This window comes from Drosophila sechellia, unplaced genomic scaffold, assembly GCF_004382195.2.
Source record: "Drosophila sechellia strain sech25 unplaced genomic scaffold, ASM438219v1 2R_2, whole genome shotgun sequence".
Classification (NCBI taxonomy): Eukaryota; Metazoa; Arthropoda; class Insecta; order Diptera; family Drosophilidae; genus Drosophila; species Drosophila sechellia.
In genome coordinates this window covers 69,187-141,275 of record NW_022611043.1, presented here as the reverse complement: position 1 = coordinate 141,275, position 72,089 = coordinate 69,187, and the positions used below count along the sequence as shown (strand labels likewise).

Below are 72,089 nucleotides of genomic sequence, written 5' to 3'. Positions count from 1 at the left end.
ATGACCAAGGTCCGAAATTTGCGGGGGAAGTATTCAAAAAGTTTTGTTGCCAATACAATATTCAATTTCATGTCACCTCGTTTCAACAAAGAAGTACTATCAGAAACTATGATAACATATAACGCTATACACTCTAGTACCAAGTTGACACCCTATGAACTTTTCCATGGTAAAACCCACACCTTTAATAACTCTGTGAAATTTAATGGAGAGCATGATTATTTAAATCAGTTAAATATATTTCGAGAAAAGTTATACCCAAAAGTAAAACGTAAGTAAAAAGAGGCAGTATACAAAACTATTAAATTAAATGAGAATAGAACGGATGAAATAGAAATAGAGGAAGGAGACAGGATCTTTAGAAAAGAAAACAGAAGAAATAAGATTACACCTCCTTTTTTTTTTTCGCACGGGTCCCACGGCCACACCTCCCGGCCAACCGACCGAGGTGCGCTGCCGTGTATCGTACGGCTCGATTCGCGAGAAGATATAGACGCTATATAAAAAAGAGAACAGGAACGAGGAAATGAATATAATGTAAAATAACTATGTTAAATAATAGTGTTAGTAGGATCTAATTATGTAATAGAAAAGATAAAATCGATTGCTTTAATAGCGGCAGAGAGTCAAGATTACAGATAATAGGATAAAGTCTATTATAGTCAGAACATAAAACTCTGTAAGGGTCATGCAACTCATAATTAGATCTAGAATGATTTAAGATAAGGGGTATATAGTTTTTAATGAATCTACTTGGAACCGAGAAGTTAAGCCGACTAATCAAGTCGGGACTCTCAACATCCCCACGAATAAGCTTACTGTTCCAAGCATAGTTCTACGGTTAGCTAGGGACGGTAAATTAATTAAAAGTAGTCTACTGGAATACGGTTTGCATCCCAATTTAGGCGCCGCAAGGCAAAAAGTAAGAAGTTTTTTTGGACCGATTCAATGCGGTCCGAGTGGACTGCGTATTGTGGACTCCAAACAGGTGATCCGTACTCGAGAATCGGACGGACTAACGAAATAAATAGGGTTTTAGTCAAGTAAGGGTCATCAAATTCCTTGGACCACCTTTTTATAAAACCAAGAAATCCCCTGGCCTTATTGACAATAGACGAAATATGGTCAGAAAATTTTAGTTTTGGGTCCAGAAGAACACCAAGATCATCAACTCGTGTTATTCTGTCCAGAGAGCACCCACTTAGAGTGTAAGTCGTGCGTATTGGGTTGGCACGACAAAAGGTCATAACTTTACACTTGGAGCCATTTAAGTCTAATATGTTATCACGGCACCATATTTGAAATCGGTCTAGATCGGATTGTAAGTCCAAATGGCACGAAGTGTCCTTGTACTGGAGGCATAATTTAACATCGTCTGCGTACATAAGTACACGCGAATGTTTTATTATTAAGGGAAGGTCGTTAATGAATAAGGTAAAAAAAAGATGGCTCCTATGTGGGACACCGGATGTGACTCGGAGAATAGAAGATAAAGAATTTTTAAAAAGGAATTGTTGTGTCCTGCCATTCAGATAGCTTGAAATCCAATTTAAAAGATCAACAGGGAAACCTATAAGATCAAGTTTTCTTAATAAAAGGTAATGATTAACAGAATCAAATGCTTTACTAAAATCAGTGTAGATGACATCAGTTTGAAGATTATTTTTGAAACCCTGTATTACGAAAGAAGTTAGCTCCAAGAGCTTAGAGGTTGTAGATCTGCGTTTCATAAAACCGTGTTGACACGGTGATATGATTGATCTACAAAGGTGCTGCAAATGAGGAGTGATAACATTTTCGAAAAGTTTTGAGATAGCCGACAATTTAGAGATTCCAGTTTGCTACCTTTTTTGTGAAGAGGAATCACAAAGGACTCCTTCCATATATGAGGGAATTGTGGAGATTCCAGAGATAAGGTTAACAGTTTCAGTAGAGGCTTGCACAAGGCTTCCGCACAGAATCTGAGCACACAGCCGGGGATTCCATCGGGAATCGAATAGACCGGTTTAACACGCTGAAGATCTTTAAGCAGCGAGCTTTCGTTTATAGTGGGGCAGAATATTAGATTCGACTTAGATACGTGGCGAATAGAGGGGCTATTGCCTGATACGATGTAACCGTAGTGTTTTCAAAAAATAGCGAGGAGGGGTAAGAACTTGTTTTTCGCTTAGTGCTAACGAAATTATAAAACTGTTTCGGATCCTGTGCAAACTGGAACTTACAACGGTTTAAATAATTTCTGTAGCACTGAGCATTAAGCACGGTAAAGTTTAACCGAGCGCTTAAATATTTACAAAGGATGGACTGAGAACCGGTATTTTTAAATATCATATAGAGTCTGGACTTTACATTTCTTAGGTGTGTCAACTCTTTATTAAACGAAGGAGGTTTAGAGATTGACTGATAGTACATCGGAACACAAGAGTTAAAAAATGATTTAATTGCGGTATAAAACATATTAATCGCATTCGCCATTATGTTGCAGGAGTAAAGATCGGACCAATTAAGGCCAGCTATAAAATTGTTTAGCCTCCGAAAATTTGCCTTGCGAAAACAGGGAATTCGCTTTGTTGACTTCTCTGAATTTACTTTTAATACCGTACCTATATGGATCTTCAGGTTAAGTAAAAGGTACTACCCTGGACAGAAACACACTTTCATTACTTGTTACAAAACATAGATCCAAAAGTCGACCAAGAGAATTTGGAATATAATTAACTTGCTTCTTGATCCAGTAACGCATTTGTTAAGTTTCTTTCTTTTTCTTTTAATACTTTTAATACAGGTACTCTCCGAGTACTACTTCCAAAAGATGACAAAATTAGCGAGATAGCCGATATTTTACAAACTTGCTCCACAGACGAAATGTCTGTCACATCCGAGAAAACAGGAGCACAGCGAGATACCAGTCCCAACCTATGTAGGGGAAATATTGCACATCGAGATTTTCTCGACGGATAAAAAATACTTCCTTACCTGCATAGACAATTTTTCGAAATTCGTTATGGAACAGCCGATTCCGTCTAGGACCATAGAGGGTCTCAAACCAGCCCTGCTTGCGGTTTACTCGGAACTTTTTATATTTTTCATTACTTGTAGCCACTTGGCATAAGTTTTATTACCTTTGATTATTCATAGCCACTTGGCAAATTTTTATTACATTTCTTAGTATAATTGCTTTTACATCCTTTATTTACTATAATTAGCGGTAGGCAACTCCTTTCCGAATACGTATTAAACAAAACACACAAATAACAGGTTGTTACCAACGCTTCTGCTCTGTCTCCTAGCCGCAACATCCGCACATGTCACTGATATCGTAATATATCGTTACAGAATTATTATCATGGAATTGCAGAATGGCCATAATAGTCGCAGAAATTTACATAGTTAGTCCAAGTATTTTGGACCATGCAGATCTGGTGAGTGCTTGGGATATTTTGTCCGTTGCGTCTGTAAAAGTTTTACAATCCCCTAACTTGTTGCACCTTGTTATAAAATTCCCCAGGGTTAAAATAGCCTGCAACAAGATCGCTGTTATTTGGTGTTGGAGCTAGAGGATAAAGTGGTGGAGTGTAATGGAGAAGTCCGCACCGTCAAGAACTGTCACCAGGGGCCACGTTCTGTCTGTTATTTTCGGTGAGCTCGTGCGAACAAAAGCTCCACGCTGGAGTCGTGGCACATTGCGATACGCAGCAGAGCTACTTACACCCAATCACCTATGTCGACGAAGAAATTATAGTTATTAACGATAGACCAGCGTTCGTCCGTGTGGATAATGGAACGAACATGTGGTTCAGTAACTCGTCAAACTAAGACTGAAGTACTGTACAGAATGATATTATATATTTGTCGGAGAAGGGAATGGCGCCCTATCGATGGTCAACTGTTCACGAGACTTATCGATAGGACGAGTTGTAATCGATTGTGAGATTTCAATAACATTGAGATCGAGTGTGGCCCTGATAGTGTGTGGCCGTGCGTGTCTATCGAGAAGAGAACGAGGAAAAGCACACACACGCAGCGGCAAGAATTAATAAGAGGAAAACTACAGGGACACGCTTCACAATTTGGATTAAATCTACGCTCCGTCATCAGAAGTGGGATTGTGCCGTCGTCTGCACACCATGGAGGACCAACTGCGCATCTTGATGGAGCACCAAAACCAAAGTTTCTTGGAATTGGCAAAAACACTGCAAGCGTCTGTGCGAGAACCGGCACAAAATGGCGTCGTCACATTGCCAAAGTTTAACGCCGACATTCCAGGCGCCGACGCTACTCAATGGTGCTTTACGGTTGATATTATTGTGGCTGAAAAACCTCTGGAAGGCAGTGCATTAATATTGGCCTTAACAAAATCGCTGGAAGGAAGTGCGTCCCAATGGCTGTCAGAAGTGTGCTATGCTGGTGTGACATGGTTGGAATTTAAGCAGTTATTCCAACAACGCTATGCAAATGCAGAGACGCCAGCCGCCATGTTTTTACAGTTACTGAACAGTCGCCCAGGCAACAGTGAATGCCTTGCCATATATGCTAGTCGCATGGTGACGTCACTCGTTTGCAAATGGAAGGGCTTGGATACCGAGAGGATTGCTGTGTCTGTGGTTTTGGGACATTTGGCCAACTTTGATCGCCGATTACAAAGAATTGCCTACACTGCCGAGATCAAGAATAGACGCGACCTATAGGCTGAGTTGCAGGTCTTCGCTTTTGACAGGCGCACACATCATTCTGGAAATGAGGAATCTGGAGGAAAGCGAGCTAAGTTCGCGCTCTTGAAGTGCCATCTTTGTGGTAAAATGGGACACAAGATGATTGACTGCCGAAACAGGAAGCAGAGCGCTGGCATGTCGAGACAGGATCACCGAGGAAGCCAATCATTTCAGCAGCATTCTAAAGGCAGTATAACTTGCTATCGCTGCCAGGAGCAAGGTCATATAGCTTCACAATGCCCCAAAAATATGGCAAGTGGTGGAGCTGGATTTCGGAACGAGAAGAGAGCTGAGCTGTGCGTGGTGGATGAACCAAAGACAAGTATGCTGCTACGAGGTGAGAACTTTCCAATTATCTTTGACTCTGGAGCAGAGTGCTCTTTCATTAAAGAGAGTTTTGCTAAAAACATAAGCGGTAAAATAATAAATAACGTAGTAAGCCTGAAAGGTATTGGAAATGCAAATGTTTGCAGTACAATTCAAATCGATAACAATATTCTCATTAATGGAAACAGTTTAAATGTAATATTTCATGTAGTACCAGATGAAAAAATAATAATAATAATATCAAATAATATCGTACTAGGACTAGAAGTATTAGCTCAGGGGTATGCTGCTGTAGTGTCTTGTAAAGGAGTAGAAATAATTAAGAATGAAACAAAAACTGTTAATTCGTGCTCTAAGTTCATAGAAAACTCATTCGAAATAATAGAAAACAATGTATGCGGTGAAAACAAATGAAATAACAACATTGTTGAAATCCTACTCAGATTCTTTTATACAGGGAACGCCTCAGACTCGCGTAAATTCGGGAGAAATGAAAATTCGATTGATTGATGAGATAAAAACGGTACAGAGAAGACCATATAGATTGAGCCCCAGTGAGAGAGATGTGGTTCGAAACAAAGTTCAAGAATTATTAGATTGCAAAGTTATCAGACCGAGTAGCTCCCCTTTTGCGAGCCCTGTTCTATTGGTGAAGAAGACACGCAACGCCAGGTTGCGTGGTGCAAAGTTCTTTACCTGCTTGGACACGGCAAGTGGCTATTATCAGGTTCCTATGCATCCGAACTCTGTCGAGTACACGGCATTTGTCACCCCTGACGGCCAATATGAGTTCCTGTCGATGCCATTTGGACTTAAGAATGCGCCATCAGTCTTTCAAAGAGCAGTTATAAAGGCATTAAGCGAGGTCGCTTATTCGTATGTCATTGTGTATATGGACGACATAATGATTGTAGCTCCAACCAAGGAAACGGCACTCGAAAGGTTTAAGATTGTTTTGGATATTTTATCAAAGGCAGGATTTTCATTCAATGTTGAAAAATGCTTCTTTCTGAGGACTTCTGTCCAATATTTAAGATTCGAAGTACGAGCAGGTGAGATTAGTCCAAATACTCGCAAAGTAGAATCTTTGAATGCCTTGCCACCTCCTAGGTCAGTGACAACATTGAGACAGTTCATTGGGTTAGCATCGTACTTTCGTCAGTTTGTTCCAGGATTTTCACAGTTAATGAAGCCTTTATATTTTCTCACCTCAGAGAAAAATAAATTTGAGTGGAATATAGAACATGAGGAAATTCGTAGAAAAATTATTCACATTCTTACTAATAAACCAGTTTTGATTATCTTTGACCCGCAATATCCAATAGAGTTACACACCGATGCGAGTGCAATCGGATATGGTGCTATACTCTTGCACAGAATTGAAAATAAACCGTATGTAGTGGAATACTACAGTAAGACAACAAGTGTATGCGAATCTAAATATACTTCGTATGAGTTGGAAACTCTTGCGGTGGTAAATGCAGTCAAGCATTTCCGGCACTACTTACATGGCAGAAAGTTTGTAATATTCACTGATTGTAATTCTTTAAAATCATCACGAAATAAGATTGAGTTGTTGCCTAGAGTCTATCGCTGGTGGGCTTATTTACAGACATTCGATTTTGACATACAGTATAGAGAAGGCAAGCGTATGGCTCATGCTGATTTCTTTTCCAGAAATCCAGTTCCTCCGGAAAATTCCCCTGAATATGCGAAAGTTGTTGAAAAGCGAATCGACTTAACTGAAGTATCTGAGGCAACAGAAAGATCAAGATATCGTAGAAATCGTTGCCAAGCTGAACAATGATGAATGTCCATTCGATTTGGCTAAGACATATGATTTGAGAGCTGGAGTTTTGTATAGAATCATACAAAGAAATGGCAAGACCCTATGTTTGCCAGTGGTGCCTTGTGGATTTAGATGGTCAGTTATTAACCAAGTACATGTATCCATAATGCATCTGGGCTGGGAGAAAACACTTGACAAGGTTTACGATTACTATTGGTTTGAGGGCATGGCCAAATGCGTTCGAAGATTTGTTGAAAATTGTATAACCTGCCGAGTGTCCAAATCATCTTCTAAAAATTACAAATGGAATTACATCCTATTCCCAAAGTAAACATTCCGTGGCATACTGTTCACATAGACATATCAGGCAAGCTTAGTGGTAAAAGCGATCGTAAAGAATATGTTATTGTACAGATAGATACATTTACCAAGTATGTTTATCTCTACCACACGTTCACATTAAGTGCAGAAAGCTGTGTAATGGCGCTAAAATCAGCAATTTCGTTGTTCGGAGTCCCTATTCGTATTGTGGCTGATCAGGGAAGAAGTTTTACAGGTGCTAAGTTCGTTGAATTTTGCTCTTCACAAAAGATAAAATTACATTTGATAGCAAAAGGAGCAAGCCGAGGTAATGGCCAGGTTGAGAGAGTTATGAGTACCTTGAAAAATTTATTAACAGCTGTTGAAATGAGTTCTCGATCGTGGCAAGAGGCATTGGGTGACGCGCAATTAGCTATTAATTGTACTGCTAATAAGATAACAAAAGCGAGTCCATTAGAATTATTAATGGGAAAGGTTGCTCGACCTTTAGGCCTTGTTCCCATTCATGAACCAGAAACTGAAATAGATCTGACTAAGATAAGAACCCAAGCTTTAGAGAATATAGAAAGATCAGGAAAGTATGAGAAGGAAAGATTTGATAAAGGCAGAGTTAAGATAGTAAAATTCAGTGTTGGAGATTTTGTGTTGCTAAATAATAGTGAGAGAAACCAGACTAAGTTATAGAGGACCATTTGAGATTATTGAGGTATTGGATAATGACAGATATACTTTAAAGAGTTTGAAAAGTAATAGGCGGTATAAGTATGCGCATGAGAGATTCAGAAGATTGCCAGATGGGCAGGTGCCAAGCGAGCTGGAGATCGATGTTAGCCCGCCAGGTGAAACTGTTGAAAGAGACAGTAGTGATGTTGATGAAAGAGATGATATGTAAACTGTTGAAAGAGACAGTAAGAGAAGTTGTTGAAAGAAATGGTATGGAAATTGTTGAAAGAGACAGTAAGTGAAGTTGTTGAAAGATATGAAATGGAAACTGTTGAAAGAGACAGTTGGCGGAAGGTGTATGGAAGTACACAGTTTATCGATGGCTACGTGGCGGTACCTGACCCTGAGTGGTAAAATGATAATGTTGTTAGAAAATGAGAAAAGAAAATGAGAGAAGAAAATAAGAGACGAAAATGAGAAAAGAAAATGAGAGAAGAAAATAAGAGACGAAAATGAGAAAAGAAAATGAGAAAATAGAATAAGTAAAAACGAGATGAAAGAAGGAAAATTAATAAAATTTTGATTTGTAAAGAAATTGCTTAAATGAACGAAATAGTCAAGAAATTGAAGAATTCTAAGAAATGAATAATGAATGTTAAAGATTAAGTTAAAAAAATTCAAAGTTGTTAATGAATAAGATTGTCACATTAAGAGTACAACTGAAGGTTGAAGGTTGATTTATTGCAGAGGGTAGCTCATACACGAGGGCGTGTAATTTATCAGAATGGCCGTGTCGGAGAAGGGAATGATATTTTGAAATAGGCGCCCTATCGATGGTCAAATGTTCACGAGACTTATCGATAGGACGAGTTGTAATCGATTGTGAGATTTCAATAACATTGAGATCGAGTGTGGCCCTGATAGTGTGTGCCCGTGCGTGTCTATCGAGAAGAGAACGAGGAAAAGCACACACACGCAGCGGCAAGAATCAATAAGAGGTAAACTACAGGGACACGCTTCACAATTTGGATTAAATCTACGCTCCGTCATCAGAAGTGGGATTGTGCCTTCGTCTGCACACCATGGAGGACCAACTGCGCATCTTGATGGAGCACCAAAACCAAAGTTTCTTGGAATTGGCAAAAACACTGCAAGCGTCTGTGCGAGAACCGGCACAAAATGGCGTCGTCACATTGCCAAAGTTTAACGCCGACATTCCAGGCGCCGACGCTACTCAATGGTATTATTGTGGCTGAAAAACCTCTGGAAGGCAGTTCATTAATATTGGCCTTAACAAAATCGCTGGAAGGAAGTGCGTCCCAATGGCTGTCAGAAGTGTGCTATGCTGGTGTGACATGGTTGGAATTTAAGCAGTTATTCCAACAACGCTATGCAAATGCAGAGACGCCAGCCGCCATGTTTTTACAGTTACTGAACAGTCGCCCAGGCAACAGTGAATGCCTTGCCATATATGCTAGTCGCATGGTGACGTCACTCGTTTGCAAATGGAAGGGATACCGAGAGGATTGCTGTGTCTGTGGTTTTGGGACATTTGGCCAACTTTGATCGCCGATTACAAAGAATTGCCTACACTGCCGAGATCAAGAATAGACGCGACCTACAGGCTGAGTTGCAGGTCTTCGCTTTTGACAGGCGCACACATCATTCTGGAAATGAGGAATCTGGAGGAAAGCGAGCTAAGTTCGCGCTCTTGAAGTGCCATCTTTGTGGTAAAATGGGACACAAGATGATTGACTGCCGAAACAGGAAGCAGAGCGCTGGCATGTCGAGACAGGATCACCGAGGAAGCCAATCATTTCAGCAGCATTCTAAAGGCAGTATAACTTGCTATCGCTGCCAGGAGCAAGGTCATATAGCTTCACAATGCCCCAAAAATATGGCAAGTGGTGGAGCTGGATTTCGGAACGAGAAGAGAGCTGAGCTGTGCGTGGTGGATGAACCAAAGACAAGTATGCTGCTACGAGGTGAGAACTTTTCAATTATCTTTGACTCTGGAGCAGAGTGCTCTTTCATTAAAGAGAGTTTTGCTAAAAACATAAGCGGTAAAATAATAAATAACGTAGTAAGCCTAAAAGGTATTGGAAATGCAAATGTTTGCAGTACAATTCAAATCGATAACAATATTCTCATTAATGGAAACAGTTTAAATGTAATATTTCATGTAGTACCAGATGATTGTATGTCAAATAATATCGTACTAGGACTAGAAGTATTAGCTCAGGGGTATGCTGCTGTAGTGTCTTGTAAAGGAGTAGAAATAATTAAGAATGAAACAAAAACTGTTAATTCGTGCTCTAAGTTCATAGAAAACTCATTCGAAATAATAGAAAACAATGTATGCGGTGAAAACAAATGAAATAACAACATTGTTGAAATCCTACTCAGATTCTTTTATACAGGGAACGCCTCAGACTCGCGTAAATTCGGGAGAAATGAAAATTCGATTGATTGATGAGATAAAAACGGTACAGAGAAGACCATATAGATTGAGCCCCAGTGAGAGAGATGTGGTTCGAAACAAAGTTCAAGAATTATTAGATTGCAAAGTTATCAGACCGAGTAGCTCCCCTTTTGCGAGCCCTGTTCTATTGGTGAAGAAGAAGAATGGATCAGCTAGGCTTTGTGTGGATTATAGAGAATTGAATTCGAATACAGTAGCTGACAAGTTTCCGTTGCCTTTAATATCTGATCAGATAGCCAGGTTGCGTGGTGCAAAGTTCTTTACCTGCTTGGACACGGCAAGTGGCTATTATCCGGTTCCTATGCATCCGAACTCTGTCGAGTACACGGCATTTGTCACCCCTGACGGCCAATATGAGTTCCTGTCGATGCCATTTGGACTTAAGAATGCGCCATCAGTCTTTCAAAGAGCAGTTATAAAGGCATTAAGCGAGGTCGCTTATTCGTATGTCATTGTGTATATGGACGACATAATGATTGTAGCTCCAACCAAGGAAACGGCACTCGAAAGGTTTAAGATTGTTTTGGATATTTTATCAAAGGCAGGATTTTCATTCAATGTTGAAAAATGCTTCTTTCTGAGGACTTCTGTCCAATATTTAAGATTCGAAGTACGAGCAGGTGAGATTAGTCCAAATACTCGCAAAGTAGAATCTTTGAATGCCTTGCCACCTCCTAGGTCAGACAACATTGAGACAGTTCATTGGGTTAGCATCGTACTTTCGTCAGTTTGTTCCAGGATTTTCACAGTTAATGAAGCCTTTATATTTTCTCACCTCAGAGAAAAATAAATTTGAGTGGAATATAGAACATGAGGAAATTCGTAGAAAAATTATTCACATTCTTACTAATAAACCAGTTTTGATTATCTTTGACCCGCAATATCCAATAGAGTTACACACCGATGCGAGTGCAATCGGATATGGTGCTATACTCTTGCACAGAATTGAAAATAAACCGTATGTAGTGGAATACTACAGTAAGACAACAAGTGTATGCGAATCTAAATATACTTCGTATGAGTTGGAAACTCTTGCGGTGGTAAATGCAGTCAAGCATTTCCGGCACTACTTACATGGCAGAAAGTTTGTAATATTCACTGATTGTAATTCTTTAAAATCATCACGAAATAAGATTGAGTTGTTGCCTAGAGTCTATCGCTGGTGGGCTTATTTACAGACATTCGATTTTGACATACAGTATTGAGAAGGCAAGCGTATGGCTCATGCTGATTTCTTTTCCAGAAATCCAGTTCCTCCGGAAAATTCCCCTGAATATGCGAAAGTTGTTGAAAAGCGAATCGACTTAACTGAAGTATCTGAGGCAACAGAAAGATCAAGATATCGTAGAAATCGTTGCCAAGCTGAACAATGATGAATGTCCATTCGATTTGGCTAAGACATATGATTTGAGAGCTGGAGTTTTGTATAGAATCATACAAAGAAATGGCAAGACCCTATGTTTGCCAGTGGTGCCTTGTGGATTTAGATGGTCAGTTATTAACCAAGTACATGTATCCATAATGCATCTGGGCTGGGAGAAAACACTTGACAAGGTTTACGATTACTATTGGTTTGAGGGCATGGCCAAATACGTTCGAAGATTTGTTGAAAATTGTATAACCTGCCGAGTGTCCAAATCATCTTCTAAAAATTACAAATGGAATTACATCCTATTCCCAAAGTAAACATTCCGTGGCATACTGTTCACATAGACATATCAGGCAAGCTTAGTGGTAAAAGCGATCGTAAAGAATATGTTATTGTACAGATAGATACATTTACCAAGTATGTTTATCTCTACCACACGTTCACATTAAGTGCAGAAAGCTGTGTAATGGCGCTAAAATCAGCAATTTCGTTGTTTGGAGTCCCTATTCGTATTGTGGCTGATCAGGGAAGAAGTTTTACAGGTGCTAAGTTCGTTGAATTTTGCTCTTCACAAAAGATAAAATTACATTTGATAGCAACAGGAGCAAGCCGAGGTAATGGCCAGGTTGAGAGAGTTATGAGTACCTTGAAAAATTTATTAACAGCTGTTGAAATGAGTTCTCGATCGTGGCAAGAGGCATTGGGTGACGCGCAATTAGCTATTAATTGTACTGCTAATAAGATAACAAAAGCGAGTCCATTAGAATTATTAATGGGAAAGGTTGCTCGACCTTTAGGCCTTGTTCCCATTTATGAACCAGAAACTGAAATGGATCTGACTAAGATAAGAACCCAAGCTTTAGAGAATATAGAAAGATCAGGAAAGTATGAGAAGGAAAGATTTGATAAAGGCAGAGTTAAGATAGTAAAATTCAGTGTTGGAGATTTTGTGTTGCTAAATAATAGTGAGAGAAACCAGACTAAGTTAGAAGCTAAATATAGAGGACCATTTGAGATTATTGAGGTATTGGATAATGACAGATATACTTTAAAGAGTTTGAAAAGTAATAGGCGGTATAAGTATGCGCATGAGAGATTAAGAAGATTGCCAGATGGGCAGGTGCCAAGCGAGCTGGAGATCGATGTTAGCCCGCCAGGTGAAACTGTTGAAAGAGACAGTAGTGATGTTGATGAAAGAGATGATATGTAAACTGTTGAAAGAGACAGTAAGAGAAGTTGTTGAAAGAAATGGTATGGAAATTGTTAAAAGAGACAGTAAGTGAAGTTGTTGAAAGATATGAAATGGAAACTGTTGAAAGAGACAGTTGGCGGAAGGTGTATGGAAGTACACAGTTTATCGATGGCTACGTGGCGGTACCTGACCCTGAGTGGTAAAATGATAATGTTGTTAGAAAATGAGAAAAGAAAATGAGAGAAGAAAATAAGAGACGAAAATGAGAAAAGAAAATGAGAGAAGAAAATAAGAGACGAAAATGAGAAAAGAAAATGAGAAAATAGAATAAGTAAAAACGAGATGAAAGAAGGAAAATTAATAAAATTTTGATTTGAAAAGAAATTGCTTAAATGAACGAAATAGTCAAGAAATTGAAGAATTCTAAGAAATTAATAATGAATGTTAAAGATTAAGTTAAAAAAATTCAAAGTTGTTAATGAATAAGATTGTCACATTAAGAGTACAACTGAAGGTTGAAGGTTGATTTATTGCAGAGGGTAGCTCATACACGAGGGCGTGTAATTTATCAGAATGGCCGTGTCGGAGAAGGGAATGATATTTTGAAATAGGCGCCCTATCGATGGTCAAATGTTCACGAGACTTATCGATAGGACGAGTTGTAATCGATTGTGAGATTTCAATAACATTGAGATCGAGTGTGGCCCTGATAGTGTGTGGCCGTGCGTGTCTATCGAGAAGAGAACGAGGAAAAGCACACACACGCAGCGGCAAGAATTAATAAGAGGAAAACTACAGGGACACGCTTCACAATTTGGATTAAATCTACGCTCCGTCATCAGAAGTGGGATTGTGCCGTCGTCTGCACACCATGGAGGACCAACTGCGCATCTTGATGGAGCACCAAAACCAAAGTTTCTTGGAATTGGCAAAAACACTGCAAGCGTCTGTGCGAGAACCGGCACAAAATGGCGTCGTCACATTGCCAAAGTTTAACGCCGACATTCCAGGCGCCGACGCTACTCAATGGTGCTTTACGGTTGATATTATTGTGGCTGAAAAACCTCTGGAAGGCAGTGCATTAATATTGGCCTTAACAAAATCGCTGGAAGGAAGTGCGTCCCAATGGCTGTCAGAAGTGTGCTATGCTGGTGTGACATGGTTGGAATTTAAGCAGTTATTCCAACAACGCTATGCAAATGCAGAGACGCCAGCCGCCATGTTTTTACAGTTACTGAACAGTCGCCCAGGCAACAGTGAATGCCTTGCCATATATGCTAGTCGCATGGTGACGTCACTCGTTTGCAAATGGAAGGGCTTGGATACCGAGAGGATTGCTGTGTCTGTGGTTTTGGGACATTTGGCCAACTTTGATCGCCGATTACAAAGAATTGCCTACACTGCCGAGATCAAGAATAGACGCGACCTACAGGCTGAGTTGCAGGTCTTCGCTTTTGACAGGCGCACACATCATTCTGGAAATGAGGAATCTGGAGGAAAGCGAGCTAAGTTCGCGCTCTTGAAGTGCCATCTTTGTGGTAAAATGGGACACAAGATGATTGACTGCCGAAACAGGAAGCAGAGCGCTGGCATGTCGAGACAGGATCACCGAGGAAGCCAATCATTTCAGCAGCATTCTAAAGGCAGTATAACTTGCTATCGCTGCCAGGAGCAAGGTCATATAGCTTCACAATGCCCCAAAAATATGGCAAGTGGTGGAGCTGGATTTCGGAACGAGAAGAGAGCTGAGCTGTGCGTGGTGGATGAACCAAAGACAAGTATGCTGCTACGAGGTGAGAACTTTTCAATTATCTTTGACTCTGGAGCAGAGTGCTCTTTCATTAAAGAGAGTTTTGCTAAAAACATAAGCGGTAAAATAATAAATAACGTAGTAAGCCTAAAAGGTATTGGAAATGCAAATGTTTGCAGTACAATTCAAATCGATAACAATATTCTCATTAATGGAAACAGTTTAAATGTAATATTTCATGTAGTACCAGATGAAAAAATAATAATAATAATATCAAATAATATCGTACTAGGACTAGAAGTATTAGCTCAGGGGTATGCTGCTGTAGTGTCTTGTAAAGGAGTAGAAATAATTAAGAATGAAACAAAAGCTGTTAATTCGTGCTCTAAGTTCATAGTGTAAAGAAAAGGTGCACCAAGTTAAAACACGTGTTTGCCTTGTTCTTAAGTGCAGCCGTCAGGCCACCTTTTTATTTCTTCACTTTTCTTCTTATATCTTAGAGTAGGCAGAAATGGTTCAGCCAGCTCAAGAGTAGAGTAGGCAGAAATGGTTCTGCCAGCTCAAGGTCTACAGAGTGTCTGATCTTACAGTGTTCAATATATTTGGACTTAGGCTAATTAGCGTAGCTGCGCTGCCGGGTACGCCAGCGGCGGAGCTTATCTGAGCTTATATCTGAGCTTATCGGGAGAGCGAGATATGTATGTACGTATGTAATATGTATTTGGTCGGCGTGTGAATGCTGACCATGCACTTATACTTTTTGCCTTCGAGTGGGCAATGCTCTTATACTAATATTGCATAGGCACATACTACATCTCCCTCCTTTTGAAAAATAACGTAACCTAGTGAAGTTATTTTGATTATTAAATGCAAATTATTTTATTTTTATTTTTATTTTGTTTGTGTTTTTGTTTGAACAACAATAGTTGATTTTGTAATGCAAAGATAAAAATATACGTAGTGTACGGAAAATTTGTATAAATGATTAAGGAAAATATAAGTTTAAATTCAATCATGAATGAAATTTCTTTAATCTATCTTTATGAACTATTTGTTTTTTGTTTTTATTAGTAAGTAGCGTAATATTGTTATTATCTCCTATGCTTTCTATCTTATAGGGCCCCGTATATTTAAAGTCTAATTTATGACCTACCTCATTTCTTAGTAAAACTTTATCTCCTACTTCTAATTCTATGTCTATTACTTTTAAGTCATAATTTTCTTTATTTTTTTCTTTGTGTGCTTCAAGAAGTTTTCTTGCTCGAGCATATGCTACCTCTAACCTATATTTACTCTCCTTAGCGTAATCATCTATGTTATATATTGGTTCTATGCTATGTAGTTTATTAAAATGTTTTGGTAAATTACTTGTTCTACCGAAAACTAATTCATATGGACAATAATTATGTACCATAGATGGGGTCGTGTTGAAGCAATATACGAAATATTGAAGCCATACGTCCCAATCGGTTTTGTCCGTCGATATGTAGGATCGTATATACTCGTTTAAAGTTCTATGACTTCTTTCTAATACTCCAACTGTCTGGTGGTGATGAGCTGTTGATGTTACATTTTTTATTTTCAAATATTTACACAGGTCAGTAATTATTGAATTCTTGTACTCTGTTCCCATGTCCGTTATGAACGTCTTCATTGGACCGTACTTTAGAATAAAAGATTCAAATATAGCTTTTGCGACTGTTTTTGCGCTTTTATTTGCTATTGGTATGGCAACTAAGTACTTGGTTAAATCACATATGAGAGTGACTGCGTACTCGTTACCATTTTCTGACTTGGGTAGTGGACCAATTGTGTCCACAACAACTCTATCGAAAGCATGTTCTGGTGTTTCAGTTATAGTCATTGGAGTCTTCGTGTGCTTTGTTGTTTTTGCTTTTTGGCATTTTTGACATTTTCTTACGTACTCTTTTATGTTTTTACTCATATTTTTCCAGTAATAATGTCTTTTGACCTTGGCCAAGGTTTTTGTAATGCCTGTATGCCCTCCTTGTATTGGATCGTCATGTAATGTAGACAATATAGCTTCTTTTTCTTTTTCATTATTTATTTGGGTCACCGGGATAAGTAGCGCTACTTTTAAATTCTTTAATATTTTATTGCCCATATTTTTAAATTTATCTATTGAAACGTGTTCAAAGATTTTCTTCCACGGTGCCATTTTGATTTGGCTGATATCATATATACCGGCTTGCAATTCAAGCCTTTGGAGAAATTATAAAGATCACCAACATCATATCTTGCAATGATTTTCTTTCCATGTTTAAATAAACATATCGAGTCATTCAATTGCAATGTCACTACTTTTCGTACCTCGTCATTTGCTATGACTTCGTATACGTTGGGCTCTGAAGCTATTTCTTTGGTTTGCTTTTGCAAATCCAATTGTTCTTTTCCTGCGCAGGATTTTTGTCTACTTTGATATCTTGTAGTGACTTTTAATATATTTCCAGTTATATCTTTTAGCTCTTTGATGGTTATTCTTGATAACGCATCTGCTACATGATTGTCCTTGCCCTTTAGATACTCTACTGTAAAATTATATTCCTCTAGTTCAAGCCTTATTCTAGTTAATTTAGAGCTGGGGTTCACCATCGAGAATAAATATGTCAATGGTCTATGGTCTGTTTTCACAGTGAAATGTTTTCCGTAAATGTATGGTCTGAAATGTACTATTGCCCAATGAATTGCTGCTAACTCTTGTTCTGTTGTACTCTTATTGCTTTCACCTTTCGTAAAAGCTCTGGATGCATAAGCAACTGGGAGTTGGTGGCCATTATGGTTTTGAGTTAAAACTGCGCCACACGCTTGCTTGCTTGCATCTGTTGTTATGCAAAATTCTTTGCTGATTTTGCCGCAAGTGGTCTAGCTCTGCTTGTAGCTTTAGAGCTGTCGACCAAACCGGTGGCGTTTGCTGACCGTATATTAGCCACTTTAAGTGGGCTATACGTTTATTCAGCTTAGTTTTCAAACCGCCACGGTGTTTTCCCATACTCAATAGAACTCTACTCACTCAGATTCTTCCTTAGTTTTGGGAATTCCATTTAATTATTCCTTGTGTGTGTCTTCTTCCAGTCCAGTATTCCAGCTTGGTCAATTCTTCCTTAGTTTTTAGGCTAGTTTTGGTTCCATTTAATTATTCCTTGTGTGTCTTGACACTAACTTGGGTCAATTCGTCCAGCGTTGGACGACTGTCACGGCCGCCATGTAAAGAAAAGGTGCACCAAGTTAAAACACGTGTTTGCCTTGTTCTTAAGTGCAGCCGTCAGGCCACCTTTTTATTTCTTCACTTTTCTTCTTATATCTTAGAGTAGGCAGAAATGGTTCAGCCAGCTCAAGAGTAGAGTAGGCAGAAATGGTTCTGCCAGCTCAAGGTCTACAGAGTGTCTGATCTTACAGTGTTCAATATATTTGGACTTAGGCTAATTAGCGTAGCTGCGCTGCCGGGTACGCCAGCGGCGGAGCTTATCTGAGCTTATATCTGAGCTTATCGGGAGAGCGAGATATGTATGTACGTATGTAATATGTATTTGGTCGGCGTGTGAATGCTGACCATGCACTTATACTTTTTGCCTTCGAGTGGGCAATGCTCTTATACTAATATTGCATAGGCACATACTACAATAGAAAACTCATTCGAAATAATAGAAAACAATGTATGCGGTGAAAACAAAAATGAAATAACAACATTGTTGAAATCCTACTCAGATTCTTTTATACAGGGAACGCCTCAGACTCGCGTAAATTCGGGAGAAATGAAAATTCGATTGATTGATGAGATAAAAACGGTACAGAGAAGACCATATAGATTGAGCCCCAGTGAGAGAGATGTGGTTCGAAACAAAGTTCAAGAATTATTAGATTGCAAAGTTATCAGACCGAGTAGCTCCCCTTTTGCGAGCCCTGTTCTATTGGTGAAGAAGAAGAATGGATCAGCTAGGCTTTGTGTGGATTATAGAGAATTGAATTCGAATACAGTAGCTGACAAGTTTCCGTTGCCTTTAATATCTGATCAGATAGCCAGGTTGCGTGGTGCAAAGTTCTTTACCTGCTTGGACACGGCAAGTGGCTATTATCCGGTTCCTATGCATCCGAACTCTGTCGAGTACACGGCATTTGTCACCCCTGACGGCCAATATGAGTTCCTGTCGATGCCATTTGGACTTAAGAATGCGCCATCAGTCTTTCAAAGAGCAGTTATAAAGGCATTAAGCGAGGTCGCTTATTCGTATGTCATTGTGTATATGGACGACATAATGATTGTAGCTCCAACCAAGGAAACGGCACTCGAAAGGTTTAAGATTGTTTTGGATATTTTATCAAAGGCAGGATTTTCATTCAATGTTGAAAAATGCTTCTTTCTGAGGACTTCTGTCCAATATTTAAGATTCGAAGTACGAGCAGGTGAGATTAGTCCAAATACTCGCAAAGTAGAATCTTTGAATGCCTTGCCACCTCCTAGGTCAGTGACAACATTGAGACAGTTCATTGGGTTAGCATCGTACTTTCGTCAGTTTGTTCCAGGATTTTCACAGTTAATGAAGCCTTTATATTTTCTCACCTCAGAGAAAAATAAATTTGAGTGGAATATAGAACATGAGGAAATTCGTAGAAAAATTATTCACATTCTTACTAATAAACCAGTTTTGATTATCTTTGACCCGCAATATCCAATAGAGTTACACACCGATGCGAGTGCAATCGGATATGGTGCTATACTCTTGCACAGAATTGAAAATAAACCGTATGTAGTGGAATACTACAGTAAGACAACAAGTGTATGCGAATCTAAATATACTTCGTATGAGTTGGAAACTCTTGCGGTGGTAAATGCAGTCAAGCATTTCCGGCACTACTTACATGGCAGAAAGTTTGTAATATTCACTGATTGTAATTCTTTAAAATCATCACGAAATAAGATTGAGTTGTTGCCTAGAGTCTATCGCTGGTGGGCTTATTTACAGACATTCGATTTTGACATACAGTATAGAGAAGGCAAGCGTATGGCTCATGCTGATTTCTTTTCCAGAAATCCAGTTCCTCCGGAAAATTCCCCTGAATATGCGAAAGTTGTTGAAAAGCGAATCGACTTAACTGAAGTATCTGAGGCAACAGAAAGATCAAGATATCGTAGAAATCGTTGCCAAGCTGAACAATGATGAATGTCCATTCGATTTGGCTAAGACATATGATTTGAGAGCTGGAGTTTTGTATAGAATCATACAAAGAAATGGCAAGACCCTATGTTTGCCAGTGGTGCCTTGTGGATTTAGATGGTCAGTTATTAACCAAGTACATGTATCCATAATGCATCTGGGCTGGGAGAAAACACTTGACAAGGTTTACGATTACTATTGGTTTGAGGGCATGGCCAAATACGTTCGAAGATTTGTTGAAAATTGTATAACCTGCCGAGTGTCCAAATCATCTTCTAAAAATTACAAATGGAATTACATCCTATTCCCAAAGTAAACATTCCGTGGCATACTGTTCACATAGACATATCAGGCAAGCTTAGTGGTAAAAGCGATCGTAAAGAATATGTTATTGTACAGATAGATACATTTACCAAGTATGTTTATCTCTACCACACGTTCACATTAAGTGCAGAAAGCTGTGTAATGGCGTTAAAATCAGCAATTTCGTTGTTCGGAGTCCCTATTCGTATTGTGGCTGATCAGGGAAGAAGTTTTACAGGTGCTAAGTTCGTTGAATTTTGCTCTTCACAAAAGATAAAATTACATTTGATAGCAAAAGGAGCAAGCCGAGGTAATGGCCAGGTTGAGAGAGTTATGAGTACCTTGAAAAATTTATTAACAGCTGTTGAAATGAGTTCTCGATCGTGGCAAGAGGCATTGGGTGACGCGCAATTAGCTATTAATTGTACTGCTAATAAGATAACAAAAGCGAGTCCATTAGAATTATTAATGGGAAAGGTTGCTCGACCTTTAGGCCTTGTTCCCATTCATGAACCAGAAACTGAAATAGATCTGACTAAGATAAGAACCCAAGCTTTAGAGAATATAGAAAGATCAGGAAAGTATGAGAAGGAAAGATTTGATAAAGACAGAGTTAAGATAGTAAAATTCAGTGTTGGAGATTTTGTGTTGCTAAATAATAGTGAGAGAAACCAGACTAAGTTATAGAGGACCATTTGAGATTATTGAAGTATTGGATAATGACAGATATACTTTAAAGAGTTTGAAAAGTAATAGGCGGTATAAGTATGCGCATGAGAGATTAAGAAGATTGCCAGATGGGCAGGTGCCAAGCGAGCTGGAGATCGATGTTAGCCCGCCAGGTGAAACTGTTGAAAGAGACAGTAGTGATGTTGATGAAAGAGATGATATGTAAACTGTTGAAAGAGACAGTAAGAGAAGTTGTTGAAAGAAATGGTATGGAAATTGTTGAAAGAGACAGTAAGTGAAGTTGTTGAAAGATATGAAATGGAAACTGTTGAAAGAGACAGTTGGCGGAAGGTGTATGGAAGTACACAGTTTATCGATGGCTACGTGGCGGTACCTGACCCTGAGTGGTAAAATGATAATGTTGTTAGAAAATGAGAAAAGAAAATGAGAGAAGAAAATAAGAGACGAAAATGAGAAAAGAAAATGAGAGAAGAAAATAAGAGACGAAAATGAGAAAAGAAAATGAGAAAATAGAATAAGTAAAAACGAGATGAAAGAAGGAAAATTAATAAAATTTTGATTTGAAAAGAAATTGCTTAAATGAACGAAATAGTCAAGAAATTGAAGAATTCTAAGAAATTAATAATGAATGTTAAAGATTAAGTTAAAAAAATTCAAAGTTGTTAATGAATAAGATTGTCACATTAAGAGTACAACTGAAGGTTGAAGGTTGATTTATTGCAGAGGGTAGCTCATACACGAGGGCGTGTAATTTATCAGAATGGCCGTGTCGGAGAAGGGAATGATATTTTGAAATAGGCGCCCTATCGATGGTCAAATGTTCACGAGACTTATCGATAGGACGAGTTGTAATCGATTGTGAGATTTCAATAACATTGAGATCGAGTGTGGCCCTGATAGTGTGTGCCCGTGCGTGTCTATCGAGAAGAGAACGAGGAAAAGCACACACACACAGCGGCAAGAATCAATAAGAGGAAAACTACAGGGACACGCTTCACACTTTGGATTAAATCTACGCTCCGTCATCAGAAGTGGGATTGTGCCTTCGTCTGCACACCATGGAGGACCAACTGCGCATCTTGATGGAGCACCAAAACCAAAGTTTCTTGGAATTGGCAAAAACACTGCAAGCGTCTGTGCGAGAACCGGCACAAAATGGCGTCGTCACATTGCCAAAGTTTAACGCCGACATTCCAGGCGCCGACGCTACTCAATGGTGCTTTATGGTTGATATTATTGTGGCTGAAAAACCTCTGGAAGGCAGTGCATTAATATTGGCCTTAACAAAATCGCTGGAAGGAAGTGCGTCCCAATGGCTGTCAGAAGTGTGCTATGCTGGTGTGACATGGTTGGAATTTAAGCAGTTATTCCAACAACGCTATGCAAATGCAGAGACGTCAGCCGCCATGTTTTTACAGTTACTGAACAGTCGCCCAGGCAACAGTGAATGCCTTGCCATATATGCTAGTCGCATGGTGACGTCACTCGTTTGCAAATGGAAGGGCTTGGATACCGAGAGGATTGCTGTGTCTGTGGTTTTGGGACATTTGGCCAACTTTGATCGCCGATTACAAAGAATTGCCTACACTGCCGAGATCAAGAATAGACGCGACCTACAGGCTGAGTTGCAGGTCTTCGCTTTTGACAGGCGCACACATCATTCTGGAAATGAGGAATCTGGAGGAAAGCGAGCTAAGTTCGCGCTCTTGAAGTGCCATCTTTGTGGTAAAATGGGACACAAGATGATTGACTGCCGAAACAGGAAGCAGAGCGCTGGCATGTCGAGACAGGATCACCGAGGAAGCCAATCATTTCAGCAGCATTCTAAAGGCAGTATAACTTGCTATCGCTGCCAGGAGCAAGGTCATATAGCTTCACAATGCCCCAAAAATATGGCAAGTGGTGGAGCTGGATTTCGGAACGAGAAGAGAGCTGAGCTGTGCGTGGTGGATGAACCAAAGACAAGTATGCTGCTACGAGGTGAGAACTTTCCAATTATCTTTGACTCTGGAGCAGAGTGCTCTTTCATTAAAGAGAGTTTTGCTAAAAACATAAGCGGTAAAATAATAAATAACGTAGTAAGCCTGAAAGGTATTGGAAATGCAAATGTTTGCAGTACAATTCAAATCGATAACAATATTCTCATTAATGGAAACAGTTTAAATGTAATATTTCATGTAGTATCAGATGATTGTATGTCAAATAATATCGTACTAGGACTAGAAGTATTAGCTCAGGGGTATGCTGCTGTAGTGTCTTGTAAAGGAGTAGAAATAATTAAGAATGAAACAAAAACTGTTAATTCGTGCTCTAAGTTCATAGAAAACTCATTCGAAATAATAGAAAACAATGTATGCGGTGAAAACAAAAATGAAATAACAACATTGTTGAAATCCTACTCAGATTCTTTTATACAGGGAACGCCTCAGACTCGCGTAAATTCGGGAGAAATGAAAATTCGATTGATTGATGAGATAAAAACGGTACAGAGAAGACCATATAGATTTAGCCCCAGTGAGAGAGATGTGGTTCGAAACAAAGTTCAAGAATTATTAGATTGCAAAGTTATCAGACCGAGTAGAATCTTTGAATGCCTTGCCACCTCCTAGGTCAGTGACAACATTGAGACAGTTCATTGGGTTAGCATCGTACTTTCGTCAGTTTGTTCCAGGATTTTCACAGTTAATGAAGCCTTTATATTTTCTCACCTCAGAGAAAAATAAATTTGAGTGGAATATAGAACATGAGGAAATTCGTAGAAAAATTATTCACATTCTTACTAATAAACCAGTTTTGATTATCTTTGACCCGCAATATCCAATAGAGTTACACACCGATGCGAGTGCAATCGGATATGGTGCTATACTCTTGCACAGAATTGAAAATAAACCGTATGTAGTGGAATACTACAGTAAGACAACAAGTGTATGCGAATCTAAATATACTTCGTATGAGTTGGAAACTCTTGCGGTGGTAAATGCAGTCAAGCATTTCCGGCACTACTTACATGGCAGAAAGTTTGTAATATTCACTGATTGTAATTCTTTAAAATCATCACGAAATAAGATTGAGTTGTTGCCTAGAGTCTATCGCTGGTGGGCTTATTTACAGACATTCGATTTTGACATACAGTATAGAGAAGGCAAGCGTATGGCTCATGCTGATTTCTTTTCCAGAAATCCACTTCCTCCGGAAAATTCCCCTGAATATGCGAAAGTTGTTGAAAAGCGAATCGACTTAACGGAAGTATCTGAGGCAACAGAAAGATCAAGATATCGTAGAAATCGTTGCCAAGCTGAACAATGATGAATGTCCATTCGATTTGGCTAAGACATATGATTTGAGAGCTGGAGTTTTGTATAGAATCATACAAAGAAATGGCAAGACCCTATGTTTGCCAGTGGTGCCTTGTGGATTTAGATGGTCAGTTATTAACCAAGTACATGTATCCATAATGCATCTGGGCTGGGAGAAAACACTTGACAAGGTTTACGATTACTATTGGTTTGAGGGCATGGCCAAATACGTTCGAAGATTTGTTGAAAATTGTATAACCTGCCGAGTGTCCAAATCATCTTCTAAAAATTACAAATGGAATTACATCCTATTCCCAAAGTAAACATTCCGTGGCATACTGTTCACATAGACATATCAGGCAAGCTTAGTGGTAAAAGCGATCGTAAAGAATATGTTATTGTACAGATAGATACATTTACCAAGTATGTTTATCTCTACCGCACGTTCACATTAAGTGCAGAAAGCTGTGTAATGGCGCTAAAATCAGCAATTTCGTTGTTCGGAGTCCCTATTCATATTGTGGCTGATCAGGGAAGAAGTTTTACAGGTGCTAAGTTCGTTGAATTTTGCTCTTCACAAAAGATAAAATTACATTTGATAGCAACAGGAGCAAGCCGAGGTAATGGCCAGGTTGAGAGAGTTATGAGTACCTTGAAAAATTTATTAACAGCTGTTGAAATGAGTTCTCGATCGTGGCAAGAGGCATTGGGTGACGCGCAATTAGCTATTAATTGTACTGCTAATAAGATAACAAAAGCGAGTCCATTAGAATTATTAATGGGAAAGGTTGCTCGACCTTTAGGCCTTGTTCCCATTCATGAACCAGAAACTGAAATAGATCTGACTAAGATAAGAACCCAAGCTTTAGAGAATATAGAAAGATCAGGAAAGTATGAGAAGGAAAGATTTGATAAAGGCAGAGTTAAGATAGTAAAATTCAGTGTTGGAGATTTTGTGTTGCTAAATAATAGTGAGAGAAACCAGACTAAGTTAGAAGCTAAATATAGAGGACCATTTGAGATTATTGAGGTATTGGATAATGACAGATATACTTTAAAGAGTTTGAAAAGTAATAGGCGGTATAAGTATGCGCATGAGAGATTAAGAAGATTGCCAGATGGGCAGGTGCCAAGCGAGCTGGAGATCGATGTTAGCCCGCCAGGTGAAACTGTTGAAAGAGACAGTAGTGGTGTTGATGAAAGAGATGATATGTAAACTGTTGAAAGAGACAGTAAGAGAAGTTGTTGAAAGAAATGGTATGGAAACTGTTGAAAGAGACAGTAAGTGAAGTTGTTGAAAGATATGAAATGGAAACTGTTGAAAGAGACAGTTGGCGGAAGGTGTATGGAAGTACACAGTTTATCGATGGCTACGTGGCGGTACCTGACCCTAAGTGGTAAAATGATAAGGTTGTTAGAAAATGAGAAAAGAAAATGAGAGAAGAAAATAAGAGACGAAAATGAGAAAAGAAAATGAGAGAAGAAAATAAGAGACGAAAATGAGAAAATAGAATAAGTAAAAACGAGATGAAAGAAGGAAAATTAATAAAATTTTGATTTGAAAAGAAATTGCTTTAATGAAGGAAATAGTCAAGAAATTGAAGAATTCTAAGAAATGAATAATGAATGTTAAAGATTAAGTTAAAAAAATTCAAAGTTGTTAATGAATAAGATTGTCACATTAAGAGTACAACTGAAGGTTGAAGGTTGATTTATTGCAGAGGGTAGCTCATATACGAGGGCGTGTAATTTATCAGAATGGCCGTGTCGGAGAAGGGAATGATATTTTGAAATAGGCGCCCTATCGATGGTCAACTGTTCACGAGACTTATCGATAGGACGAGTTGTAATCGATTGTGAGATTTCAATAACATTGAGATCGAGTGTGGCCCTGATAGTGTGTGCCCGTGCGTGTCTATCGAGAAGAGAACGAGGAAAAGCACACACACGCAGCGGCAAGAATCAATAAGAGGAAAACTACAGGGACACGCTTCATAATTTGGATTAAATCTACGCTCCGTCATATTTATGTTTGGTTGTTATGAATCTGCTGACCCAGCGGATTTGGCGAATGCCTCCGTTTTGCTGAGCTGTTTCCGCCCACAATGTTACACTATGTTCCAACTTCAGAGGGCGACGAACTAACAGTGGGGCGGGGTAGTTGACGTCCAGACTGTTAATGTGGTAACTCCTCCCCCCTTAGAATGAAGTGACGGCCATAACGTAGGTATGGACGAAACGTAGTTGACCGGGGAAACAGGGTTGGGCAGGTAAGTAACGTTCTGTTTCACAAGTAGGGCGTATAGTGTAAAGATGATCAGGATGACACTCGATCCATATGTCTACGAAGATCGACCGTAGAATCCTTGACTTGAAGAATCTTGGCCTTATTTTCTTGAAGGTGTAATGCCATTTTGCTTAGGCTAAGATCTTTTATTGTTGTATTTATCGAAATGCTCTTTGTCGTTGGCAATGATCATTTGATCTTTTCCTTGTAAAAAAATTCGGTGTCATCGTACCTGTTTCCTTCTAAAATTATTAAACAATTTATGTGTTTTATGATCGTGGTTCCTTCAATGAGTATTGGTTCTCCGCAACTTGGTTCACCTCTTGTTTGGTTTTTGCTGATGATAACGACACATTGTAGCTCCGGTTCCACCACTGTTTCGTCTGTGTCCATGTTTTGGGCTTCGCATACAGGGTTCATTCCCTGTATAATTTGCTTTACGCATTCCTTGTTATCCATATTGTTTTCCACTGTTCTTGGGTCGCAGATAGGTAGAGTGAGAAATTTGGTGCCATTAAATGGTAGTTTAATTAGGTGTGAGAGAGTTATGGTAAACTATATACAATAAAACATAATAACATTTAGGAGGGCAAATCCAGGACTCCCCGCGGTATGGCCGTGAAGTATTGCTTCGCGAGGACGATCAGGAATTGCTCACTCGTGGACCCTCCTGGCTCTCTCGGCTCTTCTGAGCTCGGTGGTTATCGCTGCGGCGAAGCTGTTGACCGCTTGCCATTCCGCCTCCCCCTGCAGCATGAATGGGACTAGGTTGTCCGCATTCAGTCTGCCGCCAAGTACGGCTTCCAGAGAGCTCCGTTCCCTAGCGTATTTAACGCACGAGAAGAGAACGTGCTCAGCTGTTTCGCTCCGCATCCTGGTGTCCAAAGCGCTTCAGGTAGCTTCGAAAGCAACCGTGCCCGCTGATCAGCTGCGTTAGGTGGAACGTGATATCGCCATGCTTCCGCTCTGGCCACGGCTTGAGGTTGGGTATCAGCTGCTGCGTTCAGCGACCCTTAGGCTCGTTGGTCCACCTGTGCTGCCATGTCTCCAGGGTGTGCTGCCTTGCTTCACCTCGTATTGCTTTTTGGCGCCGGCGGAGAGTCTTCGACCGTGGGTTTGGTTGAAGACCACTTCGTTTTCCTGCGCTAACAGGTCCAGAGGCGGTATCCCTGCGATCACCAATGCCGCCGAGTTGGACACTGTTCTGAAGGCGCAGCAGACACGTAGGGCTGAAAGTCTGTGGGTAGCATTTAGGCCCTGGCCGTAGCTTTCGGTACCAAGCGCTTTTGCCCACACCGGGGCGGCATATAGCATGGTCGCTCGGGTGACGCTCGTCAGGAGCCTTCTGCTCGCCTGTTTTGGGCCTCTGGAGTTCAACATTATGTTTGATAGCGCCCGATTTACTCCTGCTGCTTTCGAGCTAGCGTAGGCAAGGTGTTCTCGGAACGAAAGCCTGGTGTCAATCATGACTCCCAGGTACTTGATTGCCCGAGAGGAGGACACCTTGGTTCAATGGCCCTGATGTTTTGGTTACAGCTTTCTTCGGCCTTGCCGGGATACTTGTCGACAACGAGCAAGGCCACGTCGTCCGCGAAGCCTACGATCTCGCTCCTCCCGACCAGCGGTAGGCGAAGTATCCCGTCGTACATGATGTTCCACAGAAGCGGGCCGAGGACCGAGCCTTGCGGGACTCCACCGGTGACTTGGTGCCTGAAGACGCCTTCCGACGACTCGCACAGTAGGACCCGATCAGAAAAGTAGCTGCGGATGATCCTGACTAGGTAGGCTGGGACGCTGAAGCCAATTAGTGCTTCTAGGATCCGGTCCCATCTCGCTGTGTTAAAGGCGTTCCTGATGTCTAGAGTGACCATGAGGCAGTACTCTTTGCTACCACCCTTCCATCTGGTGCCGTCGATTGCTTGGGCCGCAACTTCGACCACTCTGTTGACAGCGTCGACGGTGGACCGCGCTTTCCTGAATCCAAACTGGGACCGTGAGAGGTCACCCGCGTCGGCGATAGCCCTCTCTAGCCGAATGCACACCAGTTTCTCCAGGAGCTTGCCAGTTCCATCGATGAGGCATATTGGCCGGAACGATGAAGGCTCCTCGGGTGGTTTCCCTGGTTTTGGGAGGAGAAGCAGCTTTTGGATTTTCCAGCAACTCGGGAAAACTCCTTCCTCCAGGCACTTGGTGAATGCCTTCGCAAACGAGTCTGGCTGGAGGTAGAGAGCAAGCCGAAGCGCCTTGATCGGGATGCCGTCGGGTCCGGGGGCCTTGCCGTCCTTCAGCAGTTTTGCCAGCTCCAGGATCTCGTCACTGCTGACCGTGGCGTCGGATTCGACGTGATCCCCTGTGGCTGGGTCGGCTGGGCGTAACCCATCCATCACAGGGAACAGATGTTCCGCTACACTGCGGAGCATCGCTGGGTCCAGTAGCTTAGGAGTCCTTGTGTACGCCTTCTTGACCACCACCTTGTAGGCACTTCCCCATGGGTCGCTGTCGGCAGAATCGCATAGGTCGAGGAAGCATTTGCGCTTGCTCTCCCTTATGGCTATCTTAAGCATTTTTCTGCGGGCTCTGTACTCGGATTGACGTTCGGCAAAGGACTCCGCACCTCTCGCGCGTTGGTAGCGACGTCTGGCGGAGAGGCACTCTCTACGAGCCGTCTCTATCTCTTGGTTCCACCAGTAGACAGGGGCTCTTTGTCGGCTATGCGACCTGCTCGATTGCATGCTGGCGTCGCACGCGGCCTTCAGCCGCCTCATCAGCTCCACTGCCGTCAGCTCGGCTCCTTGTCTGCTCGCCATGGGTAGGAACTGCTCTCGAAACACCTGCGTGTCCAGAGAGTCCGTCTTGTATTTAATCCTGGCCTGGGCTGGTGTCTGGGCTTGGGACGAGGGTGGGCATCCCAGGTCGCAGATGATGGCCAAGTGGTCACTGGCAGTGTAGTCCTCGCTGAGTCTCCACCTCGCTAGCCTGTACGACGAGCCGCTAGTGAAGGTGAGGTCCACCACAGAGCCCAGTCCGGCGCGCCTGAACGTGTGCCGGTTTCCATGGTTAAGAAGAGCCAGGTCCAACGTCGCGAATGCCTCCAGCACCATCCTGCCCCTTGCGTTGGTGGTTGAGCTGCCCCAGCTCTCGGACCATGCGTTGAAGTCGCCCGCTATGAGAACATGGGTGCGGCCTCTAGCATCCGCTGCCAGTCTGTCCAGTGCCCGGCTGAATGCGATTAGGGTCAGGCTGGGAGCTAGGTATACGCTGTACACCCACCATCTGCCTACCCTAACCCTAACAAATCCGATGTCCGAAAGAACATCGGTTATTTGCTGGGTTTCTCTGCTGCACCTCCAGATTGCTGCTTTCTTGGTGCGGTCGAAAGCCCAGTCTGGGCTGGCCGCCGTTCGGTAGGGCTCGCTAAGTAGCGCGAGCTCCACTCTGCGTTCACGCACCGTCTGCACCAGCAGGTCTTGGGCTGCCGTGCAGTGATTCAGGTTTAGCTGAATCAGCCGCATCATTGCAGTGCCTGTGGTGCTCCTTTACCCGCCAATGGGCACTTCCGGGTGGTCTATTGGCTATTGGTCTGCTCCTTGACTTTTTACACTCATCTTCTGCCTCTCCTTCTCGTTTCATGGGTCTGTCTCCGGGATTCCATGGGATATTGCCAATGATAACCGTTGGTCGCCCATATATGTATGCTACGCCCGGAGGACAGATCGTTTGGTGACTTCTGTAGCTGCTAGCTTTTGTCAGTGAGTGCACTGAGTAGAAAGCGCCACCTATGCCAGGGGGCTCGTGCAGCCGACCAGCGCTGCCAGACCTGGGAGCTTTTGCCGTTTACCAGCACTGCTATCCCAGCTGGCTGCGTGATCAGCTGGCGTGACTGGCACTTGGCAGCCACCACAACAACACGGAAGGAAGAGAAAATAGTGAAGAGAAAGTTGTTTCCTGCTCTCACCCTGTCCTGCCCCATGGCCCTGAAGATCGTCGACGGCGGGCGATCCCTGGACCCTTGGAGCTGTGCCTACTGCTGGTGAGTACGGCCCAACCTTCGTGCGTTGGGGACAGCCGCTCCTGTCACTGATGGGCCGGCGCGACCCGGAAAATTTCGAGATTTTCCAGGAGCGCCAATTCAATGCACTTCGCGCGCGCGCACATACCCAGGTGTGAGAGTGTGTAAGTGTGTTTATCAAATATAGGAATTTTTATGTGAAAAATGATTTGTGTTTGTTTGGATTCTGTCTCAATGTTGAGTAGTCTGTAAATATGGACTTCTGAACTAATCGATAAATTTTGATATTTAAAGATTTGTGCTATATCTCTTAGTTCTTCTAAGGGCAAAATGAAATTTGGAATTATGTTGAATTTAGCCAACATGCTTTCAGCTATCTCTTGTCTGTGGGTCTGTAAAATGTCTATATTATTACTTATTATATTTAGTATTTGTAGGATTTTAATTTTCCTATCTTCTAGTCTTAATTCTTTAGATATACTATTTTTAAAGTTGTTTATGTATTCCTCAATTTTTTCCTGTTCTTTGTTGAAATGGATAGACATATTGTTAAAATGTACAATTATGTCATTGGTGTTAGTTATCTGTTGCCAAAGGTTTTTGTTAATACTTTCTTCATTTTCAAAAACTCTTTTGAATTTAGTGTCCATTGTCGATGCGTCTTCCGCATCCATGTTTCCAGTTACTTTCTTAATAACACTACCCAGACCGTCTATTAACCCTCTTTTTTTTCTTTGGTTCGAGGTCAAGGACTGAATCTTATTCCTTATTTGTTCTATTTTCCTTTGTAGGGGTGTTATCGAATCGTTTAAGTCCTCTTCTGATAAGTTTTGTAAGTTTGCTGCAAGGTCGTTCAAGTTATTTGTCAACCCGGTCAGTTCTATTATGTGGGTCATTGAACTATACGTTTTAATGCACCTTGCTTCTCCCACTTTTATTTTTGCTAGGGGGTATTTTCAGTTTATCTGCTGTTATGTATAATCTGTAATGATGATATTATTTATTTTTATAGTTTTTATATATTGTCTCGTCTAGTAATTCTCTTAATTTTAGATTTGTGTAATTTCTGTTTTTTGTTGCAGTAACTGTCACTCCGTAATCACTAACTATTTTACGTTTTGTAAATCTAGGCGTTCGTTTATTCCTTCTATTTTCTTTTCTGAACATAGTGACTCCCTCCTGTACCGGTTTCGGTACTACTGTGTCCACATTTAGTTTGTGAATTTTATTTAATTTTTGTTTTTCAAATTCTTCTTTGACATCTGCCTACAGTTTGGTTCTAAAACTGTCGGACCTTGTAGGTCTGTTCGAAAATGTGGGTTCGTCCTGTAAAAACTTCATATGGTGTTAATTTTGTGGTTGAATGGATGGCGTTAATATACGTTATAAAATTGAATCGTGGTCTAGATTGATCTTTAAGGCTTTTTTCTTTTCGAAAATTATAATTATTAGATATCTGTCAGAGAGGAATGTAGAGGAATGTAGGCATTGCTACTGGATTGTTGAAAAGAAGTTATGTGTAAGGTTATTCCGAATTGGTTGCAGAGTTCTTTGAAGTGAATTCCCGCAAATTCGGGGCCTTGATCGTACACTATTGTCTTTGGGATGCCATGGGTCTTGAAATAAAACATCACGTGCTTATTAATATTAATAGAATCTCGAGATGGAATGGTGTAGCCCTCAACGAATTTCGAAAATTTGTCCAATGCTGTTAAAATGATCTTGTTATTGATTGAATAAAAGTCTATGTGTACAATGTCTAGTGGTTTGTTTGGTGTCTCTGTTAGTTGAAATATTAATTTTTGAGGTTGTCTGTCATATTTGAGGGTCTGACAAATGTCACATCTATTTATAAACTAGGTTATTTTCTCTTTCAAGCATGGGCAGTATACATGTCGCTTGATGTGATAAAGGGTTTCGTCGATTCCTCTATGATTATTTTTGACGTGGTAATCAGAAATGTATTCTGTTTGTTCTTCTATAGTTTGAAGTTCTTTTAAAAAGGCTGAGCATCTTATAATTTTATAAGATTTGTTTGCGGCGAAATATGTTGTATACAATTTTTGTAATTTTTTGAAGATTGTGTCTGTGGTGTAAATTGCGTGTGTCTTATTTGTCTTTAAAACCGTTTTTAGTATTATTGTTTTATTATCGAAAAAAGGTCTGGAAATTATTCGTCTGATTTTGTTTTTAAATTCCAAGGAGTCGATTGCGCAATCCGCATTCTTTAATATGATTTGAATTGCAATCTCATAATTGGCTTGTTTGAGTTTAAAATTTCTGTGTCAAGAGTGATTGGTCTGGTTTCATTCGTGTTGAGATCTATGACAATTCTGCTTAATGCGTCTGCAACCACGTTTTGAGAGCCATTTTTGTAAATGACCTCACAGTCATGTTCTACGAGTTGGAGGTTCCATCTTACTAGCATGGAATTGGGTTCTTTTAAATTTTTTAACCAGACCAAAGGTTTGTGTTTGGTGATCAGCAAAAATTTGTTTCCAAATAAGTATGGTCGAAAATACTTTACTGACCATACTATTGCCAGTAGTTCTTTTTTATGGTGGCATAATGTTTTTCGGATTCTGACAATGTTCTGCTAGCATATGCTATTGGTCTATCATTCCCTATAATTCATTGTGACAACACTGCTCCTATTGCTAAATTACTAGCAAGGCACTCTTCAACTCGTCTTCCGAAGTGAGCTCGTCGAGGTCACGAATCACGAATACCTTGGATTGTGTTAACGCGCGAAGGCTGGCGCGGTCTCCCAGCACCGCTCCCATGTCCATCTTGAGCTTCTGCGTCAGGTCTTGGGCTGAGGCACGTAGCTCGAGGAGCAGTTCGCCTTTGGCCGTCCTCTTCACCCTTGCTACGTTCTCCCCGATGGTCCTGAGCCTAGCGTCCTGCCCTCTTGTGACCAGGGACAGCACTTCGCTGTAAGGTAAGCCAGCTGAGGGGGTGATAACCAGCGCATCTGGTCTCTCCCTCGGCGGTCTCTTCTTGCGGGGTCCAGGCGGTTGCTGCAATCTTGGCTGCGGCTTCTTTCCCGCTACAGTGGCTTGGGGCGGAGCCCTTGGTAGGCGCTTGGGTCCCGCAGCCTTCTGGTGGTCGGGTCGCTGGGCTCTCTTCGCAGACAGCGCCGTGCGATCCTTTGGCTTAGGGCTACCCTTAACGTTGCACGGTTCATCGAGGCCGGATGGGAGCTTGGGGGTGGTCTGTTGACTAGCATCTGCTTTTGCCGTACGTCCGACCTGCGTTTTCTCCGCTTCCGGCAGCCTAGTGCGCAGCTTTAATTTGAGCTCCTTCAATCTGGCGAATGAGTTCTTCATTGCCAGATTAATGCTCCTCACCCCGTTATGGTTGACCTTCGTCAGAAGGCTATTGGTCTGCTCCTTGACTTTTTACACTCATCTTCTGCCTCTCCTTCTCGTTTCATGGGTCTGTCTCCGGGATTCCATGGGATATTGCCAATGATAACCGTTGGTCGCCCATATATGTATGCTACGCCCGGAGGACAGATCGTTTGGTGACTTCCGTAGCTGCTAGCTTTTGTCAGTGAGTGCACTGAGTAGAAAGCGCCACCTATGCCAGGGGGCTCGTGCAGCCGACCAGCGCTGCCAGACCTGGGAGCTTTTGCCGTTTACCAGCACTGCTATCCCAGCTGGCTGCGTGATCAGCTGGCGTGACTGGCACTTGGCAGCCACCACAACAACACGGAAGGAAGAGAAAATAGTGAAGAGAAAGTTGTTTCCTGCTCTCACCCTGTCCTGCCCCATGGCCCTGAAGATCGTCGACGGCGGGCGATCCCTGGACCCTTGGAGCTGTGCCTACTGCTGGTGAGTACGGCCCAACCTTCGTGCGTTGGGGACAGCCGCTCCTGTCACTGATGGGCCGGCGCGACCCGGAAAATTTCGAGATTTTCCAGGAGCGCCAATTCAATGCACTTCGCGCGCGCGCACATACCCAGGTGTGAGAGTGTGTAAGTGTGTTTATCAAATATAGGAATTTTTATGTGAAAAATGATTTGTGTTTGTTTGGATTCTGTCTCAATGTTGAGTAGTCTGTAAATATGGACTTCTGAACTAATCGATAAATTTTGATATTTAAAGATTTGTGCTATATCTCTTAGTTCTTCTAAGGGCAAAATGAAATTTGGAATTATGTTGAATTTAGCCAACATGCTTTCAGCTATCTCTTGTCTGTGGGTCTGTAAAATGTCTATATTATTACTTATTATATTTAGTATTTGTAGGATTTTAATTTTCCTATCTTCTAGTCTTAATTCTTTAGATATACTATTTTTAAAGTTGTTTATGTATTCCTCAATTTTTTCCTGTTCTTTGTTGAAATGGATAGACATATTGTTAAAATGTACAATTATGTCATTGGTGTTAGTTATCTGTTGCCAAAGGTTTTTGTTAATACTTTCTTCATTTTCAAAAACTCTTTTGAATTTAGTGTCCATTGTCGATGCGTCTTCCGCATCCATGTTTCCAGTTACTTTCTTAATAACACTACCCAGACCGTCTATTAACCCTCTTTTTTTTCTTTGGTTCGAGGTCAAGGACTGAATCTTATTCCTTATTTGTTCTATTTTCCTTTGTAGGGGTGTTATCGAATCGTTTAAGTCCTCTTCTGATAAGTTTTGTAAGTTTGCTGCAAGGTCGTTCAAGTTATTTGTCAATCCGGTCAGTTCTATTATGTGGGTCATTGAACTATACGTTTTAATGCACCTTGCTTCTCCCACTTTTATTTTTGCTAGGGGGTATTTTCAGTTTATCTGCTGTTATGTATAATCTGTAATGATGATATTATTTATTTTTATAGTTTTTATATATTGTCTCGTCTAGTAATTCTCTTAATTTTAGATTTGTGTAATTTCTGTTTTTTGTTGCAGTAACTGTCACTCCGTAATCACTAACTATTTTACGTTTTGTAAATCTAGGCGTTCGTTTATTCCTTCTATTTTCTTTTCTGAACATAGTGACTCCCTCCTGTACCGGTTTCGGTACTACTGTGTCCACATTTAGTTTGTGAATTTTATTTAATTTTTGTTTTTCAAATTCTTCTTTGACATCTGCCTACAGTTTGGTTCTAAAACTGTCGGACCTTGTAGGTCTGTTCGAAAATGTGGGTTCGTCCTGTAAAAACTTCATATGGTGTTAATTTTGTGGTTGAATGGATGGCGTTAATATACGTTATAAAATTGAATCGTGGTCTAGATTGATCTTTAAGGCTTTTTTCTTTTCGAAAATTATAATTATTAGATATCTGTCAGAGAGGAATGTAGAGGAATGTAGGCATTGCTACTGGATTGTTGAAAAGAAGTTATGTGTAAGGTTATTCCGAATTGGTTGCAGAGTTCTTTGAAGTGAATTCCCGCAAATTCGGGGCCTTGATCGTACACTATTGTCTTTGGGATGCCATGGGTCTTGAAATAAAACATCACGTGCTTATTAATATTAATAGAATCTCGAGATGGAATGGTGTAGCCCTCAACGAATTTCGAAAATTTGTCCAATGCTGTTAAAATGATCTTGTTATTGATTGAATAAAAGTCTATGTGTACAATGTCTAGTGGTTTGTTTGGTGTCTCTGTTAGTTGAAATATTAATTTTTGAGGTTGTCTGTCATATTTGAGGGTCTGACAAATGTCACATCTATTTATAAACTAGGTTATTTTCTCTTTCAAGCATGGGCAGTATACATGTCGCTTGATGTGATAAAGGGTTTCGTCGATTCCTCTATGATTATTTTTGACGTGGTAATCAGAAATGTATTCTGTTTGTTCTTCTATAGTTTGAAGTTCTTTTAAAAAGGCTGAGCATCTTATAATTTTATAAGATTTGTTTGCGGCGAAATATGTTGTATACAATTTTTGTAATTTTTTGAAGATTGTGTCTGTGGTGTAAATTGCGTGTGTCTTATTTGTCTTTAAAACCGTTTTTAGTATTATTGTTTTATTATCGAAAAAAGGTCTGGAAATTATTCGTCTGATTTTGTTTTTAAATTCCAAGGAGTCGATTGCGCAATCCGCATTCTTTAATATGATTTGAATTGCAATCTCATAATTGGCTTGTTTGAGTTTAAAATTTCTGTGTCAAGAGTGATTGGTCTGGTTTCATTCGTGTTGAGATCTATGACAATTCTGCTTAATGCGTCTGCAACCACGTTTTGAGAGCCATTTTTGTAAATGACCTCACAGTCATGTTCTACGAGTTGGAGGTTCCATCTTACTAGCATGGAATTGGGTTCTTTTAAATTTTTTAACCAGACCAAAGGTTTGTGTTTGGTGATCAGCAAAAATTTGTTTCCAAATAAGTATGGTCGAAAATACTTTACTGACCATACTATTGCCAGTAGTTCTTTTTTATGGTGGCATAATGTTTTTCGGATTCTGACAATGTTCTGCTAGCATATGCTATTGGTCTATCATTCCCTATAATTCATTGTGACAACACTGCTCCTATTGCTAAATTACTAGCATCGGTTCTTAAGATGAATTGCTTAGTGAAATAAAGATATTGTAAAATGGGCATAAGAGTGTTTTGCATAATTCGAATGTTTTAGTGTAATTTTCGTCGATAGTCACGTCCGATTTCTTTTTAAGTTGTAGAGTTAGTGGCTTCGTGATCTTGGCAAAGTCTCTGATAAACCTTCTGTAGTAGCCTAACAACCCCAAGAAAGATATAATTTCTTTCTTGGTCTTGGGTATAGGGAAGGCTTTATTCGTTTCGATCTTCTTTGGATTCGGCTTGACGCCGTTTTCAGTCACTATATGGCCAAGGTATTCTATTTCTTTCTTGAGAAACTCTGACTTATCAGGTTGAAGTTTTAAGTTTGCCCGAGTGAGTCTCTTGAAGATTGAATTTAAGTGGTTGATTTGTCCCCGAATGAGGTTGAAAATACTATTATATCGTCCAGATAGATCAGACAGAATTTGCCATTTAATTCCGCCAAAACGTTATCCATCACCTTTTGGAAGGTTGCTGGAACGTTGTATAAGCCGAATGGCATTCGGATAAACTCGAAATGTCCGCCCACAGCGGAAAAAGCTGTCTTTGCTCTATCGATGGGTTCCACTTCAATTTGGTGATAAGCATTTGCTAAGTCTACGGCCGAAAAATACTGGGCTCTACCTAGGTTGTCTAAGATTTCGTTAATTTGTGGCATGTGGTATCTATCTTTGATTGTTTTGTTATTTAACTGCTTGAAATCTAAAACTAGTCTCCACTTCTTTTAGTTTGAGGCATCCAGTTTCTAGGGAACTAAGAAAACTGGAGCGCTCCAGGGTGAATGGCTGTGTCTAATTATGTCTTGCTCTAGAAGTTTATTAATTTGGTCGTTTATTTCTGTCTTTTCTGAAGTGCTGTATCTGAAGGGTCTTTTGTGTACCGGTACTTGATCAGTTGTTTTAATCTGATGTTTGACTACATTGGTGAACCTTAAGTTGTCCCTTTTTTTGTAAAATATATTAGGGAATTGTTTGAATAGTCCTTTAAGTGCAGTATTTTCTTCAGTTATTGTTTGTCCTTATCTTGGTGTCGAAGTCTATATTACCATAGTCTTTGATGTTATTTAATGTAAGAAATTTGTCTGTGTTAAAATGATTTACCTTTATTTTGGTTTCTATACAAAATTTCTTTTCTTTATTAGAGTTGTTTACTACTTCCATACAACTAAAATAGTTGTGGGCCATATATAGACCACCGGTAATAAACACTTTTTCAGAAATGATTTGGTCTTCGCATAAAAATGTACCCTCCTTAATTGTGACGGGTAGCATTACCAATTTCTTAGATGCTTCTTCTATGCTGAATAATTCTGCTTTACGTTTTTCTTGATAAAGTAATTTAATAGTGAAATTGGGTGTAGTTAATGTCTTACATGGTATGTTTGTGCCTAGGATTTTATCCAATGTGTTCATTCCTATAAGGCCGTCGAAATCGTTATTTTGAAAAGTAATAATGGAAAAGTATCGTAGCAGTTGTATTCCGTGAATAATTTAACTCTGGTCATTTTATTTATTTTGTGGGAGCCTAAGGCTGTGGTGATTAAAATTGATGTTTCTAGCGTCTCTTGGTTATATTCCTCAATAAGGGGTGGATTAATGAAAGAAGAAGTAGCACCCGTGTCTACTAGGAGTTTTAGTGGTCTCTTTGAATCGAAGTTTGTAGTAGTAGTTGTACACACTATACAGTTGTGCGTACACTTATTGAGTTCAATTCGGGTGTTTGAATCTAACCGACTAACCTGCTGCGAGGGCATCGCCTTTTATTCATTCTTACATAGTTTCTTATCATCTAATCTATATTTATAATGCAGCGCTTGTAAGACGCCGCAGTCTGCGTTGGTAAATGCAGCTGAGTTTTATTCTTAAATCTATGTTTGAGGCCTATGACCGCGCTAATCATATCTCTTGACACTCCGGCAATAGGCCGCTGCAATCGTACTTATCTCTAGTTTCCACTTATGCTGTCCCGTGACATGTTTACTGCAGCCCATAAATAGAACATCTTTATAGTTTGCCTACTTATGTCTAAACACATATTTAGACAGTAGTAGTAGTAGTATGTAAAGTAATGGGCTTCCGGCCTTAAATTTTTCTAAATACCCTGTCTGTCCGACGAGGCTTTTAGTTGAAAATGTCCGTCCTCAACATTGTGTAGTTCTTGTTCATCTGTAGTTTGTAAGTGGTGTTTGTCTTTGTTGTTCAGAATTTCCGTAATTTCGCGTGTGTTGATTGTTCTTGTCATACTGTTTTCTGTCCTCTACTCTTGGCATGATAGCCTTCATTTTTTTAAATGGTCTGTTAGTCTCTAGGCCTGGCGTGATTTGCTAGCTGATCCCTAGATATGAGATTTCTGTCGAAGTCTGGTCTCCTATTAACTCTTTCATCCCGATGTCCATTGTATTTAGGATACTCTTTCCTAGTATAGTTGAAATTATTTACTCCTACTTCTAGTAGCGGGAATAAGTTTCTTTAGTTTGGCAATCTTAGACATTTACTCTAGAGAAATCCTTGAATACTTGATTCAGTGTTTGTGAAAATGTGTGATTTTGATTTTAGATATATTAATTAAATCTTGAATGTGTGTTGTATTTATGTGTACTTAATTAATGTGTGTACATCATTAATTAGATGTTGGTTGTTGGGTGTTTTATTGTTGTTAATGGATAAACAGTCCTTCTGTAACTGTAATTATATATGCATAAATATATGTATACTTGTATATGTGTACTGAGGGAGATACAAAAAAATTATTCTATTTTTTTATTTATTTATTTATGCAATCTATTATATTTTGTTTATATGTTGGTTGTTGTTAATTTGATCAAAAGCCGATTTGAATAAAAGCCGCCGGCTAAATCAATCTGCAACAACATCTGGTATGGAGAGGGCCAACCACGCCACGAGTGCCGCTCAAGCAATTGTTCGCTTTGAACAATTAGCGCAACTTGTTTGACATCAGCCCAACAGCTAAACACGCCAGTGGATCTTCGCTATTGAGCTGTACTTGAACACGAACTTGGCTGTCGGCAAGCCGTTTGAGTCGATCTTTCACACCGTTTGACGCGATTCACTTCACCAAGCTCACGTATGAGAACCTCGACTATGCACTGTGGATCCATTGATTTACCACATAAGTGCCACTTGGATTTTTGTGCTTATATTTATTCTTGTTATTATAATCGTTCTCATTGAACTTTTATGTAACCAGACACTTGTTGAATATTTCAGCCAATGTTGAATTTCCTACGTGGCTAAAACATTATGCATTTGAATGCTTCGACCAACAGTTCTCAGACCCCTTACAAGTAGCACTGGCCCGATTCGGAGGTGTAGAACGCCGTCTTAAACAAAACATCCATCTGCATGCACAGAAGGTTAAGTTAATGCTTGACTATTTGAATCTTGGCCACTTGCGAAAGCTGTCGCCCGAATAAAACGGACCACAAATGCAGCTTTTACTTGCCACATCACCCTGTGATTACGCAAAAACTTAGGGTAGTCTTTGACGGCTCCTTTGAGGACACAAATGGAAGCTCTCTAAACGATGCTCTGCATATTGGACCCAGTTTCATGAGAAACTTGTTTACCATTTGTATACGTTTCAGAATGTACATGTTTTCTGCAGATATTGTTAAAATGTATCGACAAATTTGGGTGGCTGCCAATCATTGCGACTATCGTCGTATAATATGTAGAGAAGATATACAAGTTAACTAAGTAAACTGGACCACGGCTTCACCGATCGTCCGATGGCAAGCCTTGGTCAAATTGCTGATACAGCGTTTGGTCTAAAGCTTTGACCGGCAAGCTCTGCATGCTGGCAGAGACCACTATGAAGCTTATCTAGCTTTTAAGTCAGTTCGTTCTAAATACTTTTTTTTTTTTCGCACGGATCCCACGGCCACACCTCCCGCCCAACCGACCGAGGGGCGCTGCCGTGTATCGTACGTCTCGATTCGCGAGAAGATATAGACGCTATATAAAAAAGAGAACAGGAACGAGGAAATGAATATAATGTCAGATAACTATGTTAAATAATAGTGTTAGTAGGATCTAATTATGTAATAGATAAGATAAAATCGATTGCTTTAATAGCGACAGAGAGTCAAGATTACAGATAATAGGATAAAGTCTATTATAGTCAGAACACAAGACTCTGTAAGGGTCATGCAACTCATAATTAGATCTAGAATGATTTAAGATAAGGGGTATATAGTTTTTAATGAATCTACTTGGAACCGAGAAGTTAAGCCGACTAATCAAGTCGGGACTCTCAACATCCCCACGAATAAGCTTACTGTTCCAAGCATAGTTCTACGTTTAGCTAGGGACGGTAAATTAATTAAAAGTAGTCTACTGGAATACGGAGGTAATATACGGTTTGCATCCCAATTTAGGCGCCGCAAGGCAAAAAGTAAGAAGTTTTTTTGGACCGATTCAATGCGGTCCGAGTGGACTGCGTATTGTGGACTCCAAACAGGTGATCCGTACTCGAGAATCGGACGGACTAACGAAATAAATAGGGTTTTAGTCAAGTAGGGGTCATCAAATTCCTTAGACCACCTTTTTATAAAACCAAGAACACCCCTGGCCTTATTGACAATAGACGAAATATGGTCAGAAAATTTTAGTTTTGGGTTCAGAAGAACACCAAGATCATCAACTCGTGTTATTCTGTCCAGAGAGCACCCACTTAGAGTGTAAGTCGTGCGTATTGGGTTGGCACGACAAAAGGTCATAACTTTACACTTGGAGCCATTTAAGTCTAATATGTTATCACGGCAATTGTGGCCAATACTTTAGCGGAGGAGGCCGCCAAAAACGAACTCGCACAAAATGAAATGCGTCAGAAAAGTCAGGAGCTGGCCAGCGAGTCGGCAGCAGCACATGTCGTGCCCACCCCAGCCGTGGCTGAGCCAACCACGAACCTATAGATATAACTAATAATTCTCTTTAGAAGCCGGTAAATATTTGCCTGAATTCTCGGGGTCACAGGAATCATATGTTTCGTTGCGACAAGCGGCGATAGCTGCATATCGCATATTTAAAATTTTCAACGGCACCTCTCGCCATTAGGGGCGGGGCCGATAACGTTTTATCCTCGTTTGGCACTGTACTGAATTTCGATGCTATCGGCTCGATTTCACTTACAGTAACAAGCGTCTAATGCACGTGATTAAGCCAGACATGAGCACTTTAGACAGGGAAAAAACATGACCCTGATGAGGTCGAGAAAAAACTCACCTTACTCACAAATAAAGCTCATATGTCTCACGATCCATCGACGGCAAAAATATTGTGTGAAAAATTCCGAGAGGACGCATTGCGTATTTTCATCTCGGGACTTAAACGCAACCTCACTGAAGTGCTATTCGCGGCAAAGCCGAAAGACATGCCGTCTTTAGACATGTCAGGCTTTAGCGCACGAAGTGGAATCTAACCATGAGAGGTACGTTTTTGCAGCCAGTTTTGTAAAATGTCAGGAAGACAAAGATCACAAACCTACTGCAAAAGCGCAGGGTCGTCAACTTGACAAGTACGACCCCCATGACCCACCACCTTATAATACCAAACATCCGTATTTCAATAGGCAGCATAAGGCCGACCCGCAAAATGTCAAAAATTACCAAAACAATGGCACACCAGAGCCTATGGAGGACGATCCCTTATTTTCTAAATTGCTGCAGCCGACCCAGGCTACCAGAATATAAGACCAGCCACCTCTGAGCGCACAGGCGCCGTGAGGAATCAGCAAAAAATTAACTTCATTACGCAGGATGCGGAAGAAAAGATAGGAGCATTTGACGCCACCTCCTCCTAAGCGGAATCGAAAATAGACGACGATGCCATAGCCGAGTTTGATTCTGACTACGTCAATTTTTTTCGACGAAGAGTAGCATGGGTAACAAAGAATTTCCTTTTAGACACCGGCGCGTCAAAAAATTGCATCCGACCTCGCAAAGAGCTAAAGCACACCTTGCTTACCAAAGCCACTATGTCGTACGACACGTCCTGTGCAAGCAACTTCGTTTGCAAGAAGCCAGTGACCGAAGACAATATCCAAAAGTGCAGGAGCGCCAACAGGCCCCTCCACAAGCTAACTCACAGGGAAGTGCCGGGAAGAAGCCGCACTTTGCTAGCCAGCACCGGACACAGGTGCACTCTGCCCCAAGAAGCGACAGAGTGGCTCGACGAAACACGCAGGATCCCATTGACGTTCGGAAATTCCCAGCCACAAAGTTTTGGCACTGTAAGAATAGGGTCACCGACATTTTCGCGGTCGAGGAAAGAAAAGAAATTCTCACCGCTGAGCACAACAGAGCTCACAGGTCGGCCTAAGAAAACGTGAAGCAGGTACTCTCCGAGTACTACTTCCAAAAGATGACAAAATTAGCGAGATAGCCGATATCTTACAAACTTGCTCCACAGACGAAATGTCTGTCACATCCGAGAAAACAGGAGCACAGCGAGACACCAGTCCCAACCTATGTAGGGGAAATATTGCACATCTATTGGTCTGCTCCTTGACTTTTTACACTCATCTTCTGCCTCTCCTTCTCGTTTCATGGGTCTGTCTCCGGGATTCCATGGGATATTGCCAATGATAACCGTTGGTCGCCCATATATGTATGCTACGCCCGGAGGACAGATCGTTTGGTGACTTCCGTAGCTGCTAGCTTTTGTCAGTGAGTGAAAGTAGACAGTAGAAAGTAGAGTGAAGTAGAAAGCGCCACCTATGCCAGGGGGCTCGTGCAGCCGACCAGCGCTGCCAGACCTGGGAGCTTTTGCCGTTTACCAGCACTGCTATCCCAGCTGGCTGCGTGATCAGCTGGCGTGACTGGCACTTGGCAGCCACCACAACAACACGGAAGGAAGAGAAAATAGTGAAGAGAAAGTTGTTTCCTGCTCTCACCCTGTCCTGCCCCATGGCCCTGAAGATCGTCGACGGCGGGCGATCCCTGGACCCTTGGAGCTGTGCCTACTGCTGGTGAGTACGGCCCAACCTTCGTGCGTTGGGGACAGCCGCTCCTGTCACTGATGGGCCGGCGCGACCCGGAAAATTTCGAGATTTTCCAGGAGCGCCAATTCAATGCACTTCGCGCGCGCGCACATACCCAGGTGTGAGAGTGTGTAAGTGTGTTTATCAAATATAGGAATTTTTATGTGAAAAATGATTTGTGTTTGTTTGGATTCTGTCTCAATGTTGAGTAGTCTGTAAATATGGACTTCTGAACTAATCGATAAATTTTGATATTTAAAGATTTGTGCTATATCTCTTAGTTCTTCTAAGGGCAAAATGAAATTTGGAATTATGTTGAATTTAGCCAACATGCTTTCAGCTATCTCTTGTCTGTGGGTCTGTAAAATGTCTATATTATTACTTATTATATTTAGTATTTGTAGGATTTTAATTTTCCTATCTTCTAGTCTTAATTCTTTAGATATACTATTTTTAAAGTTGTTTATGTATTCCTCAATTTTTTCCTGTTCTTTGTTGAAATGGATAGACATATTGTTAAAATGTACAATTATGTCATTGGTGTTAGTTATCTGTTGCCAAAGGTTTTTGTTAATACTTTCTTCATTTTCAAAAACTCTTTTAAATTTAGTGTCCATTGTCGATGCGTCTTCCGCATCCATGTTTCCAGTTACTTTCTTAATAACACTACCCAGACCGTCTATTAACCCTCTTTTTTTTCTTTGGTTCGAGGTCAAGGACTGAATCTTATTCCTTATTTGTTCTATTTTCCTTTGTAGGGGTGTTATCGAATCGTTTAAGTCCTCTTCTGATAAGTTTTGTAAGTTTGCTGCAAGGTCGTTCAAGTTATTTGTCAATCCGGTCAGTTCTATTATGTGGGTCATTGAACTATACGTTTTAATGCACCTTGCTTCTCCCACTTTTATTTTTGCTAGGGGGTATTTTCAGTTTATCTGCTGTTATGTATAATCTGTAATGATGATATTATTTATTTTTATAGTTTTTATATATTGTCTCGTCTAGTAATTCTCTTAATTTTAGATTTGTGTAATTTCTGTTTTTTGTTGCAGTAACTGTCACTCCGTAATCACTAACTATTTTACGTTTTGTAAATCTAGGCGTTCGTTTATTCCTTCTATTTTCTTTTCTGAACATAGTGACTCCCTCCTGTACCGGTTTCGGTACTACTGTGTCCACATTTAGTTTGTGAATTTTATTTAATTTTTGTTTTTCAAATTCTTCTTTGACATCTGCCTACAGTTTGGTTCTAAAACTGTCGGACCTTGTAGGTCTGTTCGAAAATGTGGGTTCGTCCTGTAAAAACTTCATATGGTGTTAATTTTGTGGTTGAATGGATGGCGTTAATATACGTTATAAAATTGAATCGTGGTCTAGATTGATCTTTAAGGCTTTTTTCTTTTCGAAAATTATAATTATTAGATATCTGTCAGAGAGGAATGTAGAGGAATGTAGGCATTGCTACTGGATTGTTGAAAAGAAGTTATGTGTAAGGTTATTCCGAATTGGTTGCAGAGTTCTTTGAAGTGAATTCCCGCAAATTCGGGGCCTTGATCGTACACTATTGTCTTTGGGATGCCATGGGTCTTGAAATAAAACATCACGTGCTTATTAATATTAATAGAATCTCGAGATGGAATGGTGTAGCCCTCAACGAATTTCGAAAATTTGTCCAATGCTGTTAAAATGATCTTGTTATTGATTGAATAAAAGTCTATGTGTACAATGTCTAGTGGTTTGTTTGGTGTCTCTGTTAGTTGAAATATTAATTTTTGAGGTTGTCTGTCATATTTGAGGGTCTGACAAATGTCACATCTATTTATAAACTAGGTTATTTTCTCTTTCAAGCATGGGCAGTATACATGTCGCTTGATGTGATAAAGGGTTTCGTCGATTCCTCTATGATTATTTTTGACGTGGTAATCAGAAATGTATTCTGTTTGTTCTTCTATAGTTTGAAGTTCTTTTAAAAAGGCTGAGCATCTTATAATTTTATAAGATTTGTTTGCGGCGAAATATGTTGTATACAATTTTTGTAATTTTTTGAAGATTGTGTCTGTGGTGTAAATTGCGTGTGTCTTATTTGTCTTTAAAATCGTTTTTAGTATTATTGTTTTATTATCGAAAAAAGGTCTGGAAATTATTCGTCTGATTTTGTTTTTAAATTCCAAGGAGTCGATTGCGCAATCCGCATTCTTTAATATGATTTGAATTGCAATCTCATAATTGGCTTGTTTGAGTTTAAAATTTCTGTGTCAAGAGTGATTGGTCTGGTTTCATTCGTGTTGAGATCTATGACAATTCTGCTTAATGCGTCTGCAACCACGTTTTGAGAGCCATTTTTGTAAATGACCTCACAGTCATGTTCTACGAGTTGGAGGTTCCATCTTACTAGCATGGAATTGGGTTCTTTTAAATTTTTTAACCAGACCAAAGGTTTGTGTTTGGTGATCAGCAAAAATTTGTTTCCAAATAAGTATAGTCGAAAATACTTTACTGACCATACTATTGCCAGTAGTTCTTTTTTATGGTGGCATAATGTTTTTCGGATTCTGACAATGTTCTGCTAGCATATGCTATTGGTCTATCATTCCCTATAATTCATTGTGACAACACTGCTCCTATTGCTAAATTACTAGCATCGGTTCTTAAGATGAATTGCTTAGTGAAATAAAGATATTGTAAAATGGGCATAAGAGTGTTTTGCATAATTCGAATGTTTTAGTGTAATTTTCGTCGATAGTCACGTCCGATTTCTTTTTAAGTTGTAGAGTTAGTGGCTTCGTGATCTTGGCAAAGTCTCTGATAAACCTTCTGTAGTAGCCTAACAACCCCAAGAAAGATATAATTTCTTTCTTGGTCTTGGGTATAGGGAAGGCTTTAATCGTTTCGATCTTCTTTGGATTCGGCTTGACGCCGTTTTCAGTCACTATATGGCCAAGGTATTCTATTTCTTTCTTGAGAAACTCTGACTTATCAGGTTGAAGTTTTAAGTTTGCCCGAGTGAGTCTCTTGAAGATTGAATTTAAGTGGTTGATTTGTCCCCGAAAGAGGTTGAAAATACTATTATATCGTCCAGATAGATCAGACAGAATTTGCCATTTAATTCCGCCAAAACGTTATCCATCACCTTTTGGAAGGTTGCTGGAACGTTGTATAAGCCGAATGGCATTCGGATAAACTCGAAATGTCCGCCCACAGCGAAAAAAGCTGTCTTTGCTCTATCGATGGGTTCCACTTCAATTTGGTGATAAGCATTTGCTAAGTCTACGGCCGAAAAATACTGGGCTCTACCTAGGTTGTCTAAGATTTCGTTAATTTGTGGCATGTGGTATCTATCTTTGATTGTTTTGTTATTTAACTGCTTGAAATCTAAAACTAGTCTCCACTTCTTTTAGTTTGAGGCATCCAGTTTCTAGGGAACTAAGAAAACTGGAGCGCTCCAGGGTGAATGGCTGTGTCTAATTATGTCTTGCTCTAGAAGTTTATTAATTTGGTCGTTTATTTCTGTCTTTTCTGAAGTGCTGTATCTGAAGGGTCTTTTGTGTACCGGTACTTGATCAGTTGTTTTAATCTGATGTTTGACTACATTGGTGAACCTTAAGTTGTCCCTTTTTTTGTAAAATATATTAGGGAATTGTTTGAATAGTCCTTTAAGTGCAGTATTTTCTTCAGTTATTGTTTGTCCTTATCTTGGTGTCGAAGTCTATATTACCATAGTCTTTGATGTTATTTAATGTAAGAAATTTGTCTGTGTTAAAATGATTTACCTTTATTTTGGTTTCTATACAAAATTTCTTTTCTTTATTAGAGTTGTTTACTACTTCCATACAACTAAAATAGTTGTGGGCCATATATAGACCACCGGTAATAAACACTTTTTCAGAAATGATTTGGTCTTCGCATAAAAATGTACCCTCCTTAATTGTGACGGGTAGCATTACCAATTTCTTAGATGCTTCTTCTATGCTGAATAATTCTGCTTTACGTTTTTCTTGATAAAGTAATTTAATAGTGAAATTAGGTGTAGTTAATGTCTTACATGGTATGTTTGTGCCTAGGATTTTATCCAATGTGTTCATTCCTATAAGGCCGTCGAAATCGTTATTTTGAAAAGTAATAATGGAAAAGTATCGTAGCAGTTGTATTCCGTGAATAATTTAACTCTGGTCATTTTATTTATTTTGTGGGAGCCTAAGGCTGTGGTGATTAAAATTGATGTTTCTAGCGTCTCTTGGTTATATTCCTCAATAAGGGGTGGATTAATGAAAGAAGAAGTAGCACCCGTGTCTACTAGGAGTTTTAGTGGTCTCTTTGAATCGAAGTTTGTAGTAGTAGTTGTACACACTATACAGTTGTGCGTACACTTATTGAGTTCAATTCGGGTGTTTGAATCTAACCGACTAACCTGCTGCGAGGGCATCGCCTTTTATTCATTCTTACATAGTTTCTTATCATCTAATCTATATTTATAATGCAGCGCTTGTAAGACGCCGCAGTCTGCGTTGGTAAATGCAGCTGAGTTTTATTCTTAAATCTATGTTTGAGGCCTATGACCGCGCTAATCATATCTCTTGACACTCCGGCAATAGGCCGCTGCAATCGTACTTATCTCTAGTTTCCACTTATGCTGTCCCGTGACATGTTTACTGCAGCCCATAAATAGAACATCTTTATAGTTTGCCTACTTATGTCTAAACACATATTTAGACAGTAGTAGTAGTAGTATGTAAAGTAATGGGCTTCCGGCCTTAAATTTTTCTAAATACCCTGTCTGTCCGACGAGGCTTTTAGTTGAAAATGTCCGTCCTCAACATTGTGTAGTTCTTGTTCATCTGTAGTTTGTAAGTGGTGTTTGTCTTTGTTGTTCAGAATTTCCGTAATTTCGCGTGTGTTGATTGTTCTTGTCATACTGTTTTCTGTCCTCTACTCTTGGCATGATAGCCTTCATTTTTTTAAATGGTCTGTTAGTCTCTAGGCCTGGCGTGATTTGCTAGCTGATCCCTAGATATGAGATTTCTGTCGAAGTCTGGTCTCCTATTAACTCTTTCATCCCGATGTCCATTGTATTTAGGATACTCTTTCCTAGTATAGTTGAAATTATTTACTCCTACTTCTAGTAGCGGGAATAAGTTTCTTTAGTTTGGCAATCTTAGACATTTACTCTAGAGAAATCCTTGAATACTTGATTCAGTGTTTGTGAAAATGTGTGATTTTGATTTTAGATATATTAATTAAATCTTGAATGTGTGTTGTATTTATGTGTACTTAATTAATGTGTGTACATCATTAATTAGATGTTGGTTGTTGGGTGTTTTATTGTTGTTAATGGATAAACAGTCCTTCTGTAACTGTAATTATATATGCATAAATATATGTATACTTGTATATGTGTACTGAGGGAGATACAAAAAAATTATTCTATTTTTTTATTTATTTATTTATGCAATCTATTATATTTTGTTTATATGTTGGTTGTTGTTAATTTGATCAAAAGCCGATTTGAATAAAAGCCGCCGGCTAAATCAATCTGCAACAACATCTGGTATGGAGAGGGCCAACCACGCCACGAGTGCCGCTGAAGCAATTGTTCGCTTTGAACAATTAGCGCAACTTGTTTGACATCAGCCCAACAGCTAAACACGCCAGTGGATCTTCGCTATTGAGCTGTACTTGAACACGAACTTGGCTGTCGGCAAGCCGTTTGAGTCGATCTTTCACACCGTTTGACGCGATTCACTTCACCAAGCTCACGTATGAGAACCTCGACTATGCACTGTGGATCCATTGATTTACCACATAAGTGCCACTTGGATTTTTGTGCTTATATTTATTCTTGTTATTATAATCGTTCTCATTGAACTTTTATGTAACCAGACACTTGTTGAATATTTCAGCCAATGTTGAATTTCCTACGTGGCTAAAACATTATGCATTTGAATGCTTCGACCAACAGTTCTCAGACCCCTTACAAGTAGCACTGGCCCGATTCGGAGGTGTAGAACGCCGTCTTAAACAAAACATCCATCTGCATGCACAGAAGGTTAAGTTAATGCTTGACTATTTGAATCTTGGCCACTTGCGAAAGCTGTCGCCCGAATAAAACGGACCACAAATGCAGCTTTTACTTGCCACATCACCCTGTGATTACGCAAAAACTTAGGGTAGTCTTTGACGGCTCCTTTGAGGACACAAATGGAAGCTCTCTAAACGATGCTCTGCATATTGGACCCAGTATCATGAGAAACATGTTTACCATTTGTATACGTTTCAGAATGTACATGTTTTCTGCAGATATTGTTAAAATGTATCGACAAATTTGGGTGGCTGCCAATCATTGCGACTATCGTCGTATAATATGTAGAGAAGATATACAAGTTAACTAAGTAAACTGGACCACGGCTTCACCGATCGTCCGATGGCAAGCCTCGGTCAAATTGCTGATACAGCGTTTGGTCTAAAGCTTTGACCGGCAAGCTCTGCATGCTGGCAGAGACCACTATGAAGATTATCTAGCTTTTAAGTCAGTTCGTTCTAAATACTTTTTTTTTTTCGCACGGATCCCACGGCCACACCTCCCGCCCAACCGACCGAGAGGCGCTGCCGTGTATCGTACGTCTCGATTCGCGAGAAGATATAGACGCTATATAAAAAAGAGAACAGGAACGAGGAAATGAATATAATGTCAGATAACTATGTTAAATAATAGTGTTAGTAGGATCTAATTATGTAATAGATAAGATAAAATCGATTGCTTTAATAGCGACAGAGAGTCAAGATTACAGATAATAGGATAAAGTCTATTATAGTCAGAACACAAGACTCTGTAAGGGTCATGCAACTCATAATTAGATCTAGAATGATTTAAGATAAGGGGTATATAGTTTTTAATGAATCTACTTGGAACCGAGAAGTTAAGCCGACTAATCAAGTCGGGACTCTCAACATCCCCACGAATAAGCTTACTGTTCCAAGCATAGTTCTACGTTTAGCTAGGGACGGTAAATTAATTAAAAGTAGTCTACTGGAATACGGAGGTAATATACGGTTTGCATCCCAATTTAGGCGCCGCAAGGCAAAAAGTAAGAAGTTTTTTTGGACCGATTCAATGCGGTCCGAGTGGACTGCGTATTGTGGACTCCAAACAGGTGATCCGTACTCGAGAATCGGACGGACTAACGAAATAAATAGGGTTTTAGTCAAGTAGGGGTCATCAAATTCCTTAGACCACCTTTTTATAAAACCAAGAACACCCCTGGCCTTATTGACAATAGACGAAATATGGTCAGAAAATTTTAGTTTTGGGTTCAGAAGAACACCAAGATCATCAACTCGTGTTATTCTGTCCAGAGAGCACCCACTTAGAGTGTAAGTCGTGCGTATTGGGTTGGCACGACAAAAGGTCATAACTTTACACTTGGAGCCATTTAAGTCTAATATGTTATCACGGCAATTGTGGCCAATACTTTAGCGGAGGAGGCCGCCAAAAACGAACTCGCACAAAATGAAATGCGTCAGAAAAGTCAGGAGCTGGCCAGCGAGTCGGCAGCAGCACATGTCGTGCCCACCCCAGCCGTGGCTGAGCCAACCACGAACCTATAGATATAACTAATAATTCTCCATGTAGCGTGACTTTAGAAGCCGGTAAATATTTGCCTGAATTCTCGGGGTCACAGGAATCATATGTTTCGTTGCGACAAGCGGCGATAGCTGCATATTGCATATTTAAAATTTTCAACGGCACCTCTCGCCATTAGGGGCGGGGCCGATAACGTTTTATCCTCGTTTGGCACTGTACTGAATTTCGATGCTATCGGCTCGATTTCACTTACAGTAACAAGCGTCTAATGCACGTGATTAAGCCAGACATGAGCACTTTAGACAGGGAAAAAACATGACCCTGATGAGGTCGAGAAAAAACTCACCTTACTCACAAATAAAGCTCATATGTCTCACGATCCATCGACGGCAAAAATATTGTGTGAAAAATTCCGAGAGGACGCATTGCGTATTTTCATCTCGGGACTTAAACGCAACCTCACTGAAGTGCTATTCGCGGCAAAGCCGAAAGACATGCCGTCTTTAGACATGTCAGGCTTTAGCGCACGAAGTGGAATCTAACCATGAGAGGTACGTTTTTGCAGCCAGTTTTGTAAAATGTCAGGAAGACAAAGATCACAAACCTACTGCAAAAGCGCAGGGTCGTCAACTTGACAAGTACGACCCCCATGACCCACCACCTTATAATACCAAACATCCGTATTTCAATAGGCAGCATAAGGCCGACCCGCAAAATGTCAAAAATTACCAAAACAATGGCACACCAGAGCCTATGGAGGACGATCCCTTATTTTCTAAATTGCTGCAGCCGACCCAGGCAAATGGCTACCAGAATATAAGACCAGCCACCTCTGAGCGCACAGGCGCCGTGAGGAATCAGCAAAAAATTAACTTCATTACGCAGGATGCGGAAGAAAAGATAGGAGCATTTGACGCCACCTCCTCCTAAGCGGAATCGAAAATAGACGACGATGCCATAGCCGAGTTTGATTCTGACTACGTCAATTTTTTTCGACGAAGAGTAGCATGGGTAACAAAGAATTTCCTTTTAGACACCGGCGCGTCAAAAAATTGCATCCGACCTCGCAAAGAGCTAAAGCACACCTTGCTTACCAAAGCCACTATGTCGTACGACACGTCCTGTGCAAGCAACTTCGTTTGCAAGAAGCCAGTGACCGAAGACAATATCCAAAAGTGCAGGAGCGCCAACAGGCCCCTCCACAAGCTAACTCACAGGGAAGTGCCGGGAAGAAGCCGCACTTTGCTAGCCAGCACCGGACACAGGTGCACTCTGCCCCAAGAAGCGACAGAGTGGCTCGACGAAACACGCAGGATCCCATTGACGTTCGGAAATTCCCAGCCACAAAGTTTTGGCACTGTAAGAATAGGGTCACCGACATTTTCGCGGTCGAGGAAAGAAAAGAAATTCTCACCGCTGAGCACAACAGAGCTCACAGGTCGGCCTAAGAAAACGTGAAGCAGGTACTCTCCGAGTACTACTTCCAAAAGATGACAAAATTAGCGAGATAGCCGATATCTTACAAACTTGCTCCACAGACGAAATGTCTGTCACATCCGAGAAAACAGGAGCACAGCGAGACACCAGTCCCAACCTATGTAGGGGAAATATTGCACATCGAGATTTTCTCGACGGATAAGAAATACTTCCTTACCTGCATAGACAATTTTTCGAAATTTTTTATGGAACAGCCGATTCCGTCGAGGACCATAGAGGGTCTCAAACCACCCCTGCTTGCGGTTTACTCGGAACTTTTTATATTTTTCATTTCTTGTAGCCACTTGGCATAAGTTTTATTACCTTTGATTATTCATATCCACTTGGCAAATTTTTATTAGATTTCTTAGTATAATTGCTTTTACATCCTTTATTTACTATAATTAGCAGAAGGCAACTCCTTTCCGAATACGTATTAATCAAAACACACAAATAACAGGTTGTTACCAACGCTTCTGCTCTGTCTCCTAGCCGCAACATCCGCACATGTCACTGATATCGTAATATATCGTTACAGAATAATTATCATGGAATTGCAGAATCTCATGTTGGCCATAATAGTCGCAGAAATTTACATAGTTAGTCCAAGTATTTTGGACTATGCAGATCTGGTGAGTGCTTGGGATATTTTGTCCGTTGCGTCTGTAAAAGTTTTACAATCCCCTAACATGTTGCACCTTGTTATAAAATTCCCCAGGGTTAAAATAGCCTGCAACAAGATCGCTGTTCTTTGGTGTTGAAGCTAGAGGATAAAGTGGTGGAGTGTAATGGAGAAGTCCGCACCGTCAAGAACTGTCCCCAGGGGCCACGTTCTGTCTGTTATTTTCGGTGAGCTCGTGCGAACAAAAGCTCCACGCTGGAGTCGTGGCACATACAAACACCCAGTAAAAAACCTGCATGTGCAGGAAAGCCGCCGGTTGTGCGCGAGTCACCATAAGAGCGGGAGTCCTCTTGGTTCTGTCAATCGTGGCCCAGGTGACGTAGATAGTTGCAATATCCAGTTATGTATTGCTCCTCTAGTCAAATTTCCGATTGCCTTCTTCAATTATGCAGCACTTTATTTCGTTTGTGATATTTTTATTTTAAGTTTACAAAATATGACTGGACAATACACGTCCGTTCGTTAGCAATGATGAATAAAAAGTGAGTTGAATGCTGAAAAATGTCTGTGTCTTATATATCTTAGCTAGCACAATTTGTTTACGTCATAATTTTGCAGCCGGCCAACTGTCCAATGCTTTGACCTAGTCATATTCTTGCTGATGTAGCTTCTAAGCGGATGTGTCTGCAGTTGAGACATTCGCTTATTGGATACAATGTTTCCCGGTTCAATAACATTGTTAGTGAACTTGGAGCGATCGTGGGGGTTTCGGTGGGGAGTGTAGGCGTGGTACCGATGGGTCGGTAACTCCTTCCCCAGATTGAAGCGATGGCCATAGTGATGGTATGTCCAGCGCGACCATGGGTACATGATGTTCTGGATTTGGTGTAAAAATTGTGACAGGCCTTCGTGCTTACCAGACAATGGTTGTTGCTATGGATAGTACTGCCACTATCATATAAGGGATGGATGTGTGCTGTGTTGTTGTGTTACTTGCGATGATTACCCTCTTATGTGTCTCTATTGCTTCTAAATGTTGTGAGGAGTCTTAAAACTCCCCACAAATCTCGTGTAGGGGAGTGGCCTAGCAACAGCCGCGATGCAAGGCGGTCAGGGCAAAGCGGAGAGACCGTTAATTAACGGTACCCCGTTAGGTCTTGGACTCGAGCGGGCCAAGGGCACAGGGGTCGAACGGTAACGGTGCGGATGTCGGACAGGCACAAAGAAGACGCACCGCAAACTTACGGTACCGCTCTGGACCTTGGACTCGAGTTGACCAAGGGCACAGAGGTCGACCGGTAACGCTGCGTGCACAAAGAGGATGCACCGTGAACTAACGGTACAACTGTTGGACCTTGTACCCGAGCGGGCCGTGCGCAAAAGGGGAAATAACGGGATCCCCGCGGCCTATAAAGGGACGGCGCAAGTGCAGCTCGAGGCAGTCAGTCTGAATACGCGAGGAGTACGTACGCGAGGATAGTCGAGGAGAGTACCGGCGCGAGTCGCGCGGTCAGCGCGCAGTCGGAACGGGGTTTGAAGGCGGAGGAGTAGGACAGTGAAGGAGACAGAGAGATCGCGGGCGGAAGGTGGCCGAGTGTCGGAGTGTCAATCGAAGGTATCGGAAGTGTGAACACGGGGGCGAACGCGAAGAAAAGGAGCAGTGCAAGCATCGGGCGGCAAGAAGCCCGAAGGACTCAGAAGGACGAATCGCCAAAAGCAAGTGGCGATTCTGGGAGCGAAGGAGAAGGATCTGACGTGTCGTAAGGATCGTTGGAGTCAGTGGCTAGCACAGGTGGTCCTAGGACGGGCGTTGCCTCGCCAAGGACGATACACCTTGCACCATAACATCCTAGATCCGTTCCGGCCGGCGGAAGGACCTTCGGAAGCTAAGGCAAAGAACCCAACGTGTCCGTAAGGGTCAGTGGAGTCAGTGGTGGGTACAGGTGGTTCCAGGACGAGCGTTGCCTCACCCGGGACGATACACCCTAACCCCATAACATCCTAAACCCAGACCGACCGGCGGGGGTTCTGCCAGAGGAGGCAACTGCGACGTAGCGGGTTCGAGGCGGACAGTGGAGTCAGTGGTCGGTACAGGTGGTTCCAGGACGAGTGTTGCCTCACCCGGGACGATACACCCGTGCCCCATAACATCCTAGTACCGACCGGACCGACTCGTCGTCCACGTCAGGGAGCCAGCGGTACCACGGAGGCAAGGCGTTGCAACAGGAGCGCAGCAGGAGTAGCGAGATCTCCATAATTCTCTAGAAGAATTATTTCTTATATTAGAAATAGCATAATAAACGACTATATCAAGAACCTATTGCTTTTCCTTGGTCGGGCAATCGCACAAATCATAAATTTGGTGGGACGAACGCACTAACTCTCTGAGCTAGCCGCTACAATCAGTAGCGAGCGAAATAATGAAAATCAGTTCGTTACATCTGGCGCCCAACGTGATTGTCCTGATCAAGGAGCCAGTATGGAGGAGACCTATTCAAAGGAGCAGGAGGAGCAGGAGGAGTCTAAGGTCGGAGAAGATTTTGTAAAAGAGAAAGGGGGAAGACGATACAGAGTATCGTACCCTTCAATTTGCGAACAGAAGACGGAGTTCGGCAGATGAAGATGTATCCCTTTTCTGGTTCAAATATATCTATGACCATGCCTGTATTCTGCATGTCACAATTACTGTGATTATTCTTTAGTAGATTCTGGATACATAATTCGTTTGTTGGTAGTGTTTTAATGATTTCTATGTCATAAATGGATTTGTTGGCATTTGAAAGGTGTACAATTTTATAGTCGTTGTATGCTATAAACTTAGTCGCTATTATAAAAAATGTTTTGTTGAGTGGTAATGGTATAATTCTAGCAATTTTATAATTTTGTTTTTTGAATATAGGTATCATAATTTCAAATACTATTTTATTTTATGTATTATATGTATTTAGTTTAATTAATTTGTATATCTCATGTTTTGTTTTCTTATGATCTCTTTTGGATCTAGTATTAGCTTAGGTATTATTTTTATTTTACCCATTATTATACTCTCTGATAGATCATTAAAATGATTTACAAGCCTATCTATATTATATATTATTCTATTAATGTATTGTAATTTATTAATTTGGTCCTGTTCTTTCGATAGTTCTTTAAAAATTTTATTTTGAGATGTTTCTAAAAATCGACTTATCATAGCTTGCTCTTGGTAAATACTTTTTGCTATATCTTGGAATCTTATTTGTATCTCATTTTTAAATGCTTCTTGATCCAGTAACGCATTTGTTAAGTTTCTTTCTTTTTCTTTTAATAAGTCTATTTTTTCTTCTATCTCTTGGCCATCATTGGCGTCCATATTACCGGTTATTGATTTTACGATACTTCCTAATCCGTCAACTAAGCCCCGTTTTTGTTTTCCCGAGGGTGTAAGTATTTCTATCTTTTTCCGCAATTGGATTACCAATTACCCTCTAGGATATAACCTGGGTCAATGTGCGTTTCATATTGCTGTATCAAATTTAGTGTACTAATAAATTGTTCTACACAGCTTTCATATTCCTGTAGGTCTATTATATGTTTAATATTTTTAAAGGTTTAGATTATTAAACATTCTCCTAATTCTATTTTGGCGATGGGATTAGTGGACAAATTAATATCTTGGATCGATATGAATTGTGCCGAAACTTGCACGAATCCAAAAAAAGAAAGAGAGAAGGCCGAGAGCTTTAGTTATCTTCTTGTTTTTTTGTAGTCTTTCTGATTTTAGACATGTGTATCTTTTGACCTTTGCTTGTTTTAAATGTAGGTCCATGTACCCTTGACACTTTATGGATTGTAAATCGTCTATTAGCTTTCAAAGCGAACGGTCGTGTTTTTTTTTGCGCCCCGGTTTTTATTTTGTGTTTGTCAAACCAGACGTGTTTTTTAAGTAATCTTCTTTAATTATCATATATTTAAACATAATTATTAAAGATCCGTTAGCTTCGCGAGTGATTCTTTTGTGATTTGTGCAGTAGTTTAAACAAATATACAAAGTAGCATTTTTCGTCTCTGTGTTTTGTTTACTCTCCCTTTTTGTGCGTTGTTCGCAGTGGTGTTTGGTGTTGTTTTTTGCATGCACATAAACTGCACTTTTCGCTCTCACTCTCTCTCTCTTTCGCTCTCCCACACAAAAGTCTAAATTTCTCAGCGTGCAGACTGCTCTAGTGCGGTTCTTTTAACAGCTCGCTTGAAAGTTTTGGTCTTGTGTTTTCGTGCACAGTGGTCTGATTTCAGTTAAACATGGAAACCGTAAATGTTGTCTGCTTTTATAAAAATTGTTGCCACGTTATAAAACCTGAGCAGCCAAAAATGACTTGTTGACTATGTAATAGAGTGGTGCATACTAAGTGCGCTGGTTTTAATGAACATACAAGTGAGGGTAAAAATCTAAATTACTGTTGTGATGCTTGCCTTGTGGTTGCGAACGAGATGAAATCGTTTATGCGCCGAACTAAAGGTGGCTTGAAAGAACTGATCAACAGTTTTGGCAAAAAAGCCGCTGGTGGTAGGCTGCCTAAGGCCCCGCAACCACGGGCAAATGATCAACAGGACTCCACAACTGATCAGCTGTCAATCGCAGCAAATCCACATATGCTGCTAAGATCGGCAGCTAAAAAAGATTCGGAGCAATCCGATCAATCAGCTGTGGATGGACCCCACCCTGTGATTGCTAAAAATTCCGAATTGTCTGCACTGGTTTCTCAACCAGTGATTCCACCTGTCTCGATTAGTTTACCACCACAAGGGAACATTGAGTTCAGACTACCGGCACAAGTTGGCACTTCAGAAATACAATCTGCAGGGCCAAACCCCTCGCGGTGGTTCCACTAAAGAAACAAATTTTCGTTTCTCGGCTTTCCCCTGATCAAACATCGTCGGATGTATTGTCTTATATACAAGACAAAACAAAAGCCGATAATATAAAAGTGGAAAAATTTAACTTCTCTTACGCTAGGGACATATCATCTTTCAAGATAACTGTCCCAAACGAGCTCTTTTCGACCATATGTTCGGGTGATTTTTGGCCGGATAGTATGGTGGTAAATGAGTTTTAAGCTAAGATCAAAAATAAGAAAAAGGTGCCCGTGGGAATTAAACTTCCCTCACGTGGCCAGACCGTCTTCCTCTTCAAAAAACTAACTACAAATCTTACTATCTCCTATCAAAATGTTAGAGGCTTGCGTAGCAAATTAATCAAATTGTATTGTGATAGTCTTTCATTTGCATCCCATATTATAGTGCTCACAGAGACTTGGTTAAAGCCGGAGATACTTAACTCCGAAGTCTTCCCAGGTATGTACACTATATATAGGTTTAACCGTCCCTCCAGACGGGGAGGTGGAGTCTTAATTGCGGTTAGATCTACCCTCGCGTCGGAGGAGTTACTTTTGGACGATTCCCGTAACTCGGAATTCTTATGTGTAAAGCTGTCTTTTTCCGACAGATCAGTTTATATTACGTGCTCCTATATTCCGCCATCTTCTGAATTCCCAGAATATCAGAATCATCTGTCCGCTATCCAGTCCATCTTGAATAAACTTTCTGACAGGGACCAATTGGTAGTTCTATGTGATTTTAATATACCTGGCACAACGTGGTCCCCAGAAGAAAATTCGAATATCCTTCTCCCTTTAGCACAACATGAATTTAATGACGGCTTGATCGACTTACCGCTGTCGCAAGTTAATTATATTCCAAATTCTCTTGGTCGACTTTTGGATCTATGTTTTGTAACAAGTAATGAAAGTGTGTTTCTGTACTACCTCTTACTTAACCTGAAGATCCATTTCATCCGACTTTCGAGGTGGCAATCGACATAGGTACGGTATTAAAAGTAAATTCAGAGAAGTCAACAAAGCGAATTCCCTGTTTTCGCAAGGCAAATTTTCGGAGGCTAAACAATTTTATAGCTGGCCTTAATTGGTCCGATCTTTACTCCTGCAACATAAAGTCATGTATACCCTTACATACCCTCTTATTAGATTAAGTTATGTTAGAATACACATGGCGCTAAGCTTTTTGTCTGAGCTTAGCTTTATTTTTAGTCAGTAGATAAGAAGACCTCGATCTGTACACATCATTGAATAAACCCTCAATTTGTTAAGCGAAACCTTTCGTTTTGTTTTAACCCCTCTTTAATCGACAAAGAAGTCGATGGGTGCTTAACTGAGGAGTTCAACCTTCAACCTACAGACGACAACGAAGTCGTTTCTGGAGGCAACGATCTTTTGGACACAACGGTCTCTGCTCGGAAGGCCCTATCAACCTTCCACATAACTGGCGACGAGGATCAACACAGAAAAAATAAGGAAACCAGCCATACGTCAAGAAATTCAATCGGAACCACAGTAAGCTGTTCTTATGTAATTTAAGTCCGGAAATCTTCAATACGTTAACCAATGCACGTGGCCGAGTATAAAGAGGAACATAAAACATAACTGGAAAGCTTTGGAACACCTGCATGTACGGAGTGACGAAACCCAACCTGGAGAAGAAGAACTTAAGCTGATAAAATTTTTTTTTCTTCGACAAAGCTCTTTATACTAGCTAAGATAAGAAACTAAAAGCTAACTATTAATACTTGCGAACCTCGAGAGAAAACAAAGAAATCTAAAATGAACGAAAATAGCTTAGCCGCATTTAACTCAACAATGAACTGCATCAAGTTAATACAAAATTTTGATGGTACTGATACAAATCAATTGCCAGATTTAATTACACAAATAGAAAATGTCCTTCCTTCTTTTGATGTTTTCGACACGAATACAAAAAATACTTTGTTTGGCTTTATAAAAAATAAATTTGTGGGATTATGCAGGCCAGTGATTCATAGGCATGGAAATATGACAGAGTGGGAAAGTTTTAAACGTGTAATTCTGAAAAATTTCGGGGAAAAAGAAACAAGCGATGTCTTAATGGATATGTTAAAATTGTGTCGAGTGGAATCAACTATAGAAGAATATTATAACAAAATTAATGAAATTTCGAATAGGGTACACAACCGGATACTGATCCATGACGACAAAACATACACCACATTAGAAGTGAACCGAATTGCACTCCGCGTTTTTAGAGACAACTTGCCTGAACCTACAAAAACGTTAATATTCGCGAGAAACCCAAATTCCGTAGAGGATGCCTATAAAATCATTGAAGATGCTCGGCATCAAAGCTACACATTATACGGACCAATTCGAAGAAATAATAGGTACAATAAACCCAACTTCAGAACCAATTTCAGTAATGATAATAGAAATGTAAACGAACCAGTCGTTACAGAAAGAAGCCTTGATGAAGCCAATAGGTTTCAACAAAATAATGTTGAACAACAAGAAAATTCAAGAACTGAAGGTACGCCTAGGGTAAATAATAGAAGGCAGGGATATCAATATCAATCGAATAATAGCTCAACTTCTAATTCTGCTCGAGTCTCAACAAATAGTCGAAATGTGCAAAGCTCTGAGCAAAGCAGGCGTAGTTTCGAGCCAATGGATATTAATCAATCAAGTGTAAATTTTCAGATAGAGGATCAAGACGAATACCATATATAGAAGTTCAAGGTAAAAAGAGGCCATTATTATTTATTATTGACACTGGAGCAGAATTCAGTGTAATAAATGATAATTTGTGTCACCCGAAGTGGAAAACAGACATTGACATAGAAGTAAAAGCAATGGGAAACAAAATTAAAATAGGAAAATTATGCAGGTTTCCATGTTTTCAAGAATTTGAAGCTGAAGGTTATATTTGTGAATTTCTAGAGTATAATTTTCACAACTATTTCGATGGGCTAATTGGCTGTAACATACTTAATGACTTGCATGCAGTCATCGATTACTCAAACAAAAAGATTCAACTCAATAATGTTTATTTAGATCTTTTAGTTCAGGAAAACCACTTGGATCTTGGCATACATAACTTAATTCCAATGAACTTAATTTGTCCACAGGCCAGATCCTCAATAAATGAGCTTATACAAAAATTCGAACATATTTTTTTACAAAGAAGGCCAAGACCTAAGTTTCACAAGTGAAATCAAACACAGGATTATTACAAAGAATGATCTTCCCATTTATTCGAAAACATACAAATACCCAGAAATTCACAAAGACGAAGTTAACCGGCAAATAGCAGAAATGTTAGATCAAGGAATTATAAGACACTCTAAAAGCCCATATAATAGTCCTTTGTGGGTTGTTCAGAAAAAAATGGACCAGTCCAATAAGCAAAAGTGGCGGCTCGTCGTAGACTACCGTAAACTTAATAAGGAAACCATTGAAGATCGATTCCCGATCCCAAATATAGACGAGATTTTCGACAAATTGGGCGACTGTAAAATTTTTTCAACTTTAGACCTTGCAAAAGGTTTCTATCAGATAGAAATGGACAACAAAGATGTGCACAAAACAGCCTTTTCAACAACCAGTGGCCATTACGAGTTCCTTCGTATGCCTTTCGGACTACGGAACGCACCTTCAACATTTCAAAGGCTAATGAATAATATCCTTAGCCCCTATACCGGACAATTTTGCATTGTTTACATGGATGACATCCTTATATTTTCTAAGAATATAGGGGAACACGTCAATCATTTAAGCTGTATCTTCAGCTGTCTATCTAAGGCAAATTTAAAACTCCAATCAGACAAATGCGAGTTTGCCAGAGAGGAGATTGAATTTCTCGGACATACCATTAATTCAGAAGGTCTAAAGCCAAGTCAGAAGAAAATTGACGCAATTTGTAAGATAAATTTACCGACAAACCAGAAACAAATTAAAAGTTTTCTAGGCATCACAGGTTATTTGAGGCGCTACATAAAAGACTACTCCAAAATTGCCCAGCCCTTAATAAAATACTTAAAGAAAAATTCTAAAATAAACACACATGATCAAGAATACGTAGAAGCTTTTCAAAAACTAAAAATCCTAATAACAAGCGATCCGATAGTCGTTTACCCAGATTTTAACAAACAATTCACGATAGTTACAGACGCAAGTAACTATGCATTAGGCGCCGTGCTCATGCAAGATAATAAAGTAATTTCTTATGCTAGTCGTTCTCTTAAAAATCATGAACTTAATTACAGTACAATAGAAAAAGAGCTTCTTGCAATCTATTGGTCAACAAAATTCTTTAAATATTATATTTATGGAAGAAAGTTTATAATTAAAACCGACCATAGACCCCTAGTTTGGCTTAATAATCTAAAGGAACCCAACCTAAAGTTACAACGTTGGAAAGTGCAATTAAACGAGTTTGATTTTGACATAACATTTATAAAAGGTAAAGAAAACGCTTTAGCAGACGGACTTAGCAGAATTGTCAAAGCATCAACAGAAGAGTATGATAAAAATGCCCAAACAAATATAGAAATTAATAACTTAGATATATTTATGCTAGAGAACACTAACACATTACCGGAAGTTACGCCTAAGACAAAAATTATAAATGAAGATTTCTCGAAAGATCTAATTCATATATTTGCCAACGATATTGACGATTTGGAAACTATTCACAGTGCGGACTCAGACGATCTTAATTTTATTAGTATTACAACTAATTGTCTAAACGTTTTTAAAATCCAAATACAAATAATAGAAGCGGAAAGCATAACAAGAAAATACGACATATCTTTAAATCAAGCGGAAATCAGGAAAATATGCTTAAGTTCATGCAAGAGAAACTGCCAGAAAAAGGCTTAGTTGTAATATTTTGTGAAAATTTAAGTTTATTTGTAAAATTTCAAGAAATTTCAAGTAATAAAAATTTAAGAATTCTAAAGTCAGGTACATTGTTAGAAGACATAAATGATAAAGAAAAACTCCTGAAGATTATCGAAAACGAACACATAAAGAATAATCACAGAGGCATTAACGAAATTTTTATATCTATAAGAGAAAAATACTATTATCCAAAAATGCAAAAGTTTATTCAAAATTATATTAACAATTGTAAAATTTGTAATTTAGCCAAATATGATAGACAACCTATAAAATATAATTTTAATATTACAGAAACGCCAGATAAAATAAACGATATAATTCACATAGACATCTGGTATCCTAAAAGAAACATTATGTACGTTACATCAATTGACAAAATGTCTAAATATGCCACTGCTCAACATATTAAAGACAGATCTTGGATTTCTTTGCTTAACGCAATCAAATTAAGAATTCAATACTTAGGAAAGCCGAAAAAGATTGTAACTGATAACGAATTCGATATTGTCGTAATTAAGCAATTTCTCCTCGAAAATAACATAGATATACACTTTACAACTCCTTATAAGAAAACTGGAAACTCTGATGTGGAAAGATTACACTTAACCCTAAATGAACATATGCGATTGTATAATGCTGATCCAAACAATTTTGACACTATTCAAGAAAATGTTTATAAAGCAATTGTTTGCTATAATAACACAATTCATTCAACCACAAATATTAGACCGATAGATTTATTTAATAATATACTTTGTCACGAAGACATCTCTAAACTATCCGAAAAGCTAGTAAGAAACAAACAAACTTTAAATGCAAAACAGGATAACATAAACGAGTCAAACTTCTCAAATATATTTGTAAAAAAATAATCAAGTAGGAAAATCAAATCCAAAATATAAAGAAATAAGTAATTACACTCAATACGGTAACTACTTGATTAATAATAAAGACAATAAACGAAAAATCTATAAGGATCAGGTGAAACGGAAATATAAATAACAAAATGAAGATTGTGAAACCTAACATTTCTGTACTCCTATTATTTACATATGTATTACTTAATGAAATAATTTCAACCACATACTTGAAACTTACGCTGGGGGAGTCATGTATACCCTTACATACCCTCTTATTAGATTAAGTTATGTTAGAATACACATGGCGCTAAGCTTTTTGTCTGAGCTTAGCTTTATTTTTAGTCAGTAGATAAGAAGACCTCGATCTGTACACATCATTGAATAAACCCTCAATTTGTTAAGCGAAACCTTTCGTTTTGTTTTAACCCCTCTTTAATCGACAAAGAAGTCGATGGGTGCTTAACTGAGGAGTTCAACCTTCAACCTACAGACGACAACGAAGTCGTTTCTGGAGGCAACGATCTTTTGGACACAACGGTCTCTGCTCGGAAGGCCCTATCAACCTTCCACATAACTATAATGGCGAATGCGATTAATATGTTTTATACCGCAATTAAATCATTTTTTGACTCTTGTGTTCCGATGTACTATCCGTCAATCTCTAAACCTCCTTGGTTTAATAAAGAGTTGACACACCTAAGAAATGTAAAGTCCAGACTCTATATGATATTTAAAAATACCGGTTCTCAGTCCATCCTTTGTAAATATTTAAGCGCTCGGTTAAACTTTACCGTGCTTAATGCTCAGTGCTACAGAAATTATTTAAACCGTTGTAAGTTCCAGTCTGCACAGGATCCGAAACAGTTTTATAATTTCGTTAGCACTAAGCGAAAAACAAGTTCTTACCCCTCCTCGCTATTTTTTGAAAACACTACAGTTACATCGTATCAGGCAATAGCCCCTCTATTCGCCACGTTTTTTCAAACAACATATTCTAGTTTACCTCACTCCGAACAGCCACACTCTTATGCGATATCTAAGTCGAATCTAATATTCTGCCCCACTATAAACGAAAGCTCACTGCTTAACGATCTTCAGCGTGTTAAACCGGTCTATTCGCCAGGTCCCGATGGAATCCCTGGCTGTGTGCTCAGATTCTGTGCGGAAGCCTTGTGCAAGCCTCTACTGAAACTGTTAACCTTATCTCTGGAATCTCCACAATTCCCTCATATATGGAAGGAGTCCTTTGTGATTCCTCTTCACAAAAAAGGTAGCAAACTGGATGCAAGCAATTACAGAGGAATCTCTAAATTGTCGGCTATCCCAAAACTTTTCGAAAATGTTATCACTCCTCATTTGCAGCACCTTTGTAGATCATATCATATCAATCATATCACCGTGTCAACACGGTTTTATGAAACGCAGATCTACAACCACTAACCTCTTGGAGCTAACTTCTTTCGTAATACAGGGTTTCAAAAATAATCTTCAAACTGATGTCATCTACACTGATTTTAGTAAAGCATTTGATTCTGTTAATCATTACCTTCTATTAAGAAAACTTGATCTTATAGGTTTCCCTGTTGATCTTTTAAATTGGATTTCAAGCTATCTGAATGGCAGGACACAACAATTCCTTTTTAAAAATTCTTTATCTTCTATTCTCCGAGTCACATCCGGTGTCCCACATATCATCTTTTTTTTACCTTATTCATTAACGACCTTCCCTTAATAATAAAACATTCGCGTGTACTTATGTACGCAGACGATGTTAAATTATGCCTCCAGTACAAGGACACTTCGTGCCATTTGGGCTTACAATCCGTTCTAGACCGATTTCAAATATGGTGCCGTGATAACATATTAGACTTAAATGGCTCCAAGTGTAAAGTTATGACCTTTTGTCGTGCCAACCCAATACGCACGACTTACACTCTAAGTGGGTGCTCTCTGGACAGAATAACACGAGTTGATGATCTTGGTGTTCTTCTGAACCCAAAACTAAAATTTTCTGACCATATTTCGTCTATTGTCAATAAGGCCAGGGGTGTTCTTGGTTTTATAAAAAGGTGGTCCAAGGAATTTGATGACCCTTACTTGACTAAAACCCTATTTATTTCGTTAGTCCGTCCGATTCTCGAGTACGGATCACCTGTTTGGAGTCCACAATACGCAGTCCACTCGGACCGCATTGAATCGGTCCAAAAAAACTTCTTACTTTTTGCCTTGCGGCGCCTAAATTGGGATGCAAACCGTATATTACCTCCTTATTCCAGTAGACTACTTTTAATTAATTTACCGTCCCTAGCTAACCGTAGAACTATGCTTGGAACAGTAAGCTTATTCGTGGGGATGTTGAGAGTCCCGACTTGATTAGTCGGCTTAACTTCTCGGTTCCAAGTAGATTCATTAAAAACTATATACCCCTTATCTTAAATCATTCTAGATCTAATTATGAGTTGCATGACCCTTACAGAGTTTTATGACTTTATCCTATTATCTGTAATCTTGACTCTCTGCCGCTATTAAAGCAATCGATTTTATCTTTTCTATTACATATTTAAATCCTACTAACACTAATATTTAACATAGTTATTTTACATTATATTCATTTCCTCGTTCCTGTTCTCTTTTTTATATAGCGTCTATATCTTCTCGCGAATCGAGCCGTACGATACACGGCAGCGCACCTCAGTCGGTTGGGCGGGAGGTGTGGCCGTGGGACCCGTGCGAAAAAAAAAAAAAGGAGGTGTAATCTTATTTCTTCTGTTTTCTTTTCTAAAGATCCTGTCTCCTTCCTCTACAAGTATTTCTATTTCATCCGTTCTATTCTCATTTAATTTAATAGTTTTGTATACTGCCTCTTTTTACTTACGTTTTACTTTTGGGTATAACTTTTCTCGAAATATATTTAACTGATTTAAATAATCATGCTCTCCATTAAATTTCACAGAGTTATTAAAGGTGTGGGTTTTACCATGGAAAAGTTCATAGGGTGTCAACTTGGTACTAGAGTGTATAGCGTTATATGTTATCATAGTTTCTGATAGTACTTCTTTGTTGAAACGAGGTGACATGAAATTGAATATTGTATTGGCAACAAAACTTTTTGAATACTTCCCCCGCAAATTTCGGACCTTGGTCATATATCAGTAATTCCAAATAATTCCACAACATTTTTAAAAGCTTTTATAATGCATATCGAATTTCTATTAGTTACTTCATAAGCCCAAGCAAATTTTGAAAATGTATCTATTAGCGTTAAGTTATAGTTCCCACTGATTGTATATATGTATATCCATATGTACTATTTCAAGTGGAGCACTTGGAGTTTCCGGAGTTTGATAGGGTATTTTTGGCGGCTGTCTATCGTATTTTAGCCTAAGGCATATTTCGCAGTTCTTAATAACGTTGCCTATTATGCTTTTCATATTAGGAAATGTTGTTTCCCTAAAGTATTTTCTTAGTTTATTTTTTAAAGGTATTATTATTTTCTGTTCCGTTGTCTGTCTTCCCTGCAGTACTATTTGTAAATTAAAATCATTTATCGGTTTTTCTGTTATAGGTATCTGTATGTTTGTATCTGTATTATTGTATTCGTTGCTACTACTTCGTTTGTGTGTACCTCATGGTCAATTCTACTAAGCGCATCCACTATAACGTTCTGTGAGCCTTTTTTTATATTATGTCGAAATCGTATTCCATTAATTGTATTCTCCATCTTAATATTTTTGAACTTGGCTCCTTAAAATTCATTAACTACGTTAACGGCTTATGATCTGTGACAATTGTGAATTTGTTCCCATAAAGATACGGTCGAAAATATTTAACCGCCCCTATGATGGCTAACATTTTTTTTATATTGTTGAATAATTTACTTCTGCGTCCGAGAGTGTTCTACTCACGTAGCAAGTAGGTTTGTCATTGTTTAAAGAGCCCTGGGATAATACTGCTCCGATAGCAAAATTACTAGCGTCGGTTGTTAAAATAAAAGGCTTGTCGAATTCCGAATATTTCAAAATTCGTTAGTCAGTAATGTTTTACATACTTCAAATGCTTCTAGAAATTCTGCATTGATTTGTACTCGTTTTTCCCTAGCTGGTCTAATATATCATTAATATTTGGTATTGGGTATTTATCCGAAACTGTCTGCTCGTTAAGTTTCCTAAAGTCTGTAACTAGTCTCCATTTCCTCTGTCCTGTAGCGTCTGCTTTCTTTTGTACTACCCATACTGGAGCACTCCACGGTGAGTGACTCGATCTAATTACATCTTGTTTCAGTAGTTCGTTTACTTGTTTCTTAATTTCCTGTCTTAATGCAAATGCATATATGGTTTATTAAAAATCGGATTTTTGTCTGTTATCGAAATAGTATTTTTTACTAAACTAGTAAATGTTAATGGTTCATTTTCTTTATAAAATATGTCCGAAAATTCTCTGCATAATTTTTATGTCGCTTTCTTTTCTTCTAGATTTAAATGTTCGAATCTAAACTTTTGTGAATCTTCGGGAGTATTCTGCAGTGTATATGTATCAGAAGTAATTGTGTGTAATTCGATAACTTCTTCTTTTTTATAGGGTTTTGATTCTATTGCTTGGTCAACATATACTAGTCGATCGGTATCTGTGTAATTCGACACCTCCAAATTACTGATGCCGTTTTCGGCCATATATATCCCGTCTGATATAATTAAATCTTTTTCAATGGCTACTGCTTTGCATATTATATCTCCCTGTCTCGTTTGTACCGGCAATGGTATTATTGTTTTATCTCCCTTCTTGTATATATGTTTGATGTAGTATTATTTATAATTATAATGTCAAGATTTGCATCAATCGTAAACAGTTTTCGTTTACCTAAATCAATTTTTGCCTCTGACTGTGATAATATGTCCATACCAAAAAGACCATTAAAGAATGGGTGAAATTTAAATAATAGTAAGTTTATAATCCCTGTCCTGTTAAATTCTTGCGGCATCTTCCACGCCGTTCTTTCTGTTATTGTATGTTTGTCTAAGGCCGTTTTTAGTAATTGGTGAACCTAGAGCCTGTATGTTTTTATGCTGAACAAGTAATGGATCAACAAAAGAATTAGTGATACCTGAATCCAACAAAAATTTTAATGGGGTGTGGTCATTTGTATGTAATAGTATGAAAGGTAAACCCGCCCCATGTGTTTGACCATTTATGAACCCGGTTGGTTTTGGGAGGCTCTTGCCTGAAAATTTGTCGTAGTTTGGTTTCCTACCTCGCTTTCTTCCGTTTCTACATTATTCAAACTAGCTGAGGGAACGTTGCTGCTCCTAAAGGGGTTTAATCCTCTGTTCAAAGTTTTTGCCACTATTATTATAGTGTTTCTGTCCGCTACTGAATCTATTGTTAATCTGTCTCTGATTTTGATTATTGTACGGATTCGTACGATTACCTTGAATGCCTCGCTCTGCATAAGTTCTATCTCTCTTTCCTTGGTAATAGAAAGTTTGTTCTACCTGACAAAATGCGTAGGCCTGTTCTATAGTTGTAGGGTTTTTTAGTCTTATAATCGTTCTAAGGGGTTCTCTTAGAGCGACCATGAATGAGTTCAGAGCCACCTGGTTATAAAGTTGTTTCTTCGCTTCCCTTACAGTGGCCGCGTGATTTCCTCCTTGTACCGATGATATGAGCTGCCCTCTAATTTTGGTAATTGTTGAGAATAGCTGACCTACTGACAGATTATCTGGGAGTGATTGAATTTCCCTGAGGAGAATCGCTTCTGATTTCTTACTGTCATACAATATTTTGAGTCCCTCCTTAATATCATCCCACACTAGTGAGGTACCGGCTAGGGTCAAACTCTCATCTGCTTTTCCTTTAACTTTATTTCTTATAGCCCGAAGGGAGGGACTCCATAGGGAGTTTGATCGTTGCCCCTAAAAGGTATTATTATTTCCTCGACATTAGTGATGAAATTATCCAACTGACTTGGCTGGCCATCAAACGTTGGCAATTCCTTAATGAATGATAATATATCATTAGGGCTCAATGTCGTTGATATAGTCCTTACTCCACTCACCGTTGGTGAGATCGAATGAGAAACGTTGCCAGAATCCATATTAATTGCTACCTGTTCAACAATCTGACTACTCGCTCTAGTAGTTGGGTCTGCGGATTTACTTGAGCCTAGTCCCTGTTTATTTTTTTCTACAATTTTCTTTGACATCTAGACACAAACCACTTCCAAGTCGAATCCTAATACACTCTTTTCTTCCAAATATTGTGTTCTTAGAATATTTATATAAAATAGATGTGCGTTACAATTCGTGTGCAATATTTTGTGTTGTTTTTAACAATGTATGTATAACAATAAATTTTTTTTGTTTGTTTATAGTGTATATGTTAGTGAGTGTTTGTGGTGTTCTTCTCTGTAATATAGGATACTTTAGTATATGTGACTGGGCTCATAACCTTTTGAATTTAATATAATATAATACGTTTAAGTATGTATATTATAAGCCAGCCCATCAACCAAATAGTGAAACACTTTTATTGTTCTAACTGTTCAATAACAATTTTATTTAAGCAACCGATAGAACTGCACTCCCTCGTTGTCTGCAAGCGAATGGGCCGATTACTCTAACATGCATGTGAGAGGCAACAATGACAGAGTACAAAGAGAACAATAATAGAGCGCGTTCTCTCTTACATGATCCTCTTAATTTCACCACTCTCCACATACACGCAACTTTGCATAAATGTGACTTTTGTATTTTCAACACGCCACCTCAAAAATCACACTGATACAAATTGATTAAAAATCCAATTAAATTAAAAATTACTTTCAGACGAGTGCGCGTGTTTTCTAATGGTTGTATTCTTATTCTTTTCTTTTTTCTCTGGGGCTACTTTTATTGAACCAGCATTTGCTGCAAAGAATTGGGGAAACCCAGTAAAACCCAATTAGTTCAATCAAATAAAAATTTAACAAGATTCACTTAAATAAACATAGTAATAGTTAGACTAGTAATTGTTTTGGTTTGATTATGGTTATATTTATAAAAAAGATTCAAACTTCATATAAAAATTCATTTTGCTCATTCAGATTCGGTTAGCCCCAGTTGGCCTCGCAGTGCAGTGAACCTGGCAGTTGGTAGTGGCTTTGTCAAAATATCAGCCAGTTGTTAATCTGTGGAAAGGTACTTAACACAAATTAGTTTGTTTTCAATTTGTTCTCAGGTAAAATGATATTTGATATCTATGTGCTTAGTTCTCTTGTGGCAAGTGGGATTATTGGCTATGCTTATACAACCTTGGTTATCCTCGAAAATAACTATTGGACCATTTAATTCTAATTTCATTTCATTTGTTAATGATTTTACCCATAATGCTTCCCTTACTCCTTTGAAGAAGGCCATATATTCACCTTCGGTAGATGAAGCAGCAACAGATTTTTGTTTCATAGTACTCCAACAAATTGAACAATTTTTAAACATTTTAAATGTATACCCTGTAGTACTTCTTCTGCCAGTCTCATTTCTGGCCCAATAAGAATCAACATACCCCATAAGAATTTTATTTATTTTCAAATTCCTTTTAAATGATAACTTTAAATTGACAGTTCCCTTTAGATATCTTAAAATTCTTTTAAGACATTGCCATAATTCCCTATTATTGTAGTTAGTATATAGACTTAAGATACCTTTCGATGTACCTAAATCCGGTCGTGTACTTAACATAACGTACATTAAACAACCAATCAAATTCCTACATGGTGCTTCATATGACTCTTCTACTTGCAAAGTATTATTGCAATTTATTTTGCTTGGAAGAGGAGTCCCAACTGGATTACAATCTTCCATATTATGCCAATCATCCAAGTAACACCGCAAAAGACGGTTCTGCAATCTTCATCAAAGCCAATATTCGCCATAGTCAAAATA

The 72,089-nt window shown here is 39.6% G+C and overlaps 5 protein-coding genes across 6 annotated transcripts; all 5 read left to right on the top strand.

Moving 5' to 3' along the window:
* Positions 1–4,121: 4,121 nt before the first annotated feature.
* On the top strand, positions 4,122–4,707 carry LOC116802420. Its single transcript, XM_032726900.1, has one exon. It carries the CDS (start codon positions 4,128–4,130, stop codon positions 4,686–4,688), a length of 561 nt encoding a protein of 186 aa, XP_032582791.1. The 5' UTR covers positions 4,122–4,127; the 3' UTR covers positions 4,689–4,707.
* An 86-nt stretch (positions 4,708–4,793) lies between these two features.
* LOC116802415 lies at positions 4,794–9,546 on the top strand. Its single transcript, XM_032726893.1, has 3 exons — positions 4,794–5,199; positions 5,455–5,529; positions 9,530–9,546. The coding sequence occupies exons 1-3, from the start codon at positions 4,800–4,802 to the stop codon at positions 9,544–9,546; spliced, it is 492 nt and encodes a 163-aa protein (XP_032582784.1). The 5' UTR covers positions 4,794–4,799.
* On the top strand, positions 9,318–9,802 carry LOC116802421 (DNA-binding protein HEXBP-like; the record flags this gene model as incomplete). Its single annotated transcript, XM_032726901.1, has 1 exon — positions 9,318–9,802. A coding segment is annotated over exon 1 (255 nt), but the record flags the coding sequence as incomplete, so codon positions are not given.
* A 3,894-nt stretch (positions 9,803–13,696) lies between these two features.
* Positions 13,697–15,013, top strand: LOC116802425. The gene has a single exon (XM_032726906.1). The coding sequence runs from the start codon at positions 13,727–13,729 to the stop codon at positions 15,005–15,007; it is 1,281 nt and encodes a 426-aa protein (XP_032582797.1). The 5' UTR covers positions 13,697–13,726; the 3' UTR covers positions 15,008–15,013.
* Positions 15,014–21,331: 6,318 nt separating this feature from the next.
* On the top strand, positions 21,332–54,001 carry LOC116802422. Of its 2 annotated transcripts, XM_032726903.1 has the most exons (3): positions 21,716–22,752; positions 53,469–53,562; positions 53,649–54,001. In XM_032726903.1, the coding sequence occupies exons 1-2, from the start codon at positions 21,831–21,833 to the stop codon at positions 53,471–53,473; spliced, it is 927 nt and encodes a 308-aa protein (XP_032582794.1). In that variant the 5' UTR covers positions 21,716–21,830; the 3' UTR covers positions 53,474–53,562; positions 53,649–54,001. The 2 variants fall into 2 exon arrangements, with proteins under 2 accessions (XP_032582793.1, XP_032582794.1); XM_032726902.1 differs by lacking the exons at positions 53,469–53,562; positions 53,649–54,001 and adding an exon at positions 23,148–23,316 and having other exon boundaries at positions 21,332–22,902.
* The last annotated feature ends 18,088 nt before the right edge of the window (positions 54,002–72,089 follow it).

What these genes read in the sequence shown, in the direction of transcription:
- LOC116802420 (XM_032726900.1), top strand. Translation starts at nt 4,128, where the DNA reads ATGGAGGACCAACTGCGCATCTTGATGGAGCACCAAAACCAAAGTTTC.
- LOC116802415 (XM_032726893.1), top strand. Translation starts at nt 4,800, where the DNA reads ATGGGACACAAGATGATTGACTGCCGAAACAGGAAGCAGAGCGCTGGC. An exon ending in TTGCAGTACAATTCAAATCG is followed by an intron (nt 5,200 to 5,454) that starts ATAACAATATTC and finishes AAAACAAATGAA; the next exon opens with ATAACAACATTGTTGAAATC.
- LOC116802425 (XM_032726906.1), top strand. Translation starts at nt 13,727, where the DNA reads ATGGAGGACCAACTGCGCATCTTGATGGAGCACCAAAACCAAAGTTTC.
- LOC116802422 (XM_032726902.1), top strand. Translation starts at nt 21,831, where the DNA reads ATGGAGGACCAACTGCGCATCTTGATGGAGCACCAAAACCAAAGTTTC. An exon ending in TTGCAGTACAATTCAAATCG is followed by an intron (nt 22,903 to 23,147) that starts ATAACAATATTC and finishes AACAAAAATGAA; the next exon opens with ATAACAACATTGTTGAAATC.